General features: G+C 32.0%; 9 protein-coding genes across 10 annotated transcripts; 6 read left to right on the top strand and 3 right to left on the bottom strand.

Annotated features, from left to right (window-relative positions):
* The first annotated feature begins 1,306 nt into the window (after window positions 1-1,306).
* On the top strand, window positions 1,307-3,581 carry LOC108450555 (F-box/LRR-repeat protein 3). Its single transcript, XM_017748231.2, has one exon. It carries the CDS (start codon window positions 1,613-1,615, stop codon window positions 3,329-3,331), a length of 1,719 nt encoding a protein of 572 aa, XP_017603720.1. The 5' UTR covers window positions 1,307-1,612; the 3' UTR covers window positions 3,332-3,581.
* A 1,104-nt stretch (window positions 3,582-4,685) lies between these two features.
* Window positions 4,686-5,789, bottom strand: LOC108451519 (ethylene-responsive transcription factor ERF084). Its single transcript, XM_017749201.2, has one exon. The coding sequence runs from the start codon at window positions 5,781-5,783 to the stop codon at window positions 4,914-4,916; it is 870 nt and encodes a 289-aa protein (XP_017604690.1). The 5' UTR covers window positions 5,784-5,789; the 3' UTR covers window positions 4,686-4,913.
* A 6,243-nt stretch (window positions 5,790-12,032) lies between these two features.
* On the bottom strand, window positions 12,033-16,555 carry LOC108450415 (BRAP2 RING ZnF UBP domain-containing protein 2). Of its 2 annotated transcripts, XM_017748028.2 has the most exons (12): window positions 16,176-16,553; window positions 15,881-15,996; window positions 15,569-15,677; window positions 15,325-15,448; window positions 14,502-14,599; window positions 14,241-14,347; window positions 13,920-14,163; window positions 13,786-13,839; window positions 13,558-13,701; window positions 13,382-13,446; window positions 12,613-12,667; window positions 12,033-12,454 (listed from the first exon to the last, which is right to left on the bottom strand). In XM_017748028.2, exons 1-12 carry the CDS (start codon window positions 16,362-16,364, stop codon window positions 12,374-12,376), a joined length of 1,386 nt encoding a protein of 461 aa, XP_017603517.1. In that variant the 5' UTR covers window positions 16,365-16,553; the 3' UTR covers window positions 12,033-12,373. The 2 variants fall into 2 exon arrangements, with proteins under 2 accessions (XP_017603517.1, XP_052885090.1); XM_053029130.1 differs by lacking the exons at window positions 12,033-12,454; window positions 12,613-12,667 and having other exon boundaries at window positions 13,383-13,446; window positions 13,532-13,701; window positions 16,176-16,555.
* A 6,363-nt stretch (window positions 16,556-22,918) lies between these two features.
* On the top strand, window positions 22,919-25,067 carry LOC108452402 (putative UPF0481 protein At3g02645). Its single transcript, XM_017750183.2, has one exon. It carries the CDS (start codon window positions 23,112-23,114, stop codon window positions 24,783-24,785), a length of 1,674 nt encoding a protein of 557 aa, XP_017605672.1. The 5' UTR covers window positions 22,919-23,111; the 3' UTR covers window positions 24,786-25,067.
* Window positions 25,068-27,804: 2,737 nt separating this feature from the next.
* On the top strand, window positions 27,805-28,808 carry LOC108452373 (uncharacterized). The gene has a single exon (XM_017750154.2). The coding sequence runs from the start codon at window positions 28,267-28,269 to the stop codon at window positions 28,624-28,626; it is 360 nt and encodes a 119-aa protein (XP_017605643.1). The 5' UTR covers window positions 27,805-28,266; the 3' UTR covers window positions 28,627-28,808.
* Window positions 28,809-30,911: 2,103 nt separating this feature from the next.
* Window positions 30,912-38,003, top strand: LOC108451775 (mediator of RNA polymerase II transcription subunit 15a-like). Its single transcript, XM_017749452.2, has 11 exons — window positions 30,912-31,329; window positions 31,521-31,567; window positions 32,081-32,199; window positions 32,281-32,392; window positions 32,479-32,584; window positions 32,876-33,067; window positions 33,421-33,933; window positions 35,783-35,853; window positions 36,357-36,437; window positions 36,710-37,387; window positions 37,548-38,003. The coding sequence occupies exons 1-11, from the start codon at window positions 31,317-31,319 to the stop codon at window positions 37,770-37,772; spliced, it is 2,157 nt and encodes a 718-aa protein (XP_017604941.1). The 5' UTR covers window positions 30,912-31,316; the 3' UTR covers window positions 37,773-38,003.
* A 1,406-nt stretch (window positions 38,004-39,409) lies between these two features.
* Window positions 39,410-40,781, top strand: LOC108452758 (mediator of RNA polymerase II transcription subunit 15a). Its single transcript, XM_017750551.2, has 3 exons — window positions 39,410-39,552; window positions 39,958-40,031; window positions 40,456-40,781. Exons 1-3 carry the CDS (start codon window positions 39,480-39,482, stop codon window positions 40,657-40,659), a joined length of 351 nt encoding a protein of 116 aa, XP_017606040.2. The 5' UTR covers window positions 39,410-39,479; the 3' UTR covers window positions 40,660-40,781.
* Window positions 40,782-42,314: 1,533 nt separating this feature from the next.
* On the top strand, window positions 42,315-53,993 carry LOC108453118 (mediator of RNA polymerase II transcription subunit 15a). Its single transcript, XM_017751049.2, has 12 exons — window positions 42,315-42,613; window positions 43,623-43,741; window positions 44,422-44,533; window positions 44,809-44,911; window positions 45,275-46,606; window positions 48,549-48,619; window positions 49,122-49,196; window positions 49,460-50,824; window positions 50,970-51,314; window positions 52,829-53,029; window positions 53,119-53,207; window positions 53,352-53,993. Exons 2-12 carry the CDS (start codon window positions 43,629-43,631, stop codon window positions 53,557-53,559), a joined length of 4,014 nt encoding a protein of 1,337 aa, XP_017606538.1. The 5' UTR covers window positions 42,315-42,613; window positions 43,623-43,628; the 3' UTR covers window positions 53,560-53,993.
* A 1,468-nt stretch (window positions 53,994-55,461) lies between these two features.
* LOC108451520 (uncharacterized) lies at window positions 55,462-56,709 on the bottom strand. Its single transcript, XM_017749202.2, has one exon. The coding sequence runs from the start codon at window positions 56,557-56,559 to the stop codon at window positions 56,017-56,019; it is 543 nt and encodes a 180-aa protein (XP_017604691.1). The 5' UTR covers window positions 56,560-56,709; the 3' UTR covers window positions 55,462-56,016.
* Window positions 56,710-60,948: the final 4,239 nt, after the last annotated feature.

Here is a 60,948-nt window from a genome sequence, read left to right on the forward strand (position 1 = left end):
ACCCGACTTTGGCACCTTGTTCATATTTTTTATTTTCAAATTTTATTTTTAAAATATACTATTTTCATATTTTATTTTTATATTATTTTAACAAAAACTCACAAGCACCACTTTTCCCAAAAAGTTATTTTCAGATTTTATTTCTTCTCGTATTTTATTTTTTCATTAATATATTTTTAATATTTTATTTTTATACTATTTTTGTAAAAAGTTTAAAACCCCATCACATAAAAAATAAAAAATAAAAATAATCAGAATATAATAAGTCAAATAAATTTAAAAATCTTTTAAGCAATCTAAAACACACTTAACAAATAAATTACATAAAATAATAAAAATAAAACATTCTTTACACATAAATGCTTATTACTTCAATGAAAATATAAAATAAATACTAACATACCTTAATATCTCTTCTTAACCAAATAAAACCTTGCAAAGAAATAAAAATAAAAATTATATCTGATTTAAATCTAAATCAATCTGTTATAATTACTAAAACAAATAACTTAAACTAATATTAATTACGAATTTTATAAAAAAAAAATTACCTTTTTTTTTCTTCTTTTTCCTTCCCTCTTCTTCTTCTCCTTCTCTTTTTCTTTTTCTTTTTTCTTCTGTCAACTGCCGGCCTCCTCCTCCTCCCCTTCTTTTTCTTTCTTCTTCTTCTCTTCTTTCCTTCTTCTCCTTCTTTTCTTTTTCTCCTCCTTCTTTGTTCTCGAAAATGAAGCTCAAACAACAAAACAAAACCCCTCTACATGAGGGGTCAAATCGGCTGAAAAGCACTTGGCACCGGTGCCGCCTCTACCGGAGGCAACACTGGTGCCACCTCTAGCACCAACATGACCCATTTTTTATTTTTATTTTTTCGTTTTCAGTGTTTTTTTTCTTTTTCAATTTTTTTTTATTGTTATGGCCACGTCGTCGGTGGTGCCGCCTGTCAGAGTGGCGTGACTACCTTGACCATATCATTTTCGTAATTAATTTTTAGGTATATTATTTTAGAATTTTTAATATTTTTATATTTTTAGTAAAAACCCACCTTTCCTGCTATTAATTTTAAAAATAATTTAAATTGAATTCTAGCTTTTGAAGAATTAACAAAATTTTAATCACTGTTTCCTTTGACTCCTACTATTTAAGAGACATTCATTTTTTTATTAAACGAAATAGAATTTTAAATTAAAAAAAAAGTGGTTATTATTTGTTATTGATATCTTAATAACTAAAGTAAAAATTTTGTTGATTTAATAACTCTGCTTTATAATAATTAAGAAGAAGAAGAAGATAGGTGAATGGAGCCTAGATTATGTTGTACCTTACAAATTTAAAAAGAAAAAAGAAAGAAAGAAATGGTTTGGATCTCATTTTGTTTAAGTTTAAGTGGGCATAAAGTAATGGACCGTTATGGTGAATGGAGCGTAGACATGGGCAATAAAGTTAAAATTCAAAGTGATTTATTCATAAAATTTTGAAAATATTTTGTTGATAATATTTATGGATTTTTGATTTATCTATAGTAAAAGTACTGTATCTATATATATATTTATGTAGAATTTGAGATCAATTTGTGGCTGGCCTCGCATTCAGTTTCTTCCCCACTAAATCGAGAATGGAATTACCGGAAGAATGCTGGGAATCAATATTCAGTTTCTTAGAACACCATCGCTACTTCGAGCCTCTTTCTTTAGTCTGCAAAAGATTTCTTTCCATCACCAATCATCTCCGTCGCAGTCTCACCATCACCGACCCTACCCTTGAATCCCTCCCTCATCTCCTCCTCCGCTTTCCCAATCTCACCACCATCGCTTTTCGTGATTTCCACGGCAATCTCGATTCCGTTCTTTCCCTCATTTCTCAGTCTGGGTTGCCCTTGACCTCCCTCGACGTGTCCTGCCACAAGTGTTTCCCTTTACTGGGTTTGAAATGCTTGGCTTCCAAAATTAGGATTTTGACGGAATTGAATTGCTCCAACATTGGGTCTTTGAAAGACTCTGATTTGATTGAGATCGGGAATTGTTTTCCTTCTCTTGAAGTGGTTGACATTAGCTACCCTGACCATGGATGTGGGTTTTCCCCTAATGGGTCATTGGATTCCAAGAGCTTTTCGGGTTTGGTTACCGATTATGGGATCCTCGGTTTGGCCTCGTCGCTCAGGAGACTGCGCAAGATTGATCTTTCCGGTAATACCTTTATAACCGATCAAGCTCTTGTTAGTTTATCCTCCAATTGTATGTTTTTGACTGAAATTGGGATTCGTGATTGCGATTTCATTACCCAGAACGGGATTGCTTTGGCTATTCGTAAAACTGGTAATTTGAAGTCGATTTTCATGAACGGAATTGGAATTCCTTCTATAGATGTATGTTTTCTGGGTTCCTTTTCCTATGCCAGAAGCTTATGCGAGCTTGATCTCTCCAATTCGTTTATATCCGATGAATTGTTGTGTTTAGTAGCTGAGGCAAACCTTCCGTTGAACAAACTTGTTCTCTCTCGTTGCTTTTGCTTCACATTTGATGGGATTTATTTTCTCTTGTCCAAGTACCAGTCCCTTGCATACTTGGATCTTGAAGGAGCAAATTTTCTTAATGACGAGTCCATAATAGAATTAGCCAAGTTTTTTGGTAATTTAACCTTTATAAACCTTAGTCTATGCTCTAAGCTTACCAATTCAACCTTGTTCAATCTTATGGGAAACTGTCCATTGCTAACAATTATCAATATGGAGAGAACAAACCTAGGGGTGGAAGCATTTCCAGCTGAAATCGTGGTGAATCCTCGAGTCAAGTCGTTACATTTGGGTTGGAATAACAATTTGAATGATGAATGCATGAAAATGGCTTCCTATGTTTGCCCCAATCTAGAAGTACTCGACGTTACCTATTGCTCGGGTATTACGGAAGAGGGCATCTTGGAAGTTTTGAAGAGTTGTGTGCAGATTAGGTGTTTAGAGATCAGTAGATGCCAGGGGGTTAATAATCTTGAATTGGACTTTGAACTTCCTAAACTAGAGGTTTTGCAGGCAGAGGGGTTGGCAATTAACGATGAGGGATTGGCTTCAATCGGGAAGCGATGTGGTCGCCTATCCCGTCTGAATCTGGAAGGTTGCTTGAATGTGACTGCCAGAGGAGTTGAAGGCGTGATTGTGAACTGCAAAGCATTGAAAGAGATGAACTTGAGATGGTGTAACAATGTGAGTGTAGACATTGTAGCTTGGATGGTGCTTTCAAGGCCATCTTTGAGGAAGATTACCCTGCCATGTGGTTCTGTTCCTACTGCAAACCAGAGGAATTTTTTCCTGCGTCATGGATGTTTAGTTTGTCAAGGCTAGCAGCTTTTCGACACACTCCGTTTAAGTTCAGATTTGTGCACAGTTAACATGAAACAATGTGATGACTAGAATTGCATCTCATATGAACTAGTCATTTTCTATTTCCCTGTACTTTCTACTGCTTGCAACTTAACCTAATTGTTTGATACTTTGCATATAAAATATGTTGCTATGATACGTATGTTATAATATATTCTTTCCTTTCAGACACTGTTTCATTTTATTTGTTTGATTGTTAGTTTGTATATAATATACTCCAAATTCTCCACCTCATCTGATTGCCAACACTTTCCACTCCCCACAACTATCCTTATATCCAGAAATATTTTATTACTGATTGTAATTTAACCATTATTAACACTCGATCCTAATGATACAATAGCTAAATCTCTCATTAACTCATGGAAATTGAGCTGGCTATAGATGGATGAAACCAGCTGTGAAAGCAAAGATATATAATATCCTGAAAATCTCTCTCTCAAGTTTCACCCGCGGCTTTTCAGGTCGATTTGAAAGGAAATATAGTCCCTTTTTCCCGTATGCTTATGTAAGCTACTGCTAATTAACAATGATGATACCGATCTTTTCATTCTTTCAGTCTAAACTAGGTTTATAGTCTGGCTAATAGGTTTAGTGAATCTGAATTAATCCTTTTACAATTGAATTTGATTTTTATTTAGTTAATCGTTTTATACTTTTCATTATATATATTTAATTCAATTAAGCAAAACTAATTATTTATTTTAATGTATTATATTTCAGAAATTATAATTACCACAGTTAAGTCAAAATTACATTTTAATTGTTATTATATTCTTCATGTCCGGTTATCATTTTTTAGGAACCTCATATGAGTTATTATCAATTAAATGAACACGAGAGCGAGTTAGTAGAAGTGTTTTTTTTCTTTTGTAATAATTGCACACAGATCATTACAAGGCAAAGACATGAAGACGAGATTAATAGAGTTTCCTGGTTGAAGGTTTTGAGAGCAGCAGATGATTCGCTTAAAATGTGTATTGTTCACTAAAACACTGTAACATCGAATTTGCTTTAAAAAGGTACTACTACTACGCCAACAAACAGAGAATTATTCTTGGGAGTTTAAACATACACAACCAGAACTCCAAGTAGAAGATTCATGTCATCATGCAATAATAAACCATTACCACTCATCTTCGTTTCGAGGACATTCCACTGGTTTTGCTTCAAGCGTACCGTCACTTTCACTTTCACTTCCAGTTCAACACAAAAGAAAAACCCACCCCGAGCACCAAAAAACCATTAAGATGAATCTTTCATAGCAGAAAAGATAACGACTATATTGTCAGATTCTTTCTATATCTTCATATATATATATATATATATCTTCCTAGATTTCAACTTACAACCCTGAAAAAGCCCAGATAGGTACTTTGCTTCAATGCACCATGCAAAAGGAAAACAAAAAAAAGTATCCTGGCACGCACCATCATTAGTTTCGGTTACAAGTCTTGAGAAAGAAACAAAGGATTAAAGTAAAATTTAAGAAACTGCTAATAGGGAGGAGCTGGCATTGGCCGTCATATTAAACCAGCATTCTTTACTTATTTGACGTAGTAGCTTTGCTAGCAGTAGGTACCAAGCCCAACTTCCCTTTCCCTTCATTGCCACCAAAACTATCAGAACTGAAGAGCTGGTCCACGGAGGTCACCACTGCGCATTTCCTCACTGTTTTAGCTTTACCTTTAACCTTCTTCGCCTCTGAAGATGAAGACGAGGTGGAGGGTGATGCCAGAGCTGGCAAAAACGATGGAATTTCGAAGTTGGTCTTGGCTTTCGACCCCCTCAGCCGCCTCGCCGCCGCATCATACGCACGTGCAGCCTCCTCTGCCGTGTCGAAAGTGCCTAGCCAGTGCCTGCACCGTCCCACACGGTCGCGTATCTCCGCCGACCATCTTCCCCACGGCCTCTTCCTCACACCCCTGTAGCTTTTCTGCACTGAAACACTACTACCGAGCTCTCTCTTGTTCGCCCCGAAACGTTGCGACACCGAAATGAAACCTGGCCTATCGCCATCGCTGCTACGGTTGGTTGAAGGGGGGTTTGTCTTGTTACCGAAGAGAACGTGCTGGCCAACCACAACGGCTATCCCATCGAGAACTGGCGGCATTTCTGGACCGGATTCGATCGTGGTTTCAACTGCATTTTCACGATTCTTATCAAAGCCATCAAGTGACAAAACACCAGCGAATTCAGTGCAAAATGGTGGATAGTTTCGCTTGTAAAAATAGGTCGGGGCTATCATTGAGGAACAAGAAGGGATTTGTGAGGAACCCGCGGGGCGATTGCATGGCCAAGACGCTTCAGACGTCTTTGGCGTATCGAAGAACGGAACAGCTTGCAAAGAACGGAAATCTACCATGGCGGGGCTTTGCATTGTAAGAGGTGGAGTAACTGAGCAGACAGACATGTAGAGTTCGATAAGTGTGCGTAACATTAACTACATTTATAGAGGGGAAACAAATTATTATTTAATTAAATTAAAAGAAATTATCTAACCCATTACGTAAATTAAAATCATTTTAATTAAGGGTTTAATAAGATTTGATTTTGGGTTTGGAGATATTGCTGTCAACGTCATTGTCGATGAGACCGTAATCCGTAATATTTACGTTGCCATATCTCTTGCTTGATTACCTATTTTGTTCTTCTATTTCGTTGTAATTTACAACAAATGTATGCTGGAACACCTCTTTTCGTAGAGGACAAAAACGTAACACGACAATCATGAAAATTAAAGTAAGCTTATTTAAGGATATCATTATAAAAAAAAAAAAAAAACAAACTAGAAGTGTGACTCAAGTTGATTTGATGGAAGGGGAATTAAGAGGTTTAAAAGGTCAAAAATAACCCTAAGCCCTAATTGGATCTCTAATTTCTGCTCGGGGAGTAAATAGAAGAGGGTCATGATTGTGAATGAGGTAAAAGCTGATGGGCAATCCAGAATTTGGGGAGAAATTATGGAGTGTAATAGGGTATTTAATGTGCGTAATCCCTAGGGTACTTGATGGGTTAATAGCCGTTGGATTGCTTGGCGTCAGCTTGGCATCAAAAGATTAGATTGTTTGACGCTTTGGCTCGAGATATGTGTCGATGATGCTTTTCATCATACTGCTGTAAATTTTATTTGTTTTACTGTATATTCTTGATTGAAATTAAAAGAATTACAAGTTAAAACTATAGTAAGTATTATTTCAGATAGTAAAATTAGGGAAGAAATAAAAATAAAAGGGACATTTATCACTATTTTATTTATAATTTTTTTTAGAGAGTGTACATGACAACGATTCTATATTCTATAGCTTATTAGATGTAGTAATATAAATGCAGTTATTATAGATTTATAATTTTGAGTCGATTTTGTTGATGGTGTTTGGTGGAATCTTGTAACCCAAAACAAGTTCTAATCTATTTGAGTGTATAATTTTGTACATGCAATTCAATATTTAAATGAACGAAAAAGTATATACTTTTTTATCAACACCAAAATTCTAAACAATTCTTACTTATAAAATTTAAAAAGCAAGTAGCGGATATCTTAACCGATGTTTTTATTATTATTTAGGATATATTTGATTAAGTGGAAAAGTGGAGCGGTAAGTGAAATTTAAGTATGTTTAGTAGAAAAATAAATGAGAAAGAAACAAAATAGAAAATGTGATTTTTTTATCTTAATAAATAAAAATTATTCCTTCTAAAAGATATGCATGTTAATTTAAATCTATATATTTTTAAATGTTTTATTTTCTTTCATTCCATCTTTAGCTTCTCCCAATTAATGAATAGAAAAAATTATTTTTATTTTCATTTCTTTTATCTCTCCTACCAAGCATAATCATTATGATTTCTTATAATTTTCTATTCTTTCAATTTTTATCTTTTCAATTTTTTTCTATTCTATCGAGTAAAGCTTTTGATTATCATTTTAATTTTATCCATTTGAATTAAATCCATTAATAATTATATGATCCATTAAAATAGATTAAACTGGTTGGCGTTTACTTAATACAATTTTCTACTGAATTTTATATGTATGATATTTTATTTACTTTTCATGTATTTATAATATAAATACATATATATAACTCAATCCATTACATTCATCACACAAAAAAATCCATGGATGAACTTAACTGATAAGTCAAAATTTATGTAGATAGATTTTATTATTTAATTGTTATTTGATAAATTAAGATTTTAATAATATTTTGAAAAATTAAATATTAAAAATTATTTTAAAAATTAAGTATGGAATATAATTAAATAGTTTGATAAATGTAATTTTTAAAAAAATTAAAAGTAAAGCACATAGTGTTAAAATAAATACAATAAAACAAAACAAAAAGAATTAAAAAATCAACATTAAGCTATAAAAACTCTCATATATTCATCATTTTCCATATTTTTACTAAAAATTATGTTCTTTCTTTTATAAATTATCAATCTACTTAAAAATCCAACTATTAAAAATCGTTTTATTTGATTTAATAATATTTAAATTTTAAATCTAATGATCCAACTTTTTTCAAATAAAATGATGGAACTTGCCGACTAACAACAGAAAAATCTCTATATTAAATGAATAATAAAAATTTTGATATACTCAATTACAAAAATATAGTAATCAATATTATATAGAAAGAATTATGTTTGGGTTGCCGTGCCATGTTGGCTAAAATAATAAAGTGGATGCATGGTTATTACAGGGAAAGAATTGGGAGTAGGTGAGGTGCAGTGGCATAACCGTGTGGAGACTGTTGAAGAACCGATGTGTAAGTGGGAAAAGGGCATGATTTTGATCAAGAGATGATGATTATTCGGTTCGAGTCAAAATGGCGTATCTTATTATGGACACACGAAAGGTCCACATCATATGGTTCATGTCAATCACACCTTCACTTCTAAAGTTCTAATCTTTTTCCCTTCCTTTTGGGTTTAGTTGGGCCAAAATCTATTGAAATTGACTAATAAAATATTATGGGCCAGTTTTTTATTATTTTTAAAAAGTACTGTGGAAAAGTATTTTTGGTAAGATTTTTAAAAATGTTTTAAAAAATTTAAGTATTTGATATTATTGTTAAAAAGTACTTTTGAAAAGTAAAATATTCATTTTAGACATGATATTATAAAGTAACAAATATATATTTATATAATGTTCAAATTAGTTAATATTATGATATTTTAGTAAAAATATAAAAAATAATTTATTATAACTTATTGTTAATATTTTAATATATAATATTAATTTTAAATATTTCTAAGTAATTAATATTAATTATTTATTAAATTTAATTAGAATATATAAACTATATTTAAATATTTAAATATAATAATTAAATATTTGTAATTAGATATTGACACAATTGTATTATTTTAAAAATATTTTTATTTTTAATTAATGCTTTCAACACATTTGTAAAACTCATATTAAATAACCAAGAAAGAGAACACAAAATAATAGTATCAAACACATTTTAAGTCAAAAAGTAAGGTTAAAAAGGTAAAATAACAGCCAAAAGTGCTTTTTTGCTGAAAAAGCTAAAATTTACTGCTTTTTCATCTCTAAAAAAGTTCATCCTAAAAGTTAAAAAAGTTGCCCTAATGATATGTGTTTTTCATTGCTTTTAAGAGAAAAGTATTTTTTTTAGAAAAAGTTCATCCCAAAAGCAATGGAAAACACACCCTATATCAAAAGTTTTCTGCATCGTGTCCGATTCACATTCTTCAATTTTGTTTAGTTTAAATGTTAAAATTTTAATTTAATATATAAATTTTAATTTGATATAATTACATATTAAATTTTAATTTAATTATATTCATAATTTTTAATTTTTATTTAATTGTATATATTTAAAAATAATTACATTTATTTATGATTTTATTACAAACATATGGTTAATTAAATAATTGTTTAGAAAAATACGATGAATATTTATATTAATATTATGTTAAAAAATCAATGTCAAATTGAAATTTATTAATGACAGTACACAATAAACATTATAATTTAATCTATGTGTAATTTTAAATTTTTAAATATTTTTATGGAGTTGGATTTTTATTATATTAATACTAAAATTAGTTTTTAAAATACCCATCGTCCATAATAATAATTAATTTCCTCATGACGGATAAACCGCAAGCCAAATGCATATACAGAAATGAGAATTCTCGCAAACCATAAATGAGATAATTTTTCCTTTGGAAAAAAAAAAAAATCGGTTCTAATAACATATTTGCATGTTCCAAGTCCCAAAATGCATCTCGATATTCCTCATTGACCAAAAGGAAAAAAAAATCTCGATATCAATTATCAAATACTTTGACAGCAAAAAGACAAAAGCAAATCGAAGCAGCTATGTTGTTTCGAGAAAAACATACATTTTTTAAATCCAAATTCGAAGATACAAGATCACAAACTATGTTGAAATCAGACATTAACATGCATGATTAAATTAATAATAAAACAATTTTGTTCTGTGTGCGTGTGTGTTATTAACTTATTTTATTATTCCAATTTGAAGCATAATCATGGAATAGTGGATCAATGCTTGCTACTTTTCTTCCTAGTCAAGCTTTAATACGTTGGAATTTGGATTTTATATTTGCGAAATACTTCTTTGGTAAATGTAAAAAATCGAAGTAATTGTTTCTTTAAAAAATCTTAAAAGGAGTTTATGCTCCAAGATTTGTCACTCATCTTCATGTAAAAAATCTAAACATAACCTTAATCAAGAAAATAAAGAAATTGTCATGCATTTAGCATGGTTTTTGCAGTATTAGTTTGGGAAATAATCCATGCAAGAATCTCTGGGAACACAAAACACAAGCAAGAGAATAGGTGAAGGTGAGATTAGGGTTGTTGGCCACTGGGATACCCTCACTTTGATATTTGAAGAAACATTCGCTACTACCGAAAAAAATAAAAAAGGAATGTCGGTCTTGAACTCTAGATCTATGAAGACAGGATTTGGGATGAACGTTGTTCCCAAGAGAAACTGGGTTTCTGATAATGAAGCACTGCCACTGCACGCCCATGGGGGCTGACTGGCTTTTTATAATTAGTTTACGATGATTTTAACACTAATATCATATTCATTGGACTAAGCGTTCTTCACTTGCCACGGAGTTTTAATGTTTAAAAAGCTTTCGGGTTTTGGGGAAAGAAATTAAGAGAGAGAGGAAGTGAAAGTGTGTGAGAAAATCCCCAGAAAAAAGAAGACAAAGAAAGTATGTTATTATGATATCTTTATGATTCTTTTACATCGAAACTGTGTATTTTAGTGTAAAGTAAAATTGAAGTCGCTGTTGGTTTGGCTTGACTTTTGTGGTGAGATCATGTGAGATGCTACGAACTTTTGTAATTTCCTGGTTTGGGACCATTGGTGAGCCACTTCTGAATATACCCATGTTTCCTTTGCACTAGAATGGTATGTTTCTGTCTTTTTTACTTTTTGACGGTAAATTTGAAACGTGGTCAACCAAAAAGGTGGGTTTGGTTTACCTCCCCCGGACCACGACGGGTCTTGTCAGTACTGTTTTGTGCCTTAAAACTGAATGCTGGGCTTTGCCTATGTCAACTAAGAGCAAGCTCGAGTTTCAGGACCACGCCTAGTTCTTGGAAACCCCTTTCCACTGGTACTTTTTTACCTTGAATCTTTGATATTCAAACACTAACTCTGGAACTCTACAATTGTAATTACGCTTGACACAAACCCCCACCACCATAAACTGCCAATGCCAAGGGACATCTCTATATGTGTAAATTATCCCCCCTCCATGTAAAAAACTATAATTTATGAGTACTTATGAAAACAACAAAATTAATTAGTGCCACACTCACGTGCCAGCAGACTAAAATGTAATATTTGATATATACTCTTTATGCAACGAGTTACTATTTATTGTTGTCAAGAAAGTCTTTGAGGTCTTTTATTTATTCTTGTCCGGAAGCAATGGGAACCGAGTGCCTTCCAAAAATTTTGAAAACATATAGAGCATACATATTTATGTGTGTTTATATGCTAAATGAAATTAAATTAATAGTCTCAAACGGGAGCAAAATCAAGTTGCGGACTGTTTAGCTAAACAAGCTTTGCTCAAAAAAGGAGATTCGCAAGTGTTTGATGATCCACCCGAGACAGCTTGTGCTCTAATTGATAGGAACAAATATTCAGATTATTCTTATGATTAAGTAATTTACTTGTAGTTTTGTTTGTCTCACCAAAAAAAAAATTAATAGCCTCAAATTAAACTTGTATCTTTTATATTTATATTCTTGTTTTTAATTTATTTTTGACATTGTAAAACTAAAAAGATTAGAATTACATTGTTATTTATCTCTTGATTTGTAACTTGTATTCTTCTGTTTCATCTTTATATTCATATGTTTAAGCTGCTGATGAGTGGATCCATGATACCCTTTTTGTTTAATCTTCTTCACGGCCCCAAAAATCAAGCGACAAATATCCACCACTGAACACCACCTAATGTGATCCAACACAAATATATCATGTACATTATAGTGCACGCCATCCTTGTTTCTTTATATTACTCCACTGAGTAACATTAATTTAAAGATTTGGCAAGCAAACCAGAGAATAAGTGAATCTAAACGTTGATCCAATTTGGAGAGGCTACGGGCACTGCAAAACATATGTTTACCAATACTAATACATGTTATACCATGCGGATCGAAATTACAAGGGACTTGAATATCAGATATCCAAAAAAAATTTATCATAACCCATGATATATTTAATATCCTAATCCCAAAGTTATCTAAACTATTAAAAAATTCAGATATCCGATTTTTTACAATCAATTTGCATCCTACAGATGTTATATAACATATATTCTTTTAATTACTTTCTCTTTTTCCTTTAGTCATTACTGATGGAACAAAAAAAGGGAACCCCATGATTTAACCAATTTCAAGAAGCATTATTTTCTGGAAGGAGCTTTTTTCGTTGCTCACCCATCCCTGCTGCTTGTTCACTGTTATCGTCCATTTTCATTAGAAACTGACGATTGCTCTACTGCCTTCCCTGCTGCTTCAAGCTGTGCCATCAACTCTCGAAGCTGCAAAGTCAGTGGAAAAAATAGTCCGCAGAATATTAATAAATAAGTAAATTAAGTATACCTGGCAATGCTCATAACACAGATACAGAAAAGAAAACTTGACTATACAATTAACAACAGAGCACTAAATCCGTTTGAATATCCAAATAATGCCTTACCTGATCCTCCAAGGCCTGAATTTTACCAACCTTCATCCTCAAAACCTTCTTTTCCCTGACAAAGTTTAACCTCAACGTTAAATCAAATAGAAAAAGTACAACACATTAACCTGTAATAGTTCATTATGCATTTGAGTTGTAGATCAAATTACCATTTCCATATAGAATCAGTTTTCATGTAGTTAACAGTTACAATTGTAAGCATCCACAGTTATCAAAACCACATAACACAAGGTTTCCCTCTGTAGATCCATATGAAAAGTTTTTCTAACACCAGGACTGTGTACCAGCAATACCTCTAGGACCATAAAATGTTATTAGAAACCTAAAGTGTATTTTAACTGATTTCATCACCATCATACATGGTGAATTGAAACCTTTCCCTTTTCTCATTGATGTTGATAGGAGAATTTGCCCAAATACATCCTTTGCTTACCAAGAAAATGTAAAATGCCAAAAAAGTCCAGCCAGTCAAATTAACATCTAATGATGAACAGCATCCATCTCCAACATTCTCATTACAATTTATGTGATTATGGATTGTAAAGGGACAGACATCCAACCCAAAAATACAGTAAATGACAAATTGATGGCAAAAATCTGAAGTGTTAACATAAGCAGAAATAAATGTCTGATATAACTTTTCAAAAGTTCATTGAGAAGTTACAAAGGTCCCTTCTAGTTTAATAACATCAAAACATGTCAAAGACAACAGCATGCAAAAAAGTTGTTGCTGTAACCTACAAAAAGTGCTAGACTCTAACCATACCTCTCTTCAACTTCCAACAGCTTTGCTTTCCATATCTCCTGGTTTTTCAAAAGATTCTCGTTGAGCTACAGACAGAAACAGCAAATTTCGTACTTAATTAATGTGTTAAAGAAAATAACTTTTGAAACCAGCCAAAAATTTGTGGATAACCTTAAGGTCAAGAGCTTATTACTCACATCCTCAAGAAATTTCTTTTCCTTCACACATCTTTCCAGCTTGGCCTGCATTTTCTGCCGCTTTTGCATAACAGTCTTGTTAACGGCATCAGCAATTGCCCTCTCAGTTTCTTCATTTTCTTGTTGAAGCAAAGTCTCAAAATACTATAATTAAATCAAGCTCGCATTAACTGTAAGCTTAAAGAGTAACTCTTTCAATGTTACAAAACAAGGGAAGCAAAAGCTTACCACTTTTTGGTTCTCAAGTTGGGTGCGAAGTAGTTCATTGTATTCATTAACAATCTGTAAAAGAAGACCAGAATATTACACAAAAGCACCAAAAACAAAAGGTGAAATAAATAAATATATATATATAATCCAACCTCAGCTTCACAGGTCAACATAGCCTCATTAACTCCAGAATCTACACAGTGACAGCTCCCGCAGCCATCACTAGCATGCAGACAGTGTGAATTCAATTCAACTAGCTTGCCATCAGTTTTGGATTGAATTAGACGATGAACATAATTATCACCAGCATAATCCCAGACACGCTGTGTTTCCAGTTCAAGAGAATAGCAGTGTTGTGTTTCTTTCCAATGTATTATAGCATGCCCCCCTTTATACCTACATTAATATTTTGCTTCTAAGAAACAGCGCAACAAATATAAGAAAACGTTGATGAGAGAAAAGAAAAATTTTACCTCCCACAGCCAACAAAACCACAGATGACACAAATCCAAAGGTTCTCTGAAGTCTGACAGATGAAACATTTTGACTTTTCAGGCTGCTGCTGGCAATATCGGCATACCTGCAACAAAGTATTTGACATTCAATATACTTCAATTGTTTTCTCCAGATTAAGAGCAGGTGTATGAAATGACTTCCATAAGATACAACAGCAGTATGGTCGCAAATGACCGAAAAAGATTAAATAGTAGAAAAAAACAATCATAGTCACTTACTGGACAAGAAGAATCAGTCCATTTTGAAATGCAGGAGCAATGGAAAGAATGATTACAGATGGTTGTGAGGATCCCACTAGCATCCTGGTCTAATCTCTCTGTAACAGAAGGCAAAAAAAAGAGATGAATATGATGCCATCTACAATTTCCTGTCCCATGAATATGCACTAAGCTAGTGAAAACTAAATCTGATGATTAGAGACATAGAACTGCCTTAAGGAGAAGTATGCAAGAAAGAAAGCAAACAAATAGACGGTTAATGGAAGAAGAAAACGGAGCATCAAGGAGAAAATCATTGAGGGTATTGTGTGGCATATGGGGTGCAGCCTGTTAGAAAGATGCAGAACAGAAGGATATTGTGTAATGGTTTGATCTGGTTAGCACATCAGTACAAATTCAGAATTAGCAACCTTGGTTTGATATGGTATGACTCAACTAGAGGACCAATACATTATCTCCTTACCGCCAATCCAGCAGAAAATTCAGGTCTAACCAATGCCATTTGAATCTTAACAATTTTACTTTGCACAGTGGATACAGTTGACCATTAAACAGGCCAGAAAGAGAACTACATAATTTTCCTTATTATTTTAGTCCACCTGTGGCTAGGGCTTGGCTGCTTTAAATCAAAAATTCCTTAAAATGGATGTACAAAACCAGCAGTTAAAGTCACAATTCTTCTCAACAATTTCTTTTTATTCTTTCCAAAAAATTTGATCATATTGGTCTAATCTACAGTAACTTTGCGATTAAGAAGTAACGAAAAAGGGTACCATAAAGAGAAAAAGGAATATAACTTTAAAATCAGAGTTGATGTAGGTACCTAGACAAACTGGACACGAAGGCTGCTCAGTTGAACTTGCTGGGGGAGACTGTACATGGTCAAGGGAACCGGTGTAGCCTGTAAACTGCACATCCAGTGTAAAAAGCACACGGCAAAGTTCTTCCTAAATAAACCCAAAATTAGTAAAATAAGTAGTTTAAAAAAACAATAAATAATGACATCATAATAAACATAGATAATTTAATCAACACTATACTTTCCCAACAAGAAAAAGAAGCCCTACCTCAAGTGAATTAAATTGTCGGTTGTTAAAATGTTGATAGAATTTATCTGTGGAGTCTCGACTATCAAATCTTATCAAAACACTATAACGATCCTCCATTCCATCATTCCTAATCATCACCATCAAAGGCAGCAATAAAAACTCAAAATCTCAGTCAATGTGCAAGATCAGCTCTAATTATAAAAGCATTGTCTAAACAAAGGCATATCAATGCATATTATGCCAACTACAAACATTATAGTATAGTAAATCATTGACTATCGATTTCAGAATGGATGATATAATTTTGAAATATGTCAGAGCATTTTTTACCTGACAATTCTCATCTCCGATATGTGATGGATAAATGAAGCACAAAACTGACAGAAATCAGCGTATGTCATGTGGTTCGGCACCCCTAGAACACATGCAAGAGGTTTCCTTTCAACCTATAAACATATAAAATCATATCAAATTGCAGAATTAACAGTAACTCCATCAAACTCTACTAAATTAGTTGAAATTTCAGCAAAATGAAAATGAAAAACGGAATATCCTTCTGCACGCAACAAAAAGAATGACTGAGATTTCTCAAAAAATGAAATAAAAATTTAACGGAAGAGCTTACGGGAAGGGCGGATACGGTGTCATTGGAGAAGAGATGCATAACTCCACGCGTCTCTTCGATTCTAGGGTTTCCAGAAGAGAAAGGGATGGCCTCCGTATTCATGTTTGGAGATGTTAGATCGCCGGAGACAGCCGTCTCTGACTGCCGGAACTTCTCGTCGCTAGTCAACGTGCTTGAGCTTGATGACATTACTTTATTTCTTTAACTTTTGGGGTTTAAAAATGGGAAGTCGAATGAAATTTGTGAGTTCATACCGAAACAGAGAGAGAATGGGTTTCAGTTCTGTGCGAGGGACATCGCGCGGCGTGTTAAAGCATCCAATCAGAAATGCCACGTCAGAACAGCCGCCAATTATAAGTTTCGTTTAAGCAGTACTAATTAACCATAAGGTCGGGGTTTAATCCCCATTAAGATTTAATTCTTCAAAAAACACATAATATCAAAAAATTAATTACTCATACCAATATTTAAACCTATCGGAAATTCGTCTGCTCTTTTCAACTCAATATTTATTTCTAATTTTGACTTTTGAGATATTTATTCTTTTTTTTTGTTTAAAACTTTTGGTCGAATTCATAACTCACAACTTTTTTTTTATTAATGTTGCTGACGGCAATCATTAAAAAAAAGCAAGATAATTTTATATATAGATTTTGTCAATAAAGCCTTTTTTCATTTATAATATCGTAAATAAAACCTATCAAGTAATATTAAAAGCTATTTTTCCCGTAGTTTCTCTAAATATTACTTAATGAAAATGCATTATTAATTAATTTATTTATGACAGTAAATCTTAGTTTTAATTCACATAACTCTATCAAAAAATGATAATCTATTTAAAATATTAAGTATATTTTAATATAGGCTAAAGTCTAAATAAATGATAATAACTATAACATCAATAATAATAAAATATTTAAAAGAATATAGTTCAAATTATTTATATCATATATAAAATTACTATTAATTAAATAATTATAATTACTTTTATTTTATATTAATAGATATATTTCATATTTATTTAAGATGAAACATAAAAGTAAAAAATTGCATATATGATCAGATTTTAATATAATTATATAATAATTAGAATATATAATTTTATATATTAATTTATTCAATCTAAAAGTATGCTATTATAATAGTATTTTTATATGTATGTTTCGAATTTTAAGATTGAATTTGCATCCGATTAAATTTAGATCAATCAATCATAAATAAAATATTTTTAAATAGTAAAATGTTTATGTATACAAGTAAATAAAGAAACAAATTAAACTTGGGCCGCAACCTGCTCAGCACGGTCCACAAACACACAGAAAGAAAGAGAAAAAAAAAAGTAAAAGAAAAAGCATGGTATTTTCTCTCTGCTTTTTTTAAGGAGAGTCCTAATTAATTGGATATCTCGAAAGACAAATTTCAAGGCCGAACTCTAGTAAACGTGTTCAACATTATTGTATGTCACTTCGAAATATTTTACATAGATGGAACTTCAACGTACGTGTAAAATTTAATTTAATTTTAAAAATTCAATAAAATTTTAAATTTTGAATTAAATAGTTTGAGTTATTTTAACTTAATCATAATTCAAATAAAAATTAAAATTTTTGGTTTAATTCGAATATAAATTGTATATTCAATTATCTGAAAATCAGAATAAGAAAAGGTAAAACTACGTCTTTTGATAAATATTTATTTTAAAAAATTAAAAGTCAAAACTATTAAGTTAAAAGGTAAAATTAAGTTGTTTTGATAAATATTTACTCATTAAGTTAAAAGTTAAAATAATTATATTGTTTATGTAGTTAAATAATCTTGTACTTTATCTACTAGTTAAATAATCGGTCTATGTAAATGGAACATTGAGTATAAGTAATATGATTCGTTAACTCGACTCAACTTAACTCGAAAAATGTTCACTCGATTCGAAAAAAATTTAAATTAAGTTCGTTTGCTAAAATATAATTCGTCAACTTGATTAACTCGAATTTTTTTGACTTAATTCGACTCGACTCGATCAAATACTTACCCCTTTAACGTATGCCAACTATAGAGTTTTAAAATAATTTGGGTAAAACAAGCTTTCTAACAATGATTATTTTTAGATTTAAATTCAATCTAAATGTTTGCAAATGAAATTTACGACTACTTCTTTCGATGAATTATTGGTCACGTAGTCTCTGTTATTTGTTTTACTGTATATATGCAATGTTGGCTAAGAACTTAAAACAACGCAGAACAGTAATTTGCATGAAGAAAGTGAAACATCCCATGCCCAAAAAGGTAGTCTAGTAAAGTTTTTTGGGTGATGAAATTTTAGTCTACTCTCTAATATCTTTGTCTCTCACGTAAGAATAAAGAACAAGAAAGAACTTCCAAAAAACTGAAAAGATTCAAGGAACCTACACTAATCTAATTCACATGAGAAAAATAATGGTATTGACCACGCGCATATTAGCAGTAGATTATACAAATCTGTTTTTATGGAAAAAAAAGGTAATTGTTAGCATTTTCTTTACGTCAAGTCAATGGCATCCAAAGTATTATTATTTTTATTTACTTGATAAGTTTCACTCTTACGTGGCTTAATATGAGTGAATTACTGTCTCCTAACTACTTTTTAATTATTATTCTTCATTTTACTTTTGTAGTTGCTTACTTTAGTTACATTTCTCACATGTTAAATATAGGGATGAGTGTTTGATCGAATTGAGTAAATTTTTTTGAGTTAATTGAGTTGATGAAGTTTATTTTATTACTCTAATTATTCGATTTAAATTTTTTCAAATTCAAGTCGATTCGAATCGAGTGAAATTATTTAAGTTAAATTAAAAAATTAAACATATCAAATAAAAATATTTTTATAATTTAATTATTTTCATGTTATAGCACATAAATTTGAAACCATATATATTTGAATTTTTTAGAACATGATAATAATAAAAAATATTTTAGTATGATAAATTTGAATCATTAATTAACTTATTTAGACCCAAAATTATTATTTTAGAAAATTTAAAAAATCATTTTCTTTATATATTCTTTAGTATTTTTAAATTATTATAAATTTTAAAATAATATAAATTTTAGAATTTTTATAAATATTTTGAATTTTTTTTTGTAAATTTTGTTGAGAGAAATACTAATTTGCTCATTTTCAAAATTAATAAGGACTAAAGGAGTATTTACACCAATATATTATTTCGAGTTTACTTGAATAATTTAATTCGATTAACTCGAAATTTAATTTTTTTTCGAATTGAATGAAACAATATATCTTATATGGGTCAATTATCTAAATATGCTCCTGAATGAAACAACTTTCATTAATATATAATATTTATGGATAGTTATATATCTTTATATCCATATAAGTTATAAAACCTATTTCGAATTAATAATCCTTCTTTTAAGTGAAAATTAAAATAACCCATATAGCCAAAATAATAATTTTTAATAAACGTTTGCAAACATCTCCGGGCAAAGAACCTTCCTGAAATACTTTGGAGGTATACTTTTCAAGGATTGTACAATATAGGTGTAAACACGAGAAATGTATTTCTAAATACTTCTGTATTTTGAATACAGAAAAATATATTACAATTTAATTCTGTCATATTTGTAATAGGTAATTATCTAATTTCAAATTCTAAAAAAAAAATTGTTTTGGAACATAAAATATGCTTGGAAAACAAACAAACAAATAAATATATTATATAATTTTATTCAATTACTCTTTTCATCATGTCTTAATACATTAATTAAACATTTAGCAAATCAAAATGTAGGAAAAATCATCTCATGTATAAATTTCAAATTATTTAAGTGTTATTAATAAAATAACTATTTATTTCTTGGCAATTAATTTTTTATTAATAGAAGTGAAAGCACCATAGGAGAGTACAAAGCTCCAAAAAAGTTACTTGCAAATACAAGCACAAGGCACCAAAAAGGTCTAAGCCTTGGACCCACAAAACCCTATCAAGGATGGCTGCATTCAAACCCTAACCTCATCAGTATCTGCATAAAACAATTCAACTCTAAATCCCACAATCTCCCCTTGGCAACACACCTCCAACACAAACACATTGCATACAATTTCTAAAGTTGACCAATATCAGAAAGAAAATCTAAAGTTGCTGATCATCAACCAATTTCTAACAGAAGAACGAAAATCTTCCATATAAGTTCCACGGCTTCTTTAACCATCATTGCTCTCCAAAATCCTGCATTAGCCTTCCTTGATGAATATTCGTTTCCAAGTGTTTTTTTAATATTTTTCCTAAAAAACTAAAAAATGAAGCTTTTAAGTATTTTAGGGTTGCTCAGTTTCTTCATCAAAATGGGTCGGGATCCTAACAGCCTGGTTTTATGGTTTTATTAAAATTAGGGCGTGGCCCTCTTATTGCTATTTAACCCAAAAAATGTTTATAATTTAAGTAGGTATTATTCCAATATTTTTAATATAGATTCTTTTAACTTTTTCAGTTTTTACTTATAAACAAAATTGATACATAAAGAATTTATCATGAATATTAGTGAGATTTTTTTTCATAAGTTATCTGATCATAAAATTTACTTTATAGAATTAAACTCTAACTTTATAATTAAAAGATTGTAATTAATTTTTGTTATATTGAAACCCTCAAGAGATGCCACAGCCCTTGCAAAGCGTTAAACAAATAAGAGACTAGGAATTCAATTCCCTAGAGCAGCCGTAATATATATATTGATCGATGCCTATTTTTACTTTACACGGTATTATATTAATCAAAATCCAGATGCTTCACTTAACGTGTAAATCACTGTTTGGTCCAAACTCGAAAGCCCTATCCCAAAGCAGTGGTTTCTAGGCAGCAATAGAATGCACATGTGAAAAAGGTATTTCATGAAGTTTGTAAATCGTAAATTCAATTCCATGTAAGACGCGTGGCTGACTATAGTCCACCTGCCCCTCCTATCTTTTGAAACGTAAACTCCAAAGCAGCAGCAGACAATACTTACCTTTCAAATTTTTTTTTTGTTTTTTACTTACCTTTCAATTTTTTTATTTTTTATTTTGTTTTTTTACTTACCTTTCAATTTACACGTACGTTTACACGCACCAATGACCAAACCCATAATTACTCGTTTTCCCTCCAATATTATTGGACTTCATTTATTTTCATTGAAAAATTAAGAGCAACATAACTCTAATATACATTTTAACTATAAGATTATATTACTATTTTTGTTAGAGAAATAAAACTATATAATATCCATTATTTATATTTATTTTTCTTGTTTTCATTTTTCCAAAAATAGTTCCAGTTATTTTCACTGTTTTCTATTTTTATTCTAAATATTTCAATTTCATTTTATATATTACATAAATAATTAATAATTCTTTAGTGTTTCACTCAAAGAATGTGTGCTTAAGTTAGAAAGTAAAGGCAAGCAAAGTAGGCACGTTTAACCCATGAAAGCAGACTCAAGTGGGGAAAAACTAGGTATATTTAAATTTCTTGTTTCCTTCTGTAATAAAACAAATACACGCATTTGAATTTGATAGTTACTTTTTTTTTGATAAAAACCAGATAAATTAAATATAATTATCTAATAATATCTAATGAATTTTCTGCAAATAGCGGTAAGCCTTCATTTCTTCTAAATGCTATTTTGGTGATGAAGTCAACTTCTAAGTTTTCTTCTCTAGAAATACGTTCAAAATTCCATCTGAATATAGATGAGTCTAATTATCTATTTATAAGCTAATTATTTTAATTTGATAGTTACTTTTGAATTTCATAAGTTAATTATTTGTTTATAAGATACATAAATTTTTGTAGTTAGGAAGTTGAAATCAAGAAGGCAGCTTGTTGGTTTCCAGCATGTATTTCCTTTGATGAATACTGAGAACAACCTTAAAGAAGAACCTTCAAATTAAATAATATATATAAATAAACAAATAAAAAATGATTCTCTTTACTTTTTATTTTCTTAGACATTCCGTTTTAGTTACTTGACAAAGGTGTCCAAGCATCACTCTTATCAATTTCGGATTTAAGTTTAGCTTACATCTGAATCTCAATGTCTATTCACTTTGTGCAAATGTATAACAATATTCGTCCGGATTACTTCTCCAATACATTTTAAACTTATGTTATTTTCATTTATTTGTCAATAAATTTTAATTATCAAGTTTTAGATAAAATAATTATCTAAAACATAAACTGAAATATAAAATTTTATTTGCGGTACTTAATCAAGAACATATTTATATTTATTTATTTTTAATTGTTAAAATTAAAAGATTATCTATTTTATATTTATTTATAAACAAATAAAATGAAAATTAAAACTATGCAGTAAAAATAATAAAATTACATAATATTTCAGGAGACATGTGTTGCACCCAAACAGTAACATGATATAGAACAGTTAAGGAAGTGACTGACGAAATGAGTTAATTGGAAAGTTTCGAAATTTAGAGGTGATTTGATACTTTCGCTGCAATTAACCTGTTAAACAAATATAAATTTATTTATTATTTTAGTATTTTTTTTTTATCACAGATATAATTTCATTAGATGTTTTGACAATTGAGATGCATATCATTTGCTATCAAGACGTAGGCATACGCAAATGAATGGTATTGGAGAACAAAGTATCAAGTATATTAGAACATGAGGAAAGCATTTTTCATTTTCTTAATTCATACAAAAAATAAATAAATAATAAAGAAACATAAACGAAGCTAAAGCTGAAGCCAAAGTTGGTGCCAGACCTAATGATATTGATAAGGTTGTTTATAAATTTGCACCATTTTCCTTGTTATAAATTAAAAGGGACATTCTCTTTTAAGTCTATCACTCAACCCCCTTACTTCCATTGTACCAAAAGAAAAAAAAAAGAAGAAGAAGAAGAAGAAGAAGCTTACACCTAATTATAAACACTATGTCTGCAAGCTCCACTATTATTCCAAGCTTTGATGAGACTCGATGGGTGATTAAAATCCGTCGAACACTGGAGGCAGAGCTTGAAGATGACCATGAAATCCCCGTCAGCATTTTCAATGTCCCCAAAACCCTTTTCTCTAGTGATCCGGATTCATACACCCCACAGTTGGTCGCCGTTGGTCCTTACCATTATTGGCGTCCTGAGCTGTACGAGATGGAGAGATATAAGATCGATGCTGCTAAAAGAACCCAGAAAAATATTCTAGTCCACAACAATCTCCAGTTTGATGATCTTGTTGAGCAACTCAAGAGGCTAGCGCCCAAGATCCGAGCATGCTACCATAAGTTACTAGACTTCAACAATGAAACTCTGGGATGGATGGTGGCCATTGACGCTTCCTTCTTGCTCGAGTTCCTTCAAATCTATGCCATGAAAGAAGGTAAGTTGCTTACCAGGGTTTCTTCAAGGATGTCGCATTTGGTTGATTATGCAGGTCGGAAATCTGCCCATAACGCAATCCTTAGAGATATAATGATGCTTGAGAATCAAATTCCTCTATTTGTGTTGAGAAAGATACTGGAAGTTCAATCCGCATCGCTTGAACAAGCTGATGATCTATTGCTGTCGATGATAACTGGACTATGCAAGGAGCTCTCCCCCTTCAAGATGATGAAGGTATTGCCCAAGATCCATCTTTCCGAAGCATCTCACTTGCTAGAATGTTTATATGATAGGATCGTGCCTAAACTCCAAATTCGAACGACGTCCGAGATATCCGAGCTTGAAGATCCAAATGAGACCAACAAAGGCAAACGAGAAGAGGATCAGGACCCTGGTTACGTACAGAAAGTCCTATGCGCTATATGGAATCTGATATCAAACCTAAACAAGAGTCCAATACGTCTCATCAAGAAGATTTTATCTTCAAAACCAATCAAACTCATATTCAAGTTGCCTTGGACGATCCTCAGTAAACTTCCAGGTTTTTCTATCTTGAAACAGCCTGTGGAACTTTTCTTCAATGGAGGAGATAGTGAAGGCGCCAAATCAGATGAAGAATCGAGTGCTGACAAGCCACCATTAGTGGAAGAGATTACGATTCCATCAGTTTCTGAGCTTTCAGATTCTGGTGTTCGTTTTTTGCCCACAACAGGCAACATCTCATCCATTACGTTTGATCCCAAGACTTTCACTTTATACCTCCCCACCATCAGCTTAGATGTCAACACCGAGGTGATATTGAGGAACTTAGTGGCATACGAAGCATCGAATGCATCGGGGCCGCTGGTTTTCACGCGTTACACCGAGATGATGAATGGGATCATCGACACGGGAGACGACGTGAAGCTGCTGAGGGAGAAAGGGATCATCTTGAATCACTTGAAGAGCGATGGAGAAGCTGCAGATGTTTGGAATGGGATGAGCAAGTCAATCAGGTTGACCAAAGTTCCTTTTCTCGACAAGACGATCGAAGAGGTCAACAAGTATCACAATGGACGATGGAACATCAAAGCTAAAAACATGATGAAATCTTATGTGTTTGGTTCTTGGCAGATCCTTACGTTCTTGGCTGCAATTGTGCTATTGTTGTTGATGACACTGCAAGCTTTTTGCTCTGTCTATAGTTGCAGTCGGCTTTTCCGTATCGATGCCGCCGATGCCAATGACTGATCAGTAATTTCCATCCCATCGGTAAACATTAACGCTCTTTCTCTCTTCATTTTGGTTAATTTGTGTGTGATTCTTTTTCTTCCTATTGAATATGTGTTAATCATGAACCCAAGATTTAGTCAGATTGATAGGGTATAACTTTTCCTTAAAGGATGTGGGTTGAACTTTTGAAATTTACAGATGATTTGTTTATTTATTTATTTTTACTGCAGATTCCAATGTATGGTGTTAAAAAGTATGTTAATGTAGTAATAAAAATATAAAAAGTATGGCTTTGTGTGCTTTTAGTTTCCTTTTTCTTTCATTCCAAGGTATAAAATATACTAAATTTGTAATGATGACAAAGTTCGTTGGCTTCTTCATTAATCCTCGGCTGCTTCTAAATAAAATTATCCATTGATTGTTCTCCAGCTATGGCGCTTAAAAGCAAACAAGGTGCTAATTCTGCTATGAAAAGTGCCGAGGTCCAAAACCAAAAGCCTAATCTTCTAATTAATATGCTTTGTGTCCAAGATTAAATTAAAGTCATAGTAAGCATGAGAGAGACCCAAAGTGGGAAACCTAATTATTTGAGGATAAGACGTATCTGACAAAGTGCTGTATGAAACATATATATCATCAATTGATGCTCAAACACTACCTTTATATATATACAAATCAATCTTTTTTTTTTTTTTTGGCCGAATTAGGTTTGGAAGCCCAAAATATCTGTTGGTTGTATAGTTCCAGATCAGTATTTCGACTCAAAACATCTGTCTTTCAATTTAAAATATATAAATATTAAAAAATGTATTAATATATTGAATTTTATAATTAAATTTAATTAAATAAAAATACAAGTCAAATTGAGTCAAAAGCCTCCTTCCAAAAAAAGAAATTGTACCCAAATAATTGTGCGAATCTCCTTAGTAACTTAAGGCTTTAATTTGTTTTGGCTTTATGCGTCTAACATCTCTGGTAAAGATAAAGAAATGAAATAGTAATTTCGATTCTCTAGTTATTTTCTGTTCAACAATAATTACGACCCAAATCGACTATGAGACTTGAAAACCACTACTCAACTTGTATTATAATCTTGATGAACTGTATTTACAGTATTATTGCTGTATATAATTGATGTTTCTAAGCATATAATTTATATAAAAGTTTCCAGCAAAAATCTTTATTTCTTTTTTGGAAGAGGTAGTTATAAAATTCCAACATAAATTATAAAATGAAAATATATAATTATATAGTATAGTTGAATGAAATGTGATAAATGAGAAATAAAGTAGTACATTATTTAGTTGATTGAATGTGTTGAAAGGAATGTGTAAGGGATAGATAAAAATATATATAAATTTGACTCTTTTATTATAAAATAATATTCTAATTAAAAAAATTAATTTAGTAATAGATTTATTATAAAATATTAAAAATTATTTAATAACCATAAAATGTTATTTTAAAAAGAATACATTAAAATTTATAAAATGTTTCATATTAAAATAATATAATAAGACCTTCGTTCAATAAAAAAAAAGGCAAACATATACCGTATATTTTACATAATAACATATTTATTATAATTATTTTTTCACGCAAATTCGAACAGAAAAAAAAATTCTTCACACAAATTAAACTGTTTGGTCAGATTTGATACATCTAAGGAGATGGCTGGTTATTTCCTCAACCCAAAAAGAGATCATGCATTAGAGAAAGCTCCATCTTCCCAACTCTGTAACCTTCATTTGCAGATTGTGGAATGAAGGTGACAGAAGACACAAGAACACAAGTATTATTGTAGAACCCTTCATCTCCAAGCCCCAAAAGTTATAGATTTTCTTTTTTCAGATTTTAGCAATAGTCGCCGTGGCCTTCTCCTGCCTCCACCATGTCACTAACCTAGAACATCCCAAAATTTCATCCAAGTGGTCCTCCTCTTTCTGTCTCTCTCTTTTTTTTTTTTCTTTTTTCATTTGTTTATTTCTTAAAAACCACCAGAATATCATAAATTTATAAAAACTATCCACGATTTTTTTTTTCTGGTTTGGGTTTTGGTACTAATGAATATTGCTGAAATGTGGTACTGAATATCGTTGAAATTTGATTTGGAAAGGCTGAAATCTTGAAGGGTGTTTATAAAACTTTTGTCTATTCTTGAGCATCGAATGAGCCATTTCGAAGAAGAGCTCAGAATAGAAAACGTTAAATAAATCCTGAATAGTAATTCCATTGAATATCAAATTCCATCAAGGGAAACGACCGAATCACGCACGATTTGGTTGGCTATTACAACCAACCAAACACACAATTTATTTTTCTTCTTCATTTGACATTCTTGTTTCTCTTTTTATTATTTAGGGTACTCTATTTTCTTCTGCTCCAAGTTTTGGCTTTCCATATTTGCTATTTGTAAGATTGTAGGGTTTTATCTTATCTGTTATATATATAATCAACATAAAGTATAAATTATAAAATATACTTGAAATTATTGATATTAGAAAATAGTGATACTACTAAATTATAATCTTATATCAAAACAATACACAACATTTTGCAACAAAAATTCCTCTATTGTCTTAAGCTCTCCAAAAGAACAAAAACATCTAAAGATAAATCTCATAGAATATGACAGCACAAATTTGTAATTTCCCTCGACTTTCCCACCCTAATGGGCCGGACAAGCATATGATGGGCTTATTCGTTTTAGAAAATTGAATTAATTTGGTCCAATTCAAATTATTTTTAATAATAATACATTGTTATAATAAAATATATAAATATTAATATGGGAATAATTTTAATAACAAAAATACTTTTTAGGTCAGCAATAAAAAATTTACTGATTTAACTAATTTTATGTTAAATAAATAATTTTTATGTATAGAACGTAAAATAAGTTTTCATTAATAAGTGATATGTGAAAAATAAATTAAATTAATAAGTGAAATGTGAAAAATATAATTACTTTTTCTTATATTAGGCGTGCTAAAAGGTGCCAAAGAGCATAAACTTTGGAGGGGCCAAACATAGAAATATTCCCTTTTTTATTAATAGATGCTAAAGAGTTTGAAATTTTGGGCCAAGCCCCCGGCCCCTTCAGCTACGCCACTGTAAACCGAATCCCATATTATTCAATAGTCACCGTGGCTTTTCGGCTTTGGCTCTGACTTGAAAGCTAAGCAATTAGTAATTTACTACACTACACTACTCCGCACTCGTTATCAAATGGCTAAAGATGACCACAATCGAACTTCAATTTACTGCATAAATTAATTAACATCGACATTAACCAATTCACACACGTAATGACCAAAACACCATCTTATCATATCATAATATTAGATAAATACAAAGGTCTATTTGGTAAATCAACATCGTCAATAGGTTAAAGAAACACCCTTTCACCGCTTCTTGAAACTTGAAAGCCAAGCTTAAATATTTCTTTTAGCGTAAGGCCACAGAAGTTCGTTCAAGAAACAGAAACGGATCGTTTGCAATGGCAAGCAAGAGCTCGTCGTCGCATTCTTCAACTCGGGTCTGCCTTTGCTCTCCCACCAATCACCCTGGGTCTTTCAGGTGCAGCCTCCATAGGAATTCGGATAAAGTTTCAAGCAAATCGGCGGCGACGCCCCATGTTAATAGACAGAGGGAGCGTCAGTCGAAGGCGGCGATGATGTTGATGATGTCTAATGTATCATCGTCATCGTCGAAATCAAGCTTGATCAAAGCCTTTCTGATGCAGATCATTAGACCTTCTTCCACCCACATCGATCTTCAAAGGAGGCGCAATTTCCACCCCAAACCTTCAAGGTTTAGTTCACTCAACACCTCTGCTAATGGAGTGACGGTTTCTTGATCATCTTTTAGGTCTTCTTCAATTCAGAATTTTGAGTTGTTTTTGTATATAAGAGATGCTCAAACTTTTAAACCGACAGGGATTGTTCAGGGGAGCGGTGAATTTCGGATTTTTTTTTCTTTCTGTAGTTTTTTTTTTTTTTGCTTTCCGATATTATATATTAAAAATATATGTTTCTGCCTTCCCCCGTTTGTTTATTCAAGCATAAAATTAAATATTAATGCCTTATATGGTAAAATCCAAAATTTATGTCTCTTGTTATGTTTAAGGTAGATTATAAGATATACATGGAATTAAACATGAATCTGAAATAAATATGATCTGTTTATTAAATATAAGATTGTCAAAATTTTAAAATGAAAATATATTATTTGACGCAACACAAACAAAGAGCAAAACATACAAAATCAGAATTCAAACGGTGGTGATATGTTCCCCCCAAATACGTAATATGTGGCAAAAAGAGAACATATAAGTGGCTCTTGATTGCACGCTGTGCCAGCCCACTGAGCACGATGCATGTGAATCTAATTGCCAAAATTTCATTCATATATTCGAAAATAGAGGCTCCAGCCTCCAAATGTCTTTTCGCTACTAATATTATACCACTCTGGGGTCTGGGGCCTTTAATCATGTTTGATAAAATTATTTTAATTAGTTATTAACTACTCCATAAACAATAAGCAAGGCATTCTTGTTCAGCCTTTGATTAAGAAAACGAAAGTTATGGGGGATATCTGGATGAGTGAAATAATTATATTTAAAATAGGTGGGGATCAAATCTAATCAATGCCGGCCTTTGTTAACATCATTATTAATTGCACCAATGCTAACGATATATATTTTAATCTAAAGGATAAAATATGTCATAAGTCTCTCATACTTTTTGAAAATTAAAAATTTAATCCTTGTACTTTTATTTCATGAAATTTAATAATTTTATTTTTAAATTTTAAAACTTAAGTTCAACTATTAATATTATTAATCCAACCATTAATACAGTTAAATTTTTTGTTGTGGCATTTTTTTAAAATTAAAAAGAAACTTATTCAATAGGTATGTAATTAAAAATAGTTTTGTAATTAACTTAAATTTAATAAAATAATAATAATATTAACATTTGGACTTAAATTTTAAAATTTAAAATATAAAAAATCAAACTTAATAAAATAAAAGTACAGTGACTAAATTCTTAAATTTCCAAAATTACATACACTTGTGGTACATTTTAACCTAATCTAAAATATCTTTCTCAATCCTTATCCATTGAGGATATTACTATATAGAGGGACCACGATCCATCTTTTCCAAGAATTTAAGAAAGCGACTATTTTACCCAATTATTGGTGTATTTAGAAATCATTAATTAAATCTATAATAACCTTTTGGTAATTCAATTTTATTAATTTTACATTTAATTATTAGTTTTTTTTAAATTTTAAATTTATATTTTTCAAATCACTATAAAATAAATAGAAAAGTTAAGATTTGTTAACTTTGATAAATGATAAGTTAATATTTAATTATTTTTAAAATTTTAAAATATATAATTTTATAGTTTTTAATAAATTTAATGATTTATAATTTTAAAAATTTTAAATTTTAAAATTAAATAAATACTAACGTGTCATTCGTGATACAACTCACATATATGCATTCATCTTATTTGACAAAAACATAAAATTAAAGGTTAGAAAAGATGAAAAATTAATAAAATTTTTATAAAATTAAAAACCAAATTACTCTTTTATTAAATAAGATTAAATAACCCTTTTGCTATTTGTATGTGGGTTGAAATAACAAATTTATTTTATTAAAATATAACAAAGAATTCATTTTAAAAATGATTTAAATTATGAATTATTTGCATTTATAAGGATACATCTAGAAAATGGCTCAAATAGTTTAGAGGTCAAATAATATATATCTTTATATCTATTTAAAATTTTGTAATCGTGACTTTTAAAATTTGAATTGACTGCGATATTTAAAGAATGTTGTCATTTTTGCAGACATTATTAGTCCAGTAATTTTATATTCAAATTGGAACTTATATGTTCCAACGTACAATAATTGGATGTGAGAATCTAAATTTTATAGGAACAAAATCTTCACATTTGATACAGACCTGACAAAACAAGCACTCAAACGTCAGATATCCGCTGCTTGGGCCTAACGTGATGTTTAATGTACCCAGCAATAAAATATTTCAGGAGTTATTTGATGTTTGTTCCTAATGTTATTCACCCAAATGTCCCCCAACTTAGGAATTTTGAATTCATATAATTATATTATTATCATATTAAATCAAGATTGCTACAATCCAAATACGATTGAAATAATATAATCTGTTCACCATGGAATTTGCTAAATATCCGTATTAAATATTATCTGAATCTATAGAACCATTATAAATCCCTAATTTAAAGTATGTATCCCAACAGAAAACTCCCAAGTCGATATCATGTTTTCCCATTATATAGACTTATTCCATCAACAAACTTGATGGAAACCATAAACAACTAAAACACTCACAACTCTCCCCCTTTTTTTCCAATTTCCTCTATAAATACTGACATCAAGTGATCAACACGCATTTCTTGTACCAAAATATATACATCGTTTCTCTCTTTTGTTTGGAGTTTGATCAAATCAGCAAATCCATCCAAACAGCTTTTTAGTTTCTGCTCATGGATTATAGAGGTACGTGTTCTTAATCTTAAGTTGCTTTTATTTTTTATTGTTTTAACTAATTACCCCCTTCCTTATACATTTTGATTTCTCTAAACAATAATTTTAATTTTTTAATTACTCTTTTAATATTTCTCCAAACAGTTTGTATTTATATATATATATATATATATATATTTTGCTTTCTCTGTAATTTCTTACAGATTGTGGAAAAGAGGCTTGTCGAGAGACTACAGATCATGATCAAGAGGTCATATTACCACTGTTTTCTATGTATTTTCTCTTATTTCATTTCATGACTGCTTAAAGTGGTATGTTTTCATAGTTTTATATATGATTAATCATTAAATTTAATAATATAATTTCATTGATTATATAATACACATGTAATGGTTAATTTTTTTTCAAAATAGTTAAGTTTTGCTTTAATTACTAAGGTTGAGTTATTGGTTAGTTTCACCACCACATTCTATTAGCAACGAGGTAGTCAAAACCATGTAATTTAATAAATTAGTTATTAATCAAATATAAATAAATAGTTGATTGAGTCTTAAACGGCATTCTTGTCTGTGTATAAAAAGTCATAAACAATATCTATTTAAAACTTAAAGTTAGGCATTTAGGAGATACAAGTTTGTCATCCCTCTTCTACACCCATGGTATTGTAATAAATAAAAAAACAAGTTTAATGTAACCTGATTTGGCAATGCATTCGTGGTTCGTTATTTATTTTATTTTTTGTCTTGCTTTTTTTTTTTGTTAGACATTAATGAATGGCAACAACTTGAAGCCTACATCTGCAAGTGAGAAGCCTGCAACGGGGAGAGGAGATTGGAGAACCCAATTGCGGAGTGATTTACGACAAAGAATTGTGAACAAGATGTAATGCAAGAATTTTGGTATTGTTTATGTTCAAAATCTGAACATGTGCATTGAAGTTTAGCCTTTGCATGATTGTTTTAGGTTCGATAGGATGATGAGGCACCTTCGATCTTCTGGGGAAGACGAATTAAATGAACTCAGAAAAACTGTTGAAACATTTGAAGAAAAAACTTACAATGCAACAAGTAACCAGGTAGATTGATCCGCATAACCATGATTTGTATAATCATATATATATGTTTAACTATGAACAATAAATTTACTGATCTCTAATTTCAGTTCGATTATGTAAGGAGAATATCTATGAAGTTGCTTCAAAAGGAGACCCAATCTCAGAACATTGTGCAGAATTCTGGCCAATGTAGCAATAATCTTCAAAATCCAGGTATCTGAGACCAGTGATGTTATCTCGCACTAGTTAAGTGTTGATCTTATATTCAATTTGTTGTTCTACTTCAATGACAGTAGTGTTAGTAGTATTATAACACTGGTACATCATTTATTTTGGTGGCAATATGTGTTGTAATGGTGATGATAAAATGGGAAATGCTGCGCACTTTTTCTTCCATGAATGTGCAGTTCTCCTGCATGTCTGGTGTTGCAAATGAATTTGTTGTCCTTTTATGTCTTTTACATGTTTGATATTTGTGTATCTCCCGCTTCTTGTATTGGGTAGGTTCCCAGAGCATGCAGTCAGAACAAGTTCACGTTGAAGGGCTATCACACCAGAACATTCCAAATGATATGAAGGGCAAAAGCAACATATATGACCTTCCAGGGAAAGATGGACCTGACGATTTCTTCCCAAAACAATGGCCTCCTTTACCAGCGCTGTATATCTCCAAACAAATGCCTACGATATGGTCAAGTATGTGTTTTGGTTTCTTTAGATTATATTATTTTTCAGCCCCATATTAGCATGTTTCCTTATTTTAAGACTTTCTAAACCATCTGTCCTGCAGTTTTTACAACATCATCACACTTTTTCTTCCATGAATGTGCAGTTCCCCTGCATGTCTGTGGTGGTCCAAATGAATTTGTTGTCCTTTTATGTCTTTTACATGTTTGATATTTGTGTATCTTCCGCTTCTTGTATTGGGTAGATTATAATATTTTTCAGCGCCATATTAGCATGTTACTTTTTTTAAGTCTTTCTAAACCATAGATAGGGGTCCAAAGAAGATAATATTTCTTTTCTAACATTTATACAATTTCTTGTAGCATCTGTGGATTTTGCAGACCTGACAATGGGTCAACAAAACAACCTTTCAAATATGCATCAGCAACAACAGCAGCAGCAGCAGTTAATGGCTCAACAAAACAACCTTTCAAATATGCATCAGAAACAGTTGGGTCCTCAGAGTAATATTTCAGGACTACAGCAGCAGCAGCAGCAATTGGTTGGAACCCAGTTGGGTAACTCAAGCATGCAAACTAATCAACAATCTTTACACATGCTATCCCAGCCCAAGGTTGCACTCCAACAAACGCAGCAGACTGCACCTAATTTACTGCCAACTCAAGGACAGACATCCCAGCAGCCACAACAGGAGCAGCAACTGATGTCTCAGATGCAATCACAGCCTACTCAGTTGCAGCAACAGTTGGGTTTGCAACAGCAGCCCAATCAAGTACAACAAAATATGCAGCAGAGACTTCAAGCATCAGGTCAAACATCAAGCTCCTTGCTTCAGTTGTATCAATCCCAGAGAGCTGTTCTGGAGACATCAACAAGTATGTTTTTGAATTTTTGCAGTTACATACTGTTGTTCTTTGCCTTATTTCTTTGTTGCTTTCTGATAGTGTTATTTAACTGATCCCTAAATATTTCCTCAGATAGCCCTGAATTCTCTTTCCTCTGATACACCAACTACACAATTTTCATAGTTGATGCTTTAGTTTTGCATTGCATTTCTACTATAGAAAGTAATTTCCTTTCCTACTTGAGGATATTAAGAGAATATCTTCTTAAACTTGGCTCTGCTATCACATCAGAAGCACATTGTGCCTAGAAAATTAATCTGTAGCTCGGAAAACAGATGCTAGGAAAATTACTGGCACCCTTTCCTTCATTAGCTGATCATAGACACTGCCTGCTTTTGATGCCATGAGAAAAATTGTTGTCGCCCTTATCATTGTGAGGTCTTAACTGCTGTGACCTTGCTATCATGTCACCGTTAATGCTTTGCTGCAGTGATTGTGCAACGGTTTTGTTAAACCATGAAGGAACTACTGGATTAACCTATTCACTTTGACAAACAGTTCTTTCTCCTTCATTCAATGAGTTGTCCTATTGAATATAGAACTTTTTTCAGGAAAGAAGTGATCATGTTTTGCTGGTTAATTTTAAAAAGGAGAAAATTTTGCAGTGAGTTGTTGAGCTCAACTAAACATGTCCATGCCTTCAAATTCATTTCAAATTTAGAATAGTCTGAAATTTCTAGCAGTTTGTTTGATTATGTCAGGTTGGTTCCACTCAATTCCTTTGTCCAACGTTTGTATCTTTGTTCTTCCTAGTAATCTAACTTTCAAGATATTCCCAAGATGGAGCTCAACATGAAATATATGATTAGGAGATTGCAGTCCTTGAAATCCGCTTGTTACTGTTTTTGCATCAAACTAGAGGGTAAACATGCTTGCAAATGTTAGGAGTTTTGTTTGGAGAAGGATGCACAAAGAACGTCCAGATAAGCAAGTGGTTTAATAGGGTGTCAAAACTCGATTGTTTTAGTGGTGTCTTGGCTCAGTTTCACTGCTTCCGCTGAGACATGAGATTTGTGCTGTAGATTTAACCAAGTTTTATATCTGAACTGTACATCCCTTGTGTCTAATTTGTTCCACAAACCATTTTAATGCTTTAGTCTGATTCATCCTCATTAGCTTACCAGATTTAGCTTTCAGTGGTTTAATAGGTCAATGGCAGAAAATATTTAACTTATTTTAGGTCTTCCTTCTCACTAAACTTACCAATCATTTATTCATATTCCAACTGAACTTGGATGTAGGTGGCAAATAGTTAGCTTTAAACTTGAGAAAATCTATGACTAGCCTTGATAGTTAAGAATGATGTTTGAACTCTGACTTTATAGAATTGCTGCTTTAGTAGAGTAGACATAGATCTTGGAATATCCCAAAAGGAAAAGGCATTTGAATGGGATTGCAGGGAGCATGCTTTTTAATGCATAACCTAAAAAACTTGGATATGCATGGTTAGTTGCAGAAACTAGCAATAAAACCTTTTCATATATTCAAGTCCAAAATGTTTAATGGTTTCTTCAAATGCTTTGCTGTCGTACCCGTGGTGTGTCTGATGGAATCTTATGACTTAAGAATTCATTATTGACTGCATTATGATCCCTGCGTCTCCCCTTCTATGCTATGTGCACCTTAATTTTCTTTGAGAATTGGTCATATTCTGCTCAAATTTACCCCTCTTCCACAAGGTATTTATTTCAATGTTCTTTTAGACATGCAAAAAAATCATGTATTTTTTTGTATACCCAATTTTCTTCCATTTAAATTATGATTTTGTAATTCTTCTTGCTCCAAAAATTTTCATTATTCTTTATGTATCTTCATTTAGCATCTTTAGATTCCACAGCTCAAACAGGACATTCTAATGGGGGTGATTGGCAAGAAGAGGTCTATCAAAAGGTAAAAACTATCTTGGCCCATTCTCCTAAGATAATAATTATGCTTACAACTTGGTTTAAGAAGGTAAAACCCCTGAACCCTGAATATGTTGTGATGTGTCTCTTTACCGGAACTATGAAACGGAAGAATTAGAACTTAAAAAGTAATTTGGGAAATGAAATTCAGATATTTTCTGATTGACTTGTTAGTTTGGTTAAAGTACTTGAATGTTGTTAGAAGAAAGAAATAAAGCTTATAAAACTTTTTGGTTTCATTTGAAAGATCCATTAAGATGTGTTTGCAAGAAACCTAAGGCCCAAGGACTACTACAAAAGTCTCGCATGCTTGATTTAAAAGTAATCATCATTTATTGATACCTTTGTTTCTTCTGTATTTAACTAAAATCAGTACCGGCTTATCAGAAAATGGAAAAATCCTTTTACTTTTCTAATAAACCATGATTCTAGATGAATTGGGTGGTTTAGTTGTTGGCTAACTACCCTGTTCCTGATTTAATGTTGCAGATCAAGGCCATGAAAGAGACATACTTTCCCGAATTAAATATGATGCACAAGAAAATTTCTGCCAAGTTGCTGCAGGTAGAGGTAGGTTTATCCTTTCACGTAATCAAACCTTCAAAGAGTAATCGAACCCATCTGCATGAACCTCTGCCTCCCTGTATTTCTAATTTGAATACAGAGAGGACTTCACCACACATCAGGAAGCTTTCGATCCCATACCGCTTTTTAATTGCGCTACTTGAATCCCTTTCCTTTAGGCACTGTTTACTGGTTGCACTTTATGCTTATCTGATGCAATAGTGGTTTGTTATTCCACTAGCATCAGTTAAAACAATTCTATGCATTCTATTTTCCAGCAAGATTCTCTTCCACAGCAGCCAAAGTCAGCGCGGCTTGAGAAGATGAAACTATTCAAGACCATGTTGGAGCGCATTCTAGCTTTCTTAACAATTTCCAGAGCTGCTATAGTACCGGCTTTCAAGGACAAGTTGAGTTCGTATGAGGAGCAGATAAGAAAATTTATAATTGCCAATAGGCCAATGAAGCTTGTCTCAGCTTTGCAGCAAGGACAGCTTCTTCCAACTCATATGCATTCCATGCAGCAGCCTCAACCTGAAAGTAATCAAACACAATCTCACGATAATCAAATGAACCCTCAGTTTCCGTCAATGATGAGACCAGCTCTACAGCAGCTGCAGCTTCTTCAAATGCTGCAACAGCGAGGTTTGCACCGGGTTGATGAGCAGCAGTCACCTGCAAAGATTAAAACAAATGAATTATCATATTGGCATGAAATAGATATTGATTCTGGAGCTCAAGGAAACCTCCCTAGTAACCAACTTCCAGGTTATGAGGAAGCAAGATCTGAATACCACGCACCCGACACTGCTGGGATTGGTGTGCCGCCAACTATGTCAATACCACCTTTGCTTCCAGGGATTAAAGAAGTTAATGATACTAGTGGTAACGCTTTGACAACTGATTTTGGCAAGCCGGACATCACAGAACAGCCACATGATCTCAAGGTGAACATGGTAAGTAATTCACATGCTTTTTTTTTCCTTTTTTCTTCATTGGGTTTGATAGTTTAGCTCATAAGGAAATGGGGGAAATCACCTTGAAATTTATCATCTATTTTCCTTTCTGATGTTCATATTAACCCTCAGTTGCTGATTACTATTTTCTATGGTTCAGGCAAAACCCAAATCACTGAGTGCAACTGTGGTGACCATGGTTGATGAGGCAGTCAGTGCAGTCGGCGAGGATTTGGCGGCCATGAAAAAGCAAGGACTGCATGCAAGAAATTTCTTTACACAAACTGGAATGAGTGGAGCTGAGAAAATGAGATGTTATTTGAGTGCACTAGTTATATTAGCTCTCCTCATTTTTTTCATTTTCAACCTCAACCACCAATATTAAAGCACTGGAATATGCAGGACCGGTTCAGTTCTATTCCCCACCCCCCTAAATTTTGTTTTAAGTTTATGTTTGGGTAAAGGATGAAAGATCTTTTTATTAACATTGGTTTCTCTCTTTATAATAATAATAATAGCCAGGGAACTTGTTCCCATGTTATTCATTAGATGTCCTGATAATTTATCTTCTTGTTCTAGCTTGAGAAATTATATATATTTGCGTAGTGTAACCAAACCATCATTCGAATATCTAAAATATTTTTGTGTTTGTCAATGTTTTCCTACGAATATATTCCTTTTTTTTAAATTTTAATAATTCAAATTGTAAGTGTAATTATAAGCATAATCTAGTATTAAATAATAAGATATTTTTATCTATAAATTTGGATAGTTTAAAATTTATAAATTATAACAAAAGTGTATTTCAATATAAATATAAAATGCAATTTAATATTTATTAAATAATATCTATTCTAGTATTTTATATAGTTTTAAAATAATAATTTAAATATTTTTATAATTGAATTTATGTGCTATTTGTTAAACTAAAAATTAAGTGTTGTAAATTAAAGTATTATAGTAATTTAAGTAATAAACTTAAGTTATAAAGTATGTTTTGGTGTGTTCTACATTAAGTGATAAGTTGTTTCTTAGCTACTTATTACCTTGTTCTTTAATCTATTACTCTTCATATAGATTCTTATTTGTTATGTTGAGAAGTTTTCGGAGTATTATCCATTGCATAGTTGGTCAGACCCCAACAATGATTGGCATTTTTCCATGTGGGATCCCCATACTTTGTGTGAATTGTGGATTTAATATTTCTGCTTTAATTTGATCAATTTGAGCCCCTGTATTTTTTAATTTTAAATTTTTTAATTCGACCCAATAATAATAATTAAATTTGTTTGATTAAATTATGTTATTAGTCATATATTATGTGTACAGTTATAGATTTAGTGGTTATATTTTTTGAATTTCAACATTTTACTCTTAATGCAAATGACAGTCGTTAAATCTATTACCTAACTTTTTGTGAGTAATACGTGAAAAAAACAAATATAGAATTATACAAGTGATAATATGTTTGACACATCAAATTTTAAAAATAACAGAACTTAAGTTAATGAATTTAATAGTTGTTATCATTTGGTTAGGGCAAAATTTTAAGTTCTAAAAGTATAGGTACTGAAAATGATCAAATCAAAGTAAAGGTACTAAATTCACACTTACGCAAAGTATAAGGTCTAATAACAGAATTTGACGATATTTTCTTAAATAATATCGAGCAATCACGTAAATTGATCAATATCAATACAAAAAGGAAAGAAATGCTGTTACATGTTCTTAATTGTTTCTTGAACCTTTTTATTACCTTTCATTGAGCAAAAAGAAACAATTTCTTCGCTTTCTTCTTTGTTTCTTTTATCTGTAAATTTTACCACCATATTTTGGCTCGTATCAGTTTTTAAGCTTATCTAAGAAGGGTTGAATCAGATTTCAGATATAACATAACTTCCCATTAGTAGCTTCTCTACTTCTCTTCTTTTTCTTTTCAGCCTAACAGATAGGATTCTCCAAGTCCATCTTGTTTTCGAGTTTAGGTAAAATTTTCATTTATCTTCTTTTTTTTTTATAGATTGCTCTCCAACAAACGCAGCAGACTGCGCTTTGATTTATTGCCAACTTATCCCAGCAGCAGCAGCAGCCCATGTCTCAGAATGAATCAGAGCTTACTCAGTTGCAGCCCCACCATCATCAAGAAAAGCAAGAGACATCAGCAAGTAAGTTTTTGAATCTTTGCTGCTCTTTGATTTGTTTCTTCGTTGTTTTCTCATACTGTGTTATTGTAACTAGTGCCGTGAATTCTTTTTCCCAGTATAGTCACCACCCACTATACAATTTTCTTTTAGTCGATGTTGTTGCTTTGCGTTTCATTTCTACTATAGGAAGTAATTTTCTTTCCAACTTGAGGAGATTACGAGAATCTCTTCTTCAACTTGGCTCTGCTCAAAGATACTCCTCTTCCATAAGTTATTTATATCGATGTTCTTTTAGACCTGCAACATAATGATGTATCTTTGTGCATAACCGGTTTTCATTCATCTAAATTATGTTTTCCTTGTTCTTCTTGCTCCAAAAAGTTTCATTTTTCTTATGTGTGCATTGTTTATGTTATGTTCTTTTAGCATCTTCTACAGATTCCACAGCTCGAACAGGACATGAAAATGGGGGTGATTGGCAAGAAGAGGTCTACCAAAAAGTACAAACTATCTTCACACGTTCTCCTATTCATAATATTATGCTTTCAACTTGGTTTAAGATGATTTTGAGTAGGAAAGGGTACTGAGAGAATATTAGGGTATGGTATGATCTGTTTATGTTGAGATGAGTCTCTTTACAGGAACTATAAAACGGAAGAGTTAACTCAAAAGGCAATTTGGAAAGGAATTTCAGGCATCTTCTGATTGATTTATTATTTTGTTATTATGAACTTGAATTTTCTGAGAAGAAAGAAAATAAAGCTTACTTAAGCCCTTCAGTTTCTTCTGTTATTAACTAAAGTCAGTGCCAGCTTGTCAGAAAATGGAAAAATCTTTTTACTTTTTTCTAATAAGCCATGATTCTAGATGAATTGAGTGGTTAGGATGTCGGCTAACCATTCTGTTCCCGATTTCATGTTGCAGATCAGGGCCATGAAAGAGACATACTTCTCTGAATTATATGAGATACAACAGAAAATTGCAGCCAAGTTGCTGCAGGTAGAGGTAGGTATCCTTTCACGTAATCAACCTTCAAAGAGTAATCGAATCCAACTGCATGAACCCCTGCCTCCTTGTATCTCTAAATTGAATATGGAGAGGACTTCACTACACTTCAGGAAGCTTTAAGTCCCATACCGCTTTTTAATTGCTACTTGAATCCCTTTCCTTTTGGCACTGTTTACTGGTTGCACTTTATGCTTATCTGATGTAATAGTGGTTTGTTATTCTACTTGCATCAGTTAAAACAATTCTACGCATTCCATTTTCCAGCATGATTCTCTTCCACAGCAGCCAAAGTCAGCGCGGCTTGAGAAGTTGAAAATATTCAAGACCATGTTGGAGCGCATTCTGTCTTTCTTAACAATTTCCAAAGCTGCTAAAGTACCGGCTTACAAGGACAAGTTGAGTTCGTATGAGAAGCAGATAAGAAAATTTATAAATGCAAATAGGCTAAGGAAGTCTGTCTCAGCTTTGCAGCAAGGACAGCTTCCTCCACCTCATATGCATTCCTCGCAGCAGCCTCGACCTCAAATTAATCAAACAGAGTTTCGTGATAATCAAATGAACCCTCAGTTGCGGTCAATAAATTTACAAGGTTCTATGCCAGCAATGCAGCCGAACAACCTGACAAGCTCGTTGCATATTCCATTGTCTTCTTTGTCTGGGGTTTCAACAGAACAGCAGACCATGTTAAATTCGCTGCAACCAGGTTCCAATTTGGATTCAGGACAGGATAAGGCTGCATAAATATATAAATAAATATTTGGGAAAACGAAGTTGGAACCAAGAAAAACGACTGAATCGAAGTGAAGAACTTCGCTTAGGTTATTGTGGTTGACTTATATAATTGGTCCGTTCGGTCTGTTTGAAGTACTGTAGTTTGCAAAAGTTTAGTTAATAACAAATTTTACTCAATAGAAACAAATACAAGAAAAGTCATAATTAACAAATTTTTATTTTGTTAAATGAATTTAAGATAAGTTTGATAATTTAAAAAAATTAGTAGTAAATTTTATAACCATTAAATTTATGTTATAAATATATTTTGTATAGATTAAATATAATTATTTTGTTTGGTAATATTTTTATTTTAATCTTATTACTATAATTTTATTTATTTTATTTTGAATAGTTTTAATAAAATTAAAGATAAAATCAATTTTTTTGATTTCTCAATGTATCTATCTCACTTAACTCTCATGACTTAAAATTAAAATATTTTAAAAATTAATAAAATGAGGAAATAATTTGAATAGTTGTGAAATAATTTAAATACGATATTGTTTATTTATATATTTGTTTTATAATTCATATTTTGTTTGAGGTTTGTTTTAATCCTTTTAACAATGTCATCACTAATGTTTAAATTTGTGTTTTTTGTTGGAAGTGCAACGATTTTACTACTTATTATCTATACTTATTCTAATACTGCATGTGCTACTTCTTGAGCTTTTGTTCTAATAGTAAATAGTAAAAATTAAACTTTAAATTTCATTCTAATACAAATTTCAATTAATAAGGGACATATGAGTGTCTATCAATTTATTTTACTGATATAATTAATGAGTATTTATATTTAAGATTTGTTTAAATTTATTATTTAATATTTATAAAAATATATACATATATCAAATATTTTTATAGATTACAAAAATTTGAAATGATTTATTGAAATAAATCGATATCCATGCATATTAGTATTGATAGAAAACTAATGTATCCCTTGATTATTTGGATTTCGATGCAGTAATAATAACAATAATAATATTAATAATAAGACAATTAAAACAAGGGCGATAAACATAGAGACGGTTGTGTTTATATAAAAGATAATTCATCAACTTTGGTCTGTTCTCTCTCTTTTAATTTCCCTTTTCTTATGCTTTCTTTACAACCAAACATACTTCCTCGAAGTTTCGATCAAAAAAAAAAAAAAACATACTTCCTTAAGGAATTCCATATTTGCAAAATACATCCTTCAAGAATTCTCGAAGCTCATCTCTGTTTCGGAATTGGGAAATACATTCTTCTGGAATTCTTGAAGCCGATCACTGTTTCTAATTAGGGCCTCCTTCTCGAGGTAAAAATTTCAAAAAAAAGTTATAGATTTTAGGGTTCTGCTGCTTGAATATCCTCAGAAATTTTACTTGCGATTAGGTCTTTACTTTCAAGAATGAAAGATTTTATTTTATTTTTTGAATATCATTGTTTCACCAGTAACATTGCATTTACATATATAGTTTCTGCTGTGAAAAAAAAGTATAAAGCTTGATTGAATATTTTGATACTCGATAACGGAAGCAAGCCTCAAAGCAAGTACTTACATATATACATTTTTTTCTTTTTTTCTTTTTTGTAATTAATAATTTACGCTAAAATTCTACTTAAAGGGGCTGATTTCTTCGGGAAATTGTCAAAAAAAAAAAAAATTAGCTGCAAGAGTTTCAGTTGCTTTTTTTGGTTAGAGGGCTCAAATTTTTTATAACGATGAGTCTAGGTAGCTTTCTCGGAAGCCAACCAACAATTTAATTCTTTACTGAATAGCTATTACTTGAATATAAGCATTGCTTGCCAGTGATATGCGCTGGGCTAGTGGGGCAAACAGAGAGAAAGAAAATGGAATCTTAAAAAGATCACCTTGTGTTAGTATTAATCAACGAAATTGATGTTCGGTTGTAAAGTTTTGGTTTACATCGGGAAAGATCATGTTCAACTTCAATCATGGTCGTAGGGTGTCTATGAGTGTCTAATAACTTGCCGTCATTTTGTTAGAACTAAAATGTTGCTGCAAATGATGTAAACTGTCCCCCTTGTGTTACAACATTACAGTACATTCTGCTCTTATGTATGGATTTATTCTTTTTGGTTTCTTTGGGGGGAAATAAGGAGAAATTTTAACAAAGTCTGTGTTTTCCCGAGGCTCTTACCAGTAGTAGAAACTTAGGATGGGGAGGGAAGTATTACTGAAAAGAACTTTGCCAAACGTTTTTCATATTTGAGAAGTAATTTATTTCAAATTGACTACTTCCAATTTATGACTAGGGAAATTCAGATTGGATATGTTTGTGACTGTTGTTTTCTCTTGTCAGAATTTCATGGATACGAATAACTGGAGGCCTACTCCTCCTAGTGGAGAGCCCAACATGGACAGTGGTGATTGGAGAACCACTTTGCAGCCCGACTCACGACAAAGAATTGTCAACAAGATGTAAGTCAATTTTATGGTATAATTCTCCGTTAAATATACTTGTTAAGTTGCTGAAATCCTGTGGGTCGTTGTATGCTGTGAGAAACAATAGCATCAATAACAGTATGTTTCTTATTAAAATGGACCTGTTTTGTTTAGTAGCGCTTCAGAATCAAAGCTTGCTTTACCCATAGTTTGGGGTCACACTATGTTAGCCACGTAAATTTAGCTTAATGTAGCTAAGCTATTTTGTCCAGGTCCAACTCTATCTGCTACACTTGGTATCATTATTTAATCAACTATGTGATTGAATAAAGATGCATTCTTCTTTTAGATCTTTGTATCCTTGCAAGATTTGGTGGTTCTTTTATTAAATAACTTATTGCTATAAGGTACACTAATGACCTTGTCTTTCTACAACATTCTCTGAACTATGGTAATTTTGATGTTATGTGGTCTATTTGAATGTATTTGGTATATGAAGGCCATGAGGACTACTTTGTTTATATTGGAAAGGTTTTGTTAAGTTCAGGTGCTACGGTTTCGGAATTAAATGAAGGATGTCCTGAACAAGTTAAAGAGGAAAATCTTATGTTGACCCCGATAGCTCGCATTCTTAGCATTTATTATATACCAATTGAAGATTCCTACATATATCATATTTCTTTTTCAATAACTTAAACAATGTTTTGTGCACATAGAATGGATACATTGAAGAGGCATCTTCCATTTTCTGGGCAAGAGGGTTTAAGTGAACTCAGGAAAATTGCTGTGAGGTTCGAGGAAAAGATTTTTACAGCTGCAAGCAGTCAGGTAATCATCGAATGTTAGCATTCCATAATGTGCTTGGCTGCATTTTTCTTTACCAATATTTAGGTGTGTTTGCACTGTGTCTTCGTATTTGTGTTATCTGTTTTTTCTTATTCATATGCATGGAAGAAATCTGGGAAGGAAAGAGAGAGGAGAGGAAAAAACTAAAGATGCTAAATGCTACTCAATATCAAGCATGATTAATTTAAATATTTGAGAATCTTGTATTAGAATAATAAAGAAACTTGTTTAACACTGCTATGGATTTCCATATTCAGACTGATTATCTGAGAAGAATATCTTTGAAGATGCTTACAATGGAGACCAAGTCTCAGAATACCATGCCCAACACTGGGAATAACAGCAAACCACCTGATCCAGGTAATAGCAAGAAAGAGAAATTGCTTTGATGTACTATAGTAGTAGGGTACTTTCCCTTCGCATGTCCTTTCTATTCTTCTACATGCAGAGTCGTTTAATGTTTAACATGTATGGACATTTGCTCTAGTTAGTAATTTAGTGAACATTTTCTATTTTTGTACCCCATTTGTCCCCATAATGGTAGCGTATTAACACTTAAACTAGTTGGGTATTGTTCAAGTGCCCTCACCTGTTTTTGGTCTAGTTATCTTTTTGAATGTATTAATTATTAATTTGGTTTTTGTTATCTTGTTTTAAATGCTCTTCAATTCTTTTCTTCTGGTTCTTCCCCTACTCTTTTTGAACCAAAAATATCGGTGGTAGGTTCTCAGGGCATGCAGAACCAAGTTCACAGTCAAGGACAATCAATTCCTATACCATTACAAAGTAATCAGTCTCAAGCACGTCAACAACTGTTACCCCAGAGTGTTCCGAATAACATGGCATCTGCTGGAGTTCAGAGTTCTGCTGGTTTACAACCTGGAATGCCTCCTGTATCTGGTCTATCTCAGAATCCTATATCTAATGTTGTTGGACAGAATTCCAACATCCAGAACATGTCTGGAATTTCGCAGAACTCAATGGGGCAAGGAATGCCTTCCAATATTTTTGCTAATCAGCAGAGGCAAATGCAAGGAAGGCAGCAGGTGCTTCCTCAACAGCAGCAGCAGCAGCAACAGCTATATCATCAGCAGCTGCAACAAACACTTATGAAGCAAAAGATTCAACAGGGGAATCTTCAGCCTTCACTCCTGCAGTCTCACATGCAGCAACAGCAGCAGCAAAACCTACTACCACCTACTCAGTTGCAATCATCCCAGCAATCTGGTATGCAAACATCATCCATTATGCAGCCATCAGCCATGCAGTCAACTCTTCCTGGTCTTCAACAGAATCAGCAATCTTCTCTCCAACAGTCGACACAGTCCATGCTTCAGCAGCATCAACAGTCAGTTCTTAGACAGCAGCAACAGCCACAACAGACCACCAGTGCTGGTATTCATCAACAACAAACACCAATGACACAGCAGTCAATGATGCCTCAGCAGCAGCAGCACATGATGGGGCAACAGGCAAATGCTGCAAATATACCACAGAATCAGTTAATTGGACAACAAAACAGTATTGCAGACATGCAGCAGCAGAGACTGCTAGGCCAGTCTAGTAATCTGCAGCAACAACAGCAGCAGCAGCAGTTAATGGCTCAACAAAACAACCTTTCAAATATGCATCAGCAACAGTTGGGTCCTCAGAGTAATATTTCAGGACTACAGCAACAGCAGCAGCAATTGGTTGGAACCCAGTCGGGTAACTCAAGCATGCAAACTAATCAACAATCTTTACACATGCTATCCCAGCCCAAGGTTGCACTCCAACAAACGCAGCAGACTGCACCTAATTTACTGCCAACTCAAGGACAGACATCCCAGCAGCCACAACAGCAGCAGCAACTGATGTCTCAGATGCAATCACAGCCTACTCAGTTGCAGCAACAGTTGGGTTTGCAACAGCAGCCCAATCAAGTGCAACAAAATATGCAGCAGAGACTTCAAGCATCAGGTCAAACATCAAGTTCCTTGCTTCAATCACAAAATTTGATAGATCAGCAAAAGCAGTTGTATCAATCACAGAGAGCTGTTCCGGAGACATCATCAAGTATGTTTTTGAATTTTTGCAGTTACATACTGTTGCTCTTTGCCTTATTTCTTTGTTGCTTTCTGATATTGTGTTATTTAACTGATCTTTAAATATTTCCTCAGATAGCCCTGAATTCTCTTTCCTCTTATACACCAACTACACAATTTTCATAGTTGATGCTTTAGTTTTGCATTACATTTCTACTATAGAAAGTAATTTCCTTTCCTACTTGAGGATATTAAGAGAATATCTTCTTAAACTTGGCTCTGCTATCACATCAGAAGCACATTGTGCTAGATAATTAATCTGTAGCTCGGAAAACAGATGCTAGGAAAATTACCGGCACCCTTGCCTTCATTAGCTGATCATAGACACTGCCTGGCTTTTGATACCATGAGAAACATTGTTGTCGCCCTTATCATTGTGAGGTCTTAACTGCTGTGACCTTGCTATCATGTCACTGTTAATGCTTTGCTGCAGTAATTGTGCAACGGTTTTGTTAAACCATGAAGGAACTACTGGGTTAATCTATTCACTTTGACAAACAGTTATTTCTCCTTCATTCAGTGAGTTGTCCTATTGAATGTAGAACTTTTTTCAGGAAAGAGTTAAACTATTTACTGTGTAAAGGAAAGAAGTGGTCATGTTTTGTTGGTTAATTTTAAAAAGAAGAAAATTTTGCAGTGAGTTATTGAGCTCAACTAAACATGTCCACGGCTTCAACTTCATTTCAAATTTAGAATAGTCTGAAATTTCTAGCAGTTTGTTTGATTATGTCAGGTTGGTTCCACTCAATTCCTCTGTCCAACGTTTGTATCTTTGTACTTCCTAGTAATCTAACTTTCAAGATATTCCCAACATGGAGCTCAACATGAAATATATGATTAGGAGATTGTAGTCCTTGAAATCCGCTTGTTACTGTTTTTGCATCAAACTAGAGGGTAAACATGCTTGCAAATGTTAGGAGTTTTGTTGGGAGAAGGATGCACAAAGAATGTCCAGATAAGCAAGTGATTACAGCGAGGCATTTCTTTCCTGCATGAAATGGTCTAAAGGGTGTCAAAACTCGATTGTTTTAGTGGTGTCTTGGCTCAGTTTCACTGCTTCCGCTGAGACATGATATTTGTGCTGTAGATTTAGTTAAGTTTTATATCTGAACTGTACATCCCTTGTGTCTAACTTGTTCCACAAGTCATTTTAATGCTTTAGTCTGATTCACCCTTATTAGCTTACCAGATTTAGCTTTCAGTGGTTTAATAGGTCAATAGCAGAAATTATTTAACTTATTTTAGGTCTTCCTTCTCACTTAAACTTACCAATCATTTATTTATATTCCAACTGAACTTAGATGTAGGTGGCAAATAGTTAGCTTTAAACTTGAGAAAATCTATAACTAGCCTTGATAGTTAAGAATGATGTTTGAACTCTGACTTGATCTTTTATGTATCACAATGGAAACTTTACAGAATTGCTGCTTTAGTAGAGTAGACATAGATCTTGGAATATCCCAAAAGGAAAAGGCATTTGAATGGGATTGCAGGGAGCATGCTTTTTAATGCATAACCTAAAAAACTTGGATATGCATGGTTAGTTGCAGAAACTAGCAATAAAACCTTTTCATATATTCAAGTCCAAAATGTTTAATGGTTTCTTCAAATGCTTTGCTGTTGTACCCGTGGTGTGTCTGATGGAATCTTATGACTTAAGAATTCATTATTGACTGCATTATGATCCCTGCGTCTCCCCTTCTATGCTATGTGCACCTTAATTTTCTTTGAGAATTGGTCATATTCTGCTCAAATTTATTCCTCTTCCACAAGGTATTTATTTCAATGTTCTTTTAGACATGCAACAAAATCATGTATTTTTTTGTATAACCAATTTTCTTCCGTTTAAATTATGATTTTGTAATTCTTCTTGCTCCAAAAATTTTCATTATTCTTTATGTATCTTCTTTTAGCATCTTTAGATTCCACAGCTCAAACAGGACATTCTAATGGGGGTGATTGGCAAGAAGAGGTCTATCAAAAGGTAAAAACTATCTTGGCCCATTCTCCTAAGATAATAATTATGCTTACAACTTGGTTTAAGAATGTAAAACCCCTGAACCCTGAGTATGTTGTGATGTGTCTCTTTACAGGAACTATGAAACGGAAGAATTAGAACTTAAAAAGTAATTGGGGAAATGAAATTCAGATATTTTCTGATTGACTTATTTGGTTATAAGGACTTGAATGTTCTTAGAGGAAAGAAAATAAAGCTTATATATACTTTTTAGTTTCATTTGAAAGATCCATTAAGATGTGTTAGCAAGAAACCTAAGGCCCAAGGACTACTACAAAGATTTTGCATGCTTGATTTCATAGTAATCATCATTTGTTATTACCTTTGTTTCTTCTGTGTTTAACTAAAATCAGTACTGACTTATCAGAAAATGGAAAAATATTTTTACTTTTCTAATAAACCATGATTCTAGATGAATTGAATGGTTTAGTTGTTGGCTAACCATCCTGTTCCTGATTTAATGTTGCAGATCAAGGCCATGAAAGAGACATACTTCTCTGAATTAAATGAGATGCACCAGAAAATTGCTGCCAAGTTGCTGCAGGTAGGTTTATCCTTTCACATAGTACACCTTCAAAGAGTAGTAGAACCCATCTGCATGAACCTCTGCCACCCTGTATCTCTAAATTGAATATGAAGAGGACTTCACTACACTTCAGGACGCTTTTGATCCCATACCGCTTTTTAATTGCTACTTGAATACCCTTCCTTTAGGCACAGTTTACTGGTTGCACTTTATGCTTATCTGATGTAATAGTGGTTTGTTATTCTACTTGCTTCAGTTAAAACAATTCTTCTATTTTCCAGCATGATTCTCTTCCACAGCAGCCAAAGTCGGAGCAGCTTGAGAAGTTGAAAATATTCAAGACCATGTTGGAGCGCATTCTACATTTCTTAACTGTTTCCAAAGCTAATATAGTACCGGCTTTCAAGGACAAGTTGAGTTCGTATGAGAAGCAGATAATAAACTTTATAAATACCAATAGGCCAAGGAAGCCTGTCTCAGCTCTGCAGCAAGGACAGCTTCCTCCACCTCATATGCATTCCATGCAGCAGCCTCAACCTCAAAGTAATCAAACGCAATCTCATGATAATCAAATGAATCCTCAGTTGCAGTCAATAAATTTACAAGGTTCTATGCCAACAATGCAGCCTAACAACATGACAAGCTTGCAGCATAATACCTTGTCTTCTTTACCTGGGGTTTCAACAGCACAGCAGACCATGTTAAATTCGCTGCAACCAGGTTCAAATTTGGATCCAGGACAAGGTAATGCTCTAGGCTCAATGCAGCAGGTTGCACCAGGACCTTTGCAACAGAATCCTGCAAGTAACTCCCAACAGGCAAATCTTAATAGTTTGTCATCACAAAGTGGGTTAAGTGTCCTGCAGCAAAATATGAATCCTCTCCAGTCAAATTCCAACATGCTTCAGCACCAGCATATGAAACAACAGCAGGAACAGCAAATTCTGCAGTCGCAAAAGTACAAACAACAGTTACAACAACAGCGGCAGATGCAGCATCAGATTATGCAGCAGAAGCATCAACTAATGCAACAGCAGCAGCAGCAAGCAAAGCAACAGCTGCCCACTCAATTGCAGGCACACCAGATGCCACAGCTGCATCAGATGAATGATGTAAATGATATGAAGCAGGGGATTAGCGTTAAGCCAGGTGTTTTCCAACAGCACCTCCCAGCTGGCCAGCGACAAACTTATACCCATCAACAGTTGAAACCAGGTGTTCAATTTCCTATTTCTTCACCTCAACTCCATCCAGCTGCATCTCCTCAGATGCCTCAGCATTCTTCCCCACAGATTGATCAGCAGAGTCTGCTACCATCTATCTCAAAAACTGGAACCCCTTTGCAGTCTGCAAACTCACCTTTTGTTGTTCCTTCACCTTCGACTCCCTTGGCTCCATCACCTATGCCTGGGGAATCTGAAAAACCTGCTCCAGGCACTTCCTCTCTCTCAAATGTTGCAAATATTGGACACCAACAAGGAACTGGTGTTCAAGCAGGTTCTCAATCACTTGCAATTGGCACTCCTGGGATATCTGCCTCACCTCTGCTCGCAGAGTTCACTGATGGAACTCATGCTAATGTTTTGACAACTGTTTCTAGCAAGTCAAACATTACCGAGCAGCCTCTTGAACGTTTAATGAAGGCGGTTAGTGAAGCTCAGTTAACACTTCATTCCTCTTTTTTGTGCTTAGTGTTTTTCCCTTTTTTGGCGAAGCTTGGACTTTCCCATCCCTTTTCTTCTTTTAAAGAGATATTGCATTTATTTGATTTTTAATGAACTACAATTTCAGGTGAAATCCATGTCGCCTACTGCATTGTGTGCTTCTGTAAGTGATATTGGCTCAGTTGTCAGCATGACTGACAGGATAGCTGGGTCAGCACCAGGTAATGGGTCTAGAGCTGCTGTCGGTGAGGATCTGGTTGCTATGACAAAGTGTCGTCTACAAGCAAGAAATTTCATCACTCAAGATGGAATGAGCGGATCAAAGAAAATGAGGCGCCACACTAGTGCCATGCCCCTAAATGTTGTATCATCTGTGGGTAGCATAAATGATAGTTTCAAACAGTTAACTGGTTCGGAGACATCTGACTTGGAGTCAACGGCAACATCTACTGTCAAGAGGCCAAGAATTGAGGTATTATGCTTTGCTCGTGGTACATTTTTTTTAAATGTCAGCTCTTGAATATTTCTGCTGCTTATTTTCTTTTTGGGAAGCCTCTGCCAGCACTCACTGATACTTAATTACTATGTTCTACTTCTATGCTGTATTGAATATTCATCTTTTCACTTTGGAATGTTTCAAAAGTTATGTTCTAATGTCTTTTTAGAATGTAACTCGTTGCCTATATTTTCTCAACATTATTATCATTTCATTACTAACCATATAGATTCTCAACAAGGGAGGAGCTCGACCCCAGCCTGCTGGCTAGGAATGATGATCAATTACTGGGGGTCGATTTCCTCTCTGTCAAGATGAAAGGGGAGAGATAACTACTATTGAAAGAATTAGAATCTATTAAATATCAATTTGATAAAGATCTTGAAAATTTAATTTCAATAACTTTAAAATTGAGGTTGTTAAAGTTTGTTCAGTCAAAAAACAAGCACTCTATTTGAAATGGAAGTGGTTGTTAAACTCTATTGTTGGTGACATGCAATTATCCGCAAAGTATTTGTGTCAGATCAATCATCTCTTTTCTTTATTGGCTTATTTCACTGTTCACAATTATTTTGAGAATATCTTGTTTCCTGAAACTCTTATCCTTGAGAACTTTTGAGTTGCATGCTGGTTGACTATTACATGTTCCGTTACATGGTCAGTTTTTGTAATGTCTTCCTGTTATATTTCAATCCTAAATTTCACTTGATACAAACAGCTATATCCAACCTTGAGAAAGAAAATCTCAACTTGAGGAAACCATCATTGACTTGTACATGAGAACTCATCAATAGTGTTTGACGCGAATCTTGAGCAGAAAAAAACATTGATTCTGTTCCCAAGGAATGAGTTTCTTTAAGGTGAACATAATTGAAATTTGAGGAGATTGTTCACTGAACTATGAAAAGGATGTACCTATTAATCATAAACGCTTTAGCATTGCAAATGAGTTTGCATACATGTACCTATTAATAACTACGATCGTTATTTGGCACGATTCGTAGTTGTAATTACTTTGTTACATTAACACCGTCCTTCTTTTCTTAGAATGCGTATAATCCTTATAAGCATGAATTAACAAACATAGTGATGAAGCATCAGAGTTCAGTCTGTAAAACCTGTAATGAAAATATTAGTTATGGATTCTATCAATTTCATCTGTAATCCTTGAAACTTATCAGCTAAATTCTAGGGTGCAGTTTGACCTTTCTTTTTTTACCATCTGCAATGATCAGGAATCAAGCTATGATTTCTCTCAGGACTATAAAATTTCTGCAGTTATATTGTACAGTGGTGCACTGAGTGTAGGCAATATATTTTTCTCTGACTGCCATTATACTTTCTGATGTTCTGTCACTTTGCCACATAGAACCTTGGCATTTTAGTTTTCACATTTAGTAATTGATGTATAGTCTGGTGTTTCGTAAGATGGAAATGTGCAATTTGCTTTATGTAATTAGATACATAACATTTTATGGGACCTGTTGCAGGCTAATCATGCCCTTTTGGAAGAAATAAGGGAAATAAATCAACAACTTATAGACACAGTTGTTGATATCAGTGATGAAGATGTTGATCCAGGTATGGTGGCAACAGCTGCTGAAGGCGGTGAAGGAACCGTTGTCAAGTGCTCCTTCAATGCTGTGGCTCTTAGTTCAAACTTGAAATCACAGTACATGTCAGCCCAAATGGTAAGTTTTTCAAATCATGGAAAGAAACTGATGTATTAACTCAAATTATTATGATTTCTCTGAATGATCTATGCTTTGTTACTATGCAGTCACCAATTCAGCCCTTGCGTCTGCTAGTCCCCACAAATTATCCAAATTGTTCCCCCGTCCTATTAGACAAGTTCCCAGTTGAAGTCAGGTAAGTAAACATTGTACTTGAATCCCATCCATCACTTCCTCTTCTCCGTTGTAGATTGGTATTCTGTTTTGGTAAATTATTAGCATTTGTCTGCGGGGTTATGTTCCTTACAAAAAATTTTGGTCACTTATGTCTGTTTCACAGCAAAGAGTACGAAGACCTTTCAATAAAAGCGAAGTCAAAGTTTAGTATATCATTGCGAACCCTTTCACAGCCTATGTCACTTGGTGAGATAGCAAGGACATGGGATGTTTGTGCCCGAGCCATTATTTCTGAGCATGCACAACAGAGTGGTGGGGGCAGCTTTAGCTCAAAATATGGGACTTGGGAGAACTGCTCGATGGCTGCATAGCCATCTTTGCCGACTCAATCAGAATTGTAAACTGAAGTTGTGTCAATTATTGAGAACAAGATTTTGCGACAGCTGCTGTCATGAGGACCAAATGAGCAGTTTTAGGATGCAAATCTTGACAATCAAGGAAGCAGCCTCTGGTGTTGTTTTTTGTCAACTCGAGAAAACTCCCACGGTTGGTTCATTAACTTATGTCACTAGGCAACGTTACGGTCAACTGTTAAAACCACAATGAATTGTGTTTATGCGTATTGGAGTAGCTATTATGGCTTCCCTGCTTTCCTACAACTGTTATGTAAGTTCCGTCTACGAACTGTCATGCAAGTTTTCATAAATGCAGAACTCTAATTGTGATTATTTATCAGTACGTGATTTAATGTACTTTTTGGCTAATAAAGTAACTGACGACTTTACATGATACATAATATACAAAATGATGTCAATGCATGAATGATGTCAAAATAACCCGCCCTTCTTTTTCTTTTTTTTGTAAATGATCTCGTGAGTTTAGAATACGTTTAGTATAATTGCCTTGAAATCCTTCTCAAAATGATAGTTTAGTCATAGATTTATTTTTATGTTCCATGAAAAATTTTAAATTGATTGCCGACACTACTGTAAGCGGATGAAAGAGGTACATCAAAGCAAATGAATTTTTGCCAATTGTTTCCTAACTCTCTCGACATTGTAAGGGAGCTAATACTAGGGAGATCAGGAAAATTAAATTAAACAGTGGTGCTTGGATAGTTTTTGTTTTGTAAGTTAAAAAAATCATTGCTACTTGAATCGAATTATAATTTTATGATTTAATTTTTTATATTTATAATAATGAAAATAATTTAAAAGTGCTTTATAAAAATATTTTCTATTATTTTAAAATTTTAATTTATTTTAAAATATTTATGAAAAAATTTCAAACTCTATCGTATAAGGCCTCAATGCTTAAATTTTGTAGGAACAACCAAGAATTAAAATTAACTCAATAATCATAACAGTTCAAAAATTAAGGAACAGAAAAACCTGAATAAATTGAATTAAACCTTATTTTAATTTTAGTATTTTTTTATATCTATTTTACTGTTTATGTTCAAGGTTTGAGATTGTCACTCCTAACAATATAATCTCTAGGGTTGAAACTTACACCCTCTCTTTGAGAGTACAATTATCTTACCACTGCACCCAACGTTTATCAATAAATACAATCTTTACTAATAATAAGGTTATATAATTATAACTATATAAATAATTTAAAATTAAACAAATTTTGATACATTTGTATATTAATATTTATATCATTTTATATTATATAACAAAATTAGTTTCTTTTTGGTAAAATTTAGTGGATAATTCATATCCAGTGAGGTAAAACAATAATGGCGATAATTTTATTGCCAAATTAAAAGGATAGTAAAAAAAAACAAATAATATATGTCCTTAACTTTTTTTTTTCCTAAGCGGTTTCTTATTTGAGTTTTTTTTATTCAATGTTATTGTAGTGATTTGCTGATGAGCAAGATTCACAAGAAGTTGTTTTTACTCTCTCTGATCATAGTGGTATTAGTAGTTGTAATTTCAATATGTTGTTTTTATAAATATATAAATGAGGCTGGGTGATTTGGAGATTGGATTTGTGGGTGAGCAATGTAGAAAAGTCTTTTTGGAGATCAGAATTCACCGAAATTCATCATTAATACACTTTGATGATGAAAGATTAAAATATAGTTGATCAAGATTGTTTCTCTCTAGTCATTTTCTGGCACTATGAACATTGCAGTCATTGTCTTTAATATTTTCTCTATTGAATTTTTCTTGATGTACGCGGTATGCATTAGAGTATACAGCCATTATAATAGTTTCCCCACTAATTTATGGAAAAAAAAAACATACACACACACACAGACATTTCCTTGTACATTTCTCGGATTTATTTATTCTAGTACAAGACTGGGGTTAATACTTTTTTTTTCACCCCATAAACAATCATTTTAATTTTATAATAATAATACACAACTTTCTACTTTGCAATGCAAATTTCCAATTGCACAACTGAAAAATAGTTCTTTTATAGCCTTTCCTCGTCTGTTCTTTTTCTTTATTTCCTTAAGAAAAATGAAAAATGATCATTAAGACATTTATAATAATTAAATAAATAAATAAAAAAGGCGGAGGAGACAGTTTTATACTGAAAGAGGCTCGGCTTCTTTGGATGTGCAGCCAAAGCCTGGCTTTCACAAGTTCTACCAGTAAATATTAAAAATGCCAATCCTCCTATGTTGTAAACGCAAAAGAAAAAAATAAGAAAAAAAAGTAAAAAGTGGTGGAACGAAACTAAAAAAACTCATCTCTCACCATTCAGATTGTGCATGGGATCATGAGAAATGTTTATGAAATTAAGGAACAACCATATTTACCACTAATATTTGTCATCGTAATTGATGAATAAACCAAGTTATTTGATCAAGTTGGTTTCAAATCCTGGAACAATGCATCCCACTTCATCTCTTCAGCACCATCTAACCAACTTCCCTTTTCCCTTTTCTCTTTCTTCTGGTACTTTAGCACCATTGTGATTGGTGGAAGATGAGTCCCATTGGTGAGCAGCAGCCGCCCTTCTGCACCCATCCCCACCCTCTTCTTTCTCTTCAACATTGCGCCACCTTTCCATTTATTCCTTCGATTAACAATAACAAGAGCCGACGCTTCTCTCTCCACCATTGCCCCCATGTACTTTGATAAGCTCCTTTTTGTTCTCTTGATTGCCGACATGAGGCTCCGCACTACTGGTCTCCAACCACTCGTCTGATTTCCTTTGGTTTTCCCTGCAAGCTTGAGAATTTCCAGCCTGTGTTTAGCTATTGATATGCCCATGCTTTGGAGAAACTCATGGTCCAAGTATACTATGTCTTCTTCTTCAAGCTCGTTGTGGGAAAATGAAAGGCCGTACTCGTAAACCAGGGATGGCTCAAGGCCTGTTTTTGAAAGCCAAGAAAACCAGTCCATGCCCTTCCAATACCACTATAAGACTCAGATATCTCAATGTCAGTGCCTCCAGATTCAAGGCATATAAAATCTAGTGGACGACTGCATAGACAGGAGTGTATATAAATAATAATAATGATGATGATGATTAGGCCTGAGCAAATAAAATTGAAAATCCAAGTTCAAAAATTATCGTTATTTGAAATCCAATTAAATTCTTTTTTAAAATTTAATCTATAATTAATTTTAATATCTTATGATATAAATATAAATATTTTATAATTAAAATAATAAAAATAATTTAAATTTTCTATTTAAAAATCAAAAAGTTATCATATAAAAATTATTAGTTATTTTTATTTACTTGAAAATTTACTATTTTATAGAAATGTTGTTTATCAAACAATATTCAAAAGTCATAAAACAAAAATTATTTTTTCAAAATAAAATTTTAAAAATTTAAAATTAATATAAAATTTTAAAATTAAATTACGATGAAGATTTTAAAAGTTGGACCCTTAATAGTGATGATTATAATTATTTAAGACAGTGAAGTAAAAAATTTAAAATTTTATAAGCAAATGTAAAACCAGTCATTTATCTTATTTATTTTTATTTTTAAAATAAAAAAATCTGACTGCTTCTTAATATTAAATCTTAAATTAGAAAAGATTCGATGAAATAATTATTTAGTGTCTAGAAAATTCCCATTTAAACTGCTGTAGGTTGGAGTTTGTTAACCAGACCCTTTGCAGTTGTGCTGATTTGACTTTGAGTTCTAATTGTTGCAACCATTGCATTGGAGCAAGCTACCGAAAACACCCTTCTAGGCTTCTACTTTACCAAATTGCTTACTCACTAAGTTCCCCATATTTAATTATAAAACAAGTGTCGTTTTTGTTTTAAGTTATTCAACAACTTTAATTATGGTGAATAACATAATTACTAGCATTATGATGAGAATCCTAACTTTGTAAAAATAAAATAGGACACCTAGGCTATCATAATAGTAGGCAAGTTACATGTGAATAGCAATTAAAGGATCTCATTCATTTAAACTCTTGATATCTTGATCCAATGATTTCTACATTATTTATCTTCTGCTCAACCTCAAGATTCTTCATTTCAACCAAACCTGCAATATATAATTATATTAATACATTATTTTATTTGTTATGCATTTTTCAAAAAAAAATAGACAACATTTAAAATGAAGAAATAATGTGGTTATATCTTTCAAGTTACTATCGGTGGAATTAAAATTCAATTAATTTATTTAATATAATTTTAAATCTTAAATTTAACCCAATTTGTAATTAAAAAAAAATTTTGATTGCTTCATTTTGTGCCCATATTGTCGAACATATTCACATGCCCCTATTGATTAGACTTTTGAAAATGAAGAATGAAGAGGTTCACGGAGCCCCTATTTTCATACTATATCCATGTGAACTAAAAGTATTGATATTTTTCCCCTTGATCCCATGAATTTTTTTTCTCCTTGGGATTTTTTATGCAAACAAATAAAAAAGCCCTCGTGGAGGATCATGTAAAGATGGAGAAAAATCGCTGTCAAATTTATTAAAATTTTTAACTTATATCAATACTCAAATTTGTCATAAAAATGCTAAAAATTGTGGTGTGAGCTTAGAGCTTACGGTACAATTTTCTACAAAAGTTGCTTAAACGGATTAAACCAAATTAAAAACAAATAATTGAACTTACTCAATTCTAAAAAGTTGGATAGCCTTAATTAAGGATGGCATCAGAGTAATATGGGCGAGGCAGTTTTTTGCTACCCGAAAACTCAACCCAGTTTTGTAAATCCAATTCCCAAAAAAATCACCACACCCAATCCTGCCTTGAAACATTACATGTTTATTGTTTTTATATTTGCGATATTAAATAAAATACATGTTAATAAAAATAAAAAATAGATAATAAAAATATTATAAAGTCTTGTACAAGTTTAAGTCGAGGAGGAGTGAATTTGACCTCCATTTAAGCTCAAATTTTTTATTTGAAAATTGGTCTCACTTTAAAACCGGATTTTCAAACCCAAAAATTTCAGACCCTATTTTTTACTAAAATTCAATCCTTATAGAAAGGTGGTAGTTATACATTTGTATAACAATATTTTTGTTAACTTATAAAGTAAAAATTTAAAGGTTACACTATTTGAAATTTAATCTCCATATTTTTATTTGTAGGATTTAGTTTCTCTACTTTTCAAATATGAAAATTTAAGTTCATTTGTTAATAATGTTAAAATTCTTTTATTAAATTTATTAGTGTGGCATTTAAAAAAAACTCACTTGATATCCATGTAACTAAAAAAAATAACATTGTAATTGACCTAAATTTAAAAATTCATAAAGTATTTAAACTAACTAAAGACATTATAAAAATTGAAGTAATAAGTCAAAACAAAATATAAAGATTAAATTTTAAAATTTAAATTTAATTAAAATATAAAAATTAAAACTAAAATTTAATCTTTCATATATAATCTCAACAATAAAAGAGAGATTATAAACTGAATTTAACCATTAATTTCTCATGTAAAAAAATATATATTTGACACATGTCATGTAAGTAAAGCCTTAGGGCTTGTTTTATAGTAGTATAAATTATTTTTATTTAATAAATTATAATTAATATATTTTATTGAAATGATATGTTAGCTAAAATTTACTTTTATTTCACTGATATAATTAAATTTACTAAAATTTGGGAGAATAGGTTGTTAATATTTTATACTTAATGATTGTTATTGTTATAGAAGAAAGAGTTGTTATAAACAATAAAAATAAAACATAAATAACAGATTCTACAATAACCTTTTTACAATGAAATGTTGTTATAAAAAGGAAGTTATTATTACTAGTAAAACTTTTACTTTCAGAATACTTAATAATATTCCATATAAAAGCAGCAATTTAAAATACTAATATTGAGTCATATATATATAATACGAATATGTTTATATTTCAAATGTCATATCACTCATATATATTTTTAATATGTTTGAAAATGAATATAAATATTTAAAAAAAATTAATGCCATCTATGTGTTTAGGCCGAAACCCATCCATAAGAGCTCATAACTTAATAGTATTAATTTTAAAGGCAGAGCAATGGGCCTGGCCTAGCATGCTACCTATCATGAGCCGCCTCTTCTTTATACTTCCAACAACCTTACTATTTAAAATAAAGGTAAACTATTCACTAAAAAAATAAAGGTAAACTATACCATTAGTCACTAAATTATAGGTAAATTTTTATTTTGATAACTTAACAAAAAAACTACAATTTAATCATTAAAATTTTTGAAATTGTTTTTTTATCACCCAACTATTAAATGACACTTTTTAATTGGTATAATAATAATTTAGGTCCTCAATTTTTTTTATATTCTATCAAATTTACTCCTATTCTATTAAAAATAATTAAAAACTCAAAATTATTTAAAATAAAAAAATCTATATAAAAATTCTAGAAATATAAAATCTTGAAAATATTTTTGTTGAAGAACTAATATGTATGGGATATAAAAAAATTATCATTCAATAGAATCCAATAAAAATAAAAATAAAAACAAAAGAAAAGAAAGTTAGATCGTTACATACTTTCTCAGTATTTCTAAAAACTAAATTAGTAATATTTTCAAATCAAGTTACATGCCCCTGAAGAATATCGAAAATTGATATTACAAAGACTTGTGAAATAGGTTCTGATGTCATTTTTAGCCAAAATAAAAACTTAACCCAAAATTTTATTTTTCAAACCCAATCTAAAATTTTAATTTATTTAAATTATTTTTTCAAAACACAAATTATAAAATTATATTATATTATGAATTTTCTCTTTGCCCATAACAAAAAAGTTAGGTCAAGAAACAAAAGAGGTAAAAATAGAGAACCAATAATTATGTTTAATTTTTCTATATGTTTTAAAGAATGGGTGTTGAATATTTATATAGAGATAGAAAATTTGGAGGGTTTAAAATAATTTTTCCTCATTTTCTCTCACTCATTTTTATTTTTATAGAATACTTATTTTTACCCATTAACAATATTCAACACGAAACTAATGACTAAATTAGAAACAGGACTTGATTGATATGATAAATATTTTGAGAATCCAATTAGAAAATTTTAAATTTGAAGACTAATCTAAAATATTATCAATAGTTTAAAATGTGAAATACAATTAATTCTATTAATTAAAAAGAATTTATACTAAAATTAAATTTTAAATAGAATAAAAGTAGATCTAATTTATATAATGTAAAACTAGTGTTGTGAGAGACTACAGAAGTGAATAAATAAAATGAGAAGAAAACATAGGAGAAAACAAATTGGAAAATAAATAAGATATAGATATCCATCACATTTATAAAACTAATTA

Source organism: Gossypium arboreum, chromosome 5, assembly GCF_025698485.1.
Source record: "Gossypium arboreum isolate Shixiya-1 chromosome 5, ASM2569848v2, whole genome shotgun sequence".
NCBI classification, from domain to species: domain Eukaryota; kingdom Viridiplantae; phylum Streptophyta; class Magnoliopsida; order Malvales; family Malvaceae; genus Gossypium; species Gossypium arboreum.

Bases quoted from the DNA above. Each gene is read 5' to 3' on its own strand.
- LOC108451775 (XM_017749452.2), top strand. The intron at 31,568-32,080 runs GTCATATTACCA...TTTTTTTGTTAG, and splicing joins CTACAGATCATGATCAAGAG to ACATTAATGAATGGCAACAA. The intron at 32,393-32,478 runs GTAGATTGATCC...CTCTAATTTCAG, and splicing joins ACAATGCAACAAGTAACCAG to TTCGATTATGTAAGGAGAAT.
- LOC108450415 (XM_017748028.2), bottom strand. From the start codon at position 16,364: ATGTCATCAAGCTCAAGCACGTTGACTAGCGACGAGAAGTTCCGGCAG. The intron at 15,449-15,568 runs GTAGGGCTTCTT...GGGTTTATTTAG, and splicing joins GACAATTTAATTCACTTGAG to GAAGAACTTTGCCGTGTGCT. The intron at 13,840-13,919 runs GTTGGATTATAT...CTTCTTTTACAG, and splicing joins TGTTGACCTGTGAAGCTGAG to ATTGTTAATGAATACAATGA.
- LOC108451520 (XM_017749202.2), bottom strand. From the start codon at position 56,559: ATGGACTGGTTTTCTTGGCTTTCAAAAACAGGCCTTGAGCCATCCCTG.
- LOC108452373 (XM_017750154.2), top strand. From the start codon at position 28,267: ATGGCAAGCAAGAGCTCGTCGTCGCATTCTTCAACTCGGGTCTGCCTT.
- LOC108450555 (XM_017748231.2), top strand. From the start codon at position 1,613: ATGGAATTACCGGAAGAATGCTGGGAATCAATATTCAGTTTCTTAGAA.
- LOC108451519 (XM_017749201.2), bottom strand. From the start codon at position 5,783: ATGTCTGTCTGCTCAGTTACTCCACCTCTTACAATGCAAAGCCCCGCC.
- LOC108452402 (XM_017750183.2), top strand. From the start codon at position 23,112: ATGTCTGCAAGCTCCACTATTATTCCAAGCTTTGATGAGACTCGATGG.
- LOC108453118 (XM_017751049.2), top strand. From the start codon at position 43,629: ATGGATACGAATAACTGGAGGCCTACTCCTCCTAGTGGAGAGCCCAAC. The intron at 48,620-49,121 runs GTAAAAACTATC...TTAATGTTGCAG, and splicing joins AAGAAGAGGTCTATCAAAAG to ATCAAGGCCATGAAAGAGAC. The intron at 51,315-52,828 runs GTATTATGCTTT...GACCTGTTGCAG, and splicing joins TCAAGAGGCCAAGAATTGAG to GCTAATCATGCCCTTTTGGA.
- LOC108452758 (XM_017750551.2), top strand. From the start codon at position 39,480: ATGTCTCAGAATGAATCAGAGCTTACTCAGTTGCAGCCCCACCATCAT. The intron at 39,553-39,957 runs GTAAGTTTTTGA...ATGTTCTTTTAG, and splicing joins AAAGCAAGAGACATCAGCAA to CATCTTCTACAGATTCCACA. The intron at 40,032-40,455 runs GTACAAACTATC...TTCATGTTGCAG, and splicing joins AAGAAGAGGTCTACCAAAAA to ATCAGGGCCATGAAAGAGAC.